The 72089-nt window shown below is 39.8% G+C and overlaps 2 protein-coding genes across 5 annotated transcripts; both read left to right on the top strand.

Annotated features, from left to right (window-relative positions):
- The first annotated feature begins 17200 nt into the window (after window positions 1-17200).
- CCDC93 (coiled-coil domain containing 93) lies at window positions 17201-69715 on the top strand. 4 transcript variants are annotated; one of them, XM_058194451.1, is made up of 24 exons: window positions 17201-17357; window positions 21440-21553; window positions 27396-27490; window positions 28486-28597; window positions 28754-28852; window positions 30215-30271; window positions 33943-34043; window positions 35252-35269; window positions 36225-36261; window positions 37443-37535; window positions 37631-37681; window positions 39192-39278; window positions 40176-40292; window positions 40410-40472; window positions 41630-41703; window positions 42768-42849; window positions 48141-48212; window positions 52134-52205; window positions 52497-52605; window positions 60964-61046; window positions 63450-63487; window positions 65980-66064; window positions 67728-67841; window positions 68521-69715. In XM_058194451.1, exons 1-24 carry the CDS (start codon window positions 17316-17318, stop codon window positions 68572-68574), a joined length of 1869 nt encoding a protein of 622 aa, XP_058050434.1. In that variant the 5' UTR covers window positions 17201-17315; the 3' UTR covers window positions 68575-69715. The 4 variants fall into 4 exon arrangements, with proteins under 4 accessions (XP_058050434.1, XP_058050426.1, XP_058050443.1 ...); XM_058194443.1 differs by lacking the exon at window positions 48141-48212 and adding an exon at window positions 44392-44463; XM_058194460.1 differs by lacking the exons at window positions 35252-35269; window positions 48141-48212 and adding an exon at window positions 44392-44463.
- Window positions 25380-26803, top strand: LOC131203825 (uncharacterized). Its single transcript, XM_058194484.1, has one exon. The coding sequence runs from the start codon at window positions 25928-25930 to the stop codon at window positions 26765-26767; it is 840 nt and encodes a 279-aa protein (XP_058050467.1). The 5' UTR covers window positions 25380-25927; the 3' UTR covers window positions 26768-26803.
- Window positions 69716-72089: the final 2374 nt, after the last annotated feature.

Here is a 72089-nt window from a genome sequence, read left to right as displayed (position 1 = left end):
AACTGAATAATAGCATCATGCTCCACTAGCAGCGAAGTGATCTCAGCCTTTACATTAGGAGAAAATCAGAATGGTATGACTGCAGTTCATTACTGAAATAGGTAACTGATGAACTGAAAAGACAAAGGGCATTGTTAAATGAAATGTCATTATTAGAGCCATTCATGTTTAACAAATGTACTGTAAGTTAATTCAGTGGTGTTTTCTATAAAGTTCTCTGCTGAATGTTCACTTTTTCACTTTTTCACTTCTTCACAGGCACAATATATCTTTTTTAAAAATATCTTTTGGGGAGGAGAGGAACCCGGCAATTGGTTCTAAAATCTAATGCTCCAATCCTTTGCTCTAGAACTATGATGTGGAGCACAGCCCAGGTTGTAAACTATAATCTGAAATAGGTGTACTCCAGAATCACCCCATGAGTTTGAGTAGCAAATAAGAGACCTAACAATTAGAGCAGAATTAAATCAACATAAGGGATAACTTGGATTAAGGGAATATAAAAAAAACTTCCTAAATATAGGAAGTTATCATCAGTGGAAGAGAAAAGGCTTCCTAAAGATTACAAGGGACATCTGAGGAGAATTTCCCCCTATTTGCAAGCATTGTCTGTTCTTTGTCATCCTCTAAGAAAGGATCCTGCACTACGGATCTGATTTGTATAGATTTCCTAATTCCCAAAATCTATATACTATTACCACTAGATAAATCAGAGTTCTTATATTGCTACCACAACAAGAGGATAGCCAGAGTGTGATAATTGTGTGAACAGAGGCAATGGAGAACTAAGATAAAATATTATCTCAGCCTCAGAGCTCAATTTTTAGGAGAGATTCAGACCTAGATACTGTAACATCATACGTCAGCTTCTGTGAAGACCTATGTGTACCTACAAGGAATTTGCGAATATACAGTAACACCTAAACTTAAGCAGCTATGCCATTCCAAAGAAGAAGCCTACAGAAAAGGTGATAAAATGCTGTACAATCAAGCCAGAAATGCACTAACAAGGGAGATCAGAGCAGCAAAAAGAAGCTACTCTGAAAAGCTAAAGAATCAGTTTTCAGCAAATGAACCAGCAAACATGTGGAAAACTCTTAAAAATATCACCGTCTATGGCAAACCTCCTTCCCAGTCTGAAGGTAATCAACAACTGGCAGATGACCTGAATGAGTTTTACTGCAGGTTTGAAAGGAAACTACAGCCACCTATCTCCACAACCCCCATCTCAGAGACACCAACAATATCCAAGCCTCCTACAACTGACCCCATCCCATTGGGTTCACAACCCCTAGTGATCACAGAAAAGGAAGCGCAGGATCTATTTCACAGACAAAAGCCAGGAAAAGCTCCAGGCCCAGACAAGATAACTCCTTCTTGCTTAAAAGTCTGTGCTGACCAATTGGCCCCCATCTTCACCCATATTCTCAATAAATTACTAGAAATGTGCTATGTTCCTTCTTGCTTCAAATGCTCTACCATCATCCCAGTGCCGAAGAAGCCCACCATCAAGGAACCAGTTGCTTTAACATCTATAGTCATGAAAACCTTTGAAAGGCTAGTGCTTTCCTACTTGAAAACCATCACGGATCTACTGTTAGACCCTTGCAATTTGCATACCGAGCAACTAGATCAACAGATGATGCTGTTAATATGGCTCTGCACTACATCCTACAACATCTTGAGTCTCCAAAGACCTATGCAAGGGTCCTTTTTGTAGACTTTAGTTCAGCATTCAATACCATCATTCCAGACATTCTTCTAACTAAGCTAAACCAGCTACAGGTACCGGAACAGACTTGTAAGTGGATCACAAGCTTCCTAACAAACAGGAAGCAACAGGTGAAGCTAAGCAGGATCACATCAGATACCTGTACAATTAGCACAGGGCCCCCCCAAGGCTGTGTGCTCTCCCCACTTCTCTTCTCTCTGTATACCAATGACTGCATCTCCAACGATCCATCCGTTAAACTACTGAAGTTCGCAGATGACACAACAGTGATTGGTTTCATTCGAGACAATGACGAATCCACATATACACGAGAGGTTGAACGACTAGCCTTGTGGTGCGACCGAAACAATCTGGAACTGAACACACTCAAAACTGTAGAAATGGTGGTAGACTTTAGGAGAAACCCTTCCATATTTCAACCTCTCACAATACTAGACGAAACAGTATCAACAGAAGAAACCTTCAAATTTCTAAGTTCTATCATATCGCAAGATCTAAAATGGACAGCTAACATCAAAAACATCATCAAAAAAGGACAACAAAGAATGTTCTTTCTGCGTCAACTCAGTAAGCTCAAACTGCCCAAGGAGCTGCTGATTCGGTTCTACAGAGGGAATTATTGAGTCTGTCATTTGCACCTCTATAACTGTCTGGTTCGGTTCTGCAACCCAACAAGAAAGACACAGACTTCAGAGGATAATTAGAACTGCAGAAAAAATAATTGCTACCAACCTGCCTTCCATTGAGGACCTGTATACTGCACGAATCAAGAAGAGGGCTGTGAAAATATTTACAGATCCCTCACATCCTGGACATAAACTGTTTCAACTCCTACCCTCAAAACGACGCTATAGAGCACTGCACACCAGAACAACTAGATACAAGAACAGTTTTTTCCCGAAGGCTATCACTCTGCTAAACAAATAATTCCCTCCACACTGTCAAACTATTTACTAAATCTGTCCTACTATTAATCTTCTCATTGTTCCACTTTCCACTTATGACTGTATGACTGTAACTTTGTTGCTGGTAACCCTTATGATTTATATTGATATATTGACCATCATTTGTGTTGTAAATGTTGTACCTTGATGAAGGTATCTTTTCTTTTATGTACACTGAGAGCATATGCATCAAGACAAATTCCTTGTGTGTCCAATCACACTTGGCCAATAAAAAATTCTATTCTATTCTATTCTATTTTGATCAACTCAACTCACTTGGCTGATTGCTTATATGCATTTTTTAAAATCTGTTTCAGCATCTAAAATACTGGAACCTTCCTGGGAGGCTGAATGGGGCACAAATGATGAAAGATTTATATATTCCAGGTGCCCCAATGTAAGGCCCACTTTTTGGATTCGCCCTTTGATTAAATGTTGTATTTATGTTTTTTTTTCATTTATTGTTCCATACATGATTGCACAGTGTTCTGCAACATCACTTAGGCTACATATCTAGAACATGTATCCCTTTTCACAAGGTGAATTCATCCCTTGATTTTCATACATAGTACATTCATAGAAAGGCATGTATATGGACCTCATACACCTTCTAGGGCCAAAGCTTGAAAATATGCTAGGAAACTTGAATAACAAAAGCTGCTGCTGGTGGCATGGAATGACAATGATATGTTTGAAGATAGAGCTGTCCTTTTGTCCACAGGAGTAGTGATGTTCTCCACTGACAAAACTGATGAAAGATTCAGCTGTTGGAATAATCAATTGCTGTGAGAAGTGAAAGACATATCATCCTGGTCTTTTCTGTAGACAAAATAATTCAAAAGAGGAAAAGCCACATCTCTAGGGAACAGCTTTATTTGCAATGGATTTTAGGTTCAATTTCCTAGCATTTCCGGGTGGACCTGGAGACTATGAAAATCTCCAATCTAAATCCCCAGATATGCCCATCATAGCTATAGTACCAATTTTGTACTATCTATCGATAATACAATATCTGTTGAGCATTTGTATTTTGATAGCATTTTATTTATATTGTCCATAGGTTTTATATAATTTTATCTTTTAATATTGAAAACTGGACAGTGTTACCCTATGGTAAGATGGATGGCCAATTAATTAGATAAATAAATAAATTCTAGATCAATGATCTGTCTTGCTATAAGATTGTTACCTAAATTCATTAGATGACAAGTTCTATCTTAGTGAGATAAAACCAGATAAAAAAGGATTTTAGGAAATTTATAAGTGGAGTTTTATTTTAAAAATCATTCATCATCACTATTATCAGGCCTGTTTTAATATAATTTTTCATGGAAAGCTGGCTAAAAATGGAAATGAATAAATAAGCAACAGCAGAGAAGTCACACGTTAAATTCTGTATTTTTTAAAAAATTCCTGTCAGGAGACATGGTTGGTGGACAGATTTTTTGGACTATGATATTCCACATGCAGAATATAAAAGTATTCTTAACAGTATCTTTCGCAAATCTGAGATAGTCAGTGAAGCTTTTCATTGACATTTATGAATTGACATAAGCTACATATTCTTTGATCTATCCTTCAAATTTATTGGCAGATTTATTGGCAAGACCCCATAACTAATCTAAGAAGCAGTTGATATCCATGCATTGTACAAAGCATAGACTGATTGGCAGATTAGGGCATAATGTTTTATTTTAAATTTGATAGATACAAGAGGGTATAAATATTTGTCAGCATGGTCTGTGTCTCTCTGGTTCCATGCTGAGAGGACGCTACCCTTCAGACATTCATCTGAACTAGAAGGGCTCAAATTCAAGATCAATAGATCTCTAGGCAAAATCTATCTTCAGCATTTGATGCTAATGCATTTTTGCAAACAGTTGTGATGCGATCAGGTATTTGCTGCTAGAGCTCAATTATTTGATCTCAATACTAGATCTGGGATTCCATAAGATCACTATCTTCCATAGATAAAGAAAATCGTGGTAGAGATAGTTCAATGATCCATATTTTTGCCTTGGAAAGAAAGAACATTTCAAAACAAAAAAATCATTATTTTAAAATGGATGTCATTTTGCTTATAAGCTGTGAGGTCAGCTTGGCAGTGGGCCCATTTAACATTTAAGGTTGAAACTGCTTTGGCTGCAATTCCATGTGCATTTACAAAAGAAAATGACCCACCTAACACAGAATCGTGCTTTTTAACACAAGCTCAGTGGACATTCAACCAGCGCCCAGCTGTAAAATCATTCATCTGACTCCATCAAACCCGCAATTTGCCCATTTCCAAACTCAGACTTATGTCCAAACCCAGGACATTATTATTTCATAATAATAGAAATAGAAATAATAAATATATAAATATATAACTTTTTTTTCAGATAAATATGTGTGATATTCCCCTTGACATTCAGTATGACAAGGCTAGGGAACTGAGCAGTCAGGCTGGTCCCTATTGTAGTTCTGCTGCATTCAGAAAACATGTGACAAGGGCTTTAGAGATGTCTCAGGGGTCCTTTTTTCTTTCTCTTTGCATGTTGCTGATCGGAAACGATTCTACTGAGTTTCACAACTGAATTCCTCCTCCTTGAGAACTTGGATTAGTGAGATCCTTGCTGTCTAATTCATGGCACTAAGGGGGACAGTATAATGCAAGGTATGCATTAGGGGAGGGTGTCTGTATCATTATTTACGGGACCGCCTACTGCTACCGAATACCTCTCACCGACCCGTGCGCTCTCACAGAGAGGGTCTCCTCAGGGTGCCGTCAGCGAGGCAATGTCGTCTGGCGACGCCCAGGGGAAGGACCTTCTCTGTGGGGGCTCCCACCCTCTGGAACGAACTACCCCCCGGACTTCGTCAGCTTCCGGACCTTCGGACCTTCCGCCGCGGGCTTAAAACATATTTATTTAATTGTGCAGGACTGAGCTAGATTTTAAATTTATGGTTTTAATTGGGTTTTATTCTTATATTTTAATTAACGGGCTTTTAGAATAAGTTTTTTAACTGTTTTTATATTGTATTTATGTGTTTTTTAAGTGCCTGTGAACCGCCCTGAGTCCTTCGGGAGATAGGGCGGTATATAAATATGATTAAATAAATAAATAAAAATAAATTATGAATTCATTGGTTGCATTTATGTATTAGTAGCACAAGTATGTTATATGTTAACATTAGCAATATTTGTAGGGACGCTGGAGACACTGGTGCTTCTGTAACATTCTTGTATTTTCTGGTTATGTTACTTTGTCAGTCCCTATTCTACTAACCATATACAAGGAGTCCTCAATTTACAACAGTTCACTTAGTGACCGTTCAAAGTTACAATGGCACCAAAAGAAGTGACCTATGACCATTTTTCACACTTTTGACCATTGCAGCATCCCCATGGTCATGTGGTTTACATTTGTATGCTTGGTAACTGGTTCATATTTATGAATGTCCTGGGATCATGTGATCACCTTTTGTGACTTTCTGACAAGCAAAGTCAATGGGAAAGGCAGATTCACTTAACAACCGTGTTACTAATCTAATTTGCAGTGATTCACTTAACAAATGTGGCAAGAAAAGTCGTAAAATGGGGCAAAACTCAACACATTTCTCACTTAGCAACCTAAATTTTGGGCTCAATTGTGGTCGTTAGGTGAGGACTACCTGTATTGAATTAGACTTCATTTGACTGAGCAATGGTAATTTTCTCTTCCTCTCTAATATAATATGCCCAAAATCAGCTCTGTTCCAAGTGTTTAAAATGCTTCCCCCGCGCTCCAGCCCCCCAAGTTAGGTTTCTGGATATGGATATTTTGTCCTGCCTCGTGAGAATGAATGTGTAATTTGGCATTTGGCACTTAAACTCCAACTCCAACTAAATCCTGCACCCACTTTCTTGGCCAAATGGTTTATCTTTGAGTCTTATGATATCGGAAGAGACAACTGGGATTTCAAAAGGAAGATTTTATATTTGGGATTCCAGAACCATTATCTCCATCCTGCACTTCCCTTTTAGGGAAATTCCATTTGCGTTGCAGAACATGGTTGTTTTGTTTGATGACCACAGCCATTTTGGGAACAAACAAGCTTTGCTGGCAGCCATTTTGTGATCATTTGTGACAGTACCCAGGAGACTCTCGCAATTTAAATTGCGTCCACTAGGCCCGAAACCGCATTTTAAAAATATCCAGATAGACTGATAAGAGCATCTGAAAAGAAAATATATAATTTGGCATATTTGTAAGAGAGATAATGAAATCATGAACTAATGCTGGAGCTTTAATTCTAGTTAGAGCAGTGCACTACCCTACTGAATAGCTTCCATTCATGTCAGAAATGATTAGAAGTGCATAATGAGGAACAATTACTATAAAATATGCCATTCTTCCTGTTACATTCCTGAGAGCCCGATCAAAGCATGTTAGGCTCGGTTAGAAACCCCTATTCCTATTCTTTGGAAAATACATTTCTAGAATATCTGGTAAATATCTCTGGTATAAACTGTGCATCATTGATTAAATGCATTGCAGATAGAAAAGAGAAAGGATGTAATTTCTTTTTAAGGCTCATGTACCAGCCATACTGTAATTAGTAACACTGAGATTAGGTTCATACATTGCACTAAGCGATAATGTGATTTTTCTTTTGGGTTTTTTGGCTTAGCATATTAGATTGTAAAGCAGTATTTATGGCTTAACATAGTGTGTAAATCCACCCAATATATGGATGACAATTAACTTCATCAGAAATAATACATATCATATTTCTAAGACATATTTTAAGATGCTCTATTTAACCTGGAGCAAAATCAAGCCAACTCCCAAATTAGCATTTAAAATTAAACTAAAATATGAGGGAGGGGACAATCTGCAACCCCATGGCTGATTTTGGTCCCTGAATTTTACCAGGATTGTTGTAAACTCATGTGAAAATCATACAATATCTTTATTTCAGCCTTTAACCAGCATATACTAATAGCACAGATTTTAGAAAATTAAGTATAGGTAGTCTTTGATTTACTACCAACATTGTTTCCAAAGTATCTGTTGCTAAGCAACACTGTTGTTAAGTGAATTTTGCCCCATTTTATTTTTCTTGCCACAGTTAAGTGAACCACTGTAATTGTTAAGTCAGCAACACAGTTGTAATGTGAACCTGGCCTCCCCATTGACTTTGCTTGTTAGAAATTCACAAAAGGTGATCACATAACCCTGGGATATTGCAGCCATTACAAATATGAGCCAGTTACCAAGTGTCCAAATTTTGATCACGTGCCCATGGGGATGCTGTAGCGATTGTAAGTGTGAAAAAAGGTCGTAAGTCACTTTTTTCAATGCCATTGTATCTTCAAACTGTCACTAAAGGAAAGGTTGTAAGTCAAGGACTATCTGTATAACACAAAAAACATCTAGGTCTAAAAACTCTAATCACTTAACTGATAAAATGATGAAGAGGTTAAAATCTATTAAATCTACTATAAAGCCAAACTCTCTCTGTGCTATTCATAGACATCCATGAAATCATATTTGGAAGAATATTCTTTGATTTGCAGAATTTCCTAAAACATTTGCTTTGTATGGTAGAAGCCAATTGGGAAAAACATTGCACAACTTTACGTTGGTAATATTTTCACTGATGGAATGAATCCAGCAGCTTTTGCTTCTGAATCCTTCAACAAATTGTAAGAGAATCAGGCAACATTTAACCAGCCATCCTTGTGCAAACTGTTTGCACCTCCCTAATTGTTACGTGTTTTAGCTAATTGCTGAGCCTAAGTGGGTTTTATTGACTTAACGGTAGTGCTCCTTTTATGATTGCTGTTCTAACATATTTTGTGAATCATTCGGGGGAATAGATTTTATGGCATAGAGATTTTCTAAAGAAACAAATACCCGGTTAAATATGCTTGTTGAAGGTTGAACATGTTCTGATATTTGGTATATTCCTCTTTTTTATGGCATTGGCTTATACTAATGTTAGTGCATTTATCACATAGGTATAGGAGTCCAAATGTGGACTGTGAAAATGCTACTGTCTCACAGGGTTTGAAAGTATATTTTGGGGCTGGTGGCTGTTGAAGTAGCATGATCCCCCACATTTTTTTAGTTGTTCATGCAACATGTAATCCTACATTTTCAGTTCAGCCACTTTTCTACTACTTATTACGAGTCACTCTTCTTTGCTATAGATATTTTAAGATGGATTTTTTAAAATGTCTGTGCTACAGAAGAGTGTTTTTCTCCCTCACGCAGGGTTTGGGAGAAAACCCTGTCTCTGCTTACATCTGTAATATCACTTCATGAACCATATATATTACACAGTTCTGAAGGAAACTCCAATCAGTAATATTAGGAGGAGGTAGCACATTGCTGTATATATAGAAGGCTGCTTCACTTCATGCTGGCATACCATACAATACTTTGCAGGCATCATATCTTTGTAGATCAAGGCTCTTTAAACAAATTAAAATAATGCCGTAAATACTTCAGGTTCTTAAATGCTTCTAAACCTTTTTGTTGTGAAAACAGCAGCAGTGCCAAAAGTAAGAAAAAGTTTCAGCAAATCCTGGGTAATCTGCAGGGTAACTAACAATGCACATTGATCACCAAAGAAGAGAAAGCACTAGCAGAAAAGATAAATAAAGGAAAAAGCAGGTGGCTCTTTGTGTTGTGCTCATCATTCCCAAACTGGAAAAATGCAGATGCTGACATGAGGCAGTTATCAAAATTTGATATAGCCTTCCTAAACCTGATGATGTTCTAAAACTAACTTACCAATAAAGGAGAATATTTTTAGTTCAGGGTTGAAATGAGGGATCCTTGGTGCACTTTGAGCTTTGTTGTTTTCTTGCAGACGTTTCATTAGCCAAACTAGGTAACATCAGCAGTGCTGATGATGTTATCCAGTTTGGATAATGAAACATCTGCAAGAAAATAACCAAGGACCCCTCAAAACTAAATTAGCTCAGATCTCAACCATATACACATCCCAGCTGCTTCAGTTCTGTTATCTTTGGTCAAGTGGGAGGAGATTTCTGGGCAACAAGTGCAGGAGTTCCATATATGCTGGGGGTAATAGCACGAAAAGGAATTTAAGTTCGATGTAAAAGAGAGAATTTATGTGCCTTTGTGTTTTGAGGCATGGCAGAAGATCATTGCAACCAGATGTGGCAATTGCCTCTTGCTTTGATGGCTTTCAAATAGAATTGGATAAATTCAGGAAGGACATGATAGCTAAAAAGAGAACTCAACACTTCAAAATGTGGCGAATGTTAAAAGAACAGCTTTTTCCATTATGCCATGTTTAGGAACACCTCAAAGAAATGAGATTGATGAAAGAGTAAACTAGGGTGCACAGGTAGTCTGATCCAGCAAATCAGCTCCCAACAGGATAGGAATATCCAAGCCTATGTAAGAGATGGAAAGAAAAGTCTCAAGGCATTCCTAATATTTAATATACTTTTTCTATGTGTGTAATTGGACATGGGAATGTACTTGCCTGCAAATAGCCCATTCTGTTTTTAGGATCAGTAAATAATAGTTACATCACAAGCAATAGGTGTTAAAATGAACAATATAGAATTAAGCAAGGAAAAAAAACTTTCTTAATTCGAGCTGTGTGATCAGTTTAGACACTGGAAAATTTGGCTTTCAAATACAAGAGCAAGTGTTATTAATATGAAATTTTCCTTCTACAAGTAGTCTGACGCTAAAGAGGATGGGATGTTAAAGGCTCACTCATCTGCTTAACTTCAGCGCCATCTGTTGTGACTTCAGAGAAAATGCCTGTAAATTGTTGAACAAAAAAAAAAAAAGAGGTAAAAGTAGAGGATGAAAAATTAATTTTAACTTTCCATCGTGAAAATAAATGACCAGAAAAGGAAAAAAAATGTATTCTTAAAAAAGATTAAAGCTGTTACCTTATTACATTGATCGTGCTGGGGTTTTTAACAGTATTCTGAACCATAATCATTTTACAGCAAAAGAACCTTTTTCACAACCATGGCAATGAAATAATGATTTTATCATTTGGACTATTATGACCTGCAAAAGTAAAGATTTATGAACAAGCCCGTTTTTTAAAAGTGCCAATTTTAGTGACATGACCTTTCCTGCTTATTCTTCTACTCTGCCCATAGGTCCCGGTAAAACTGTGGATCTGTGAAACCTATCTAACCAATATTTTCCTTCTCTCTCGGTAAAGACATGTATTTAAAGAAAGCCACTATAGTCAGTCTGTCATACAACGACTGCTTTTCTTTAACTTAGCCCAGCATATTTCTGCAATAGTAATTAGGTAACTGAAAAAAAATGGAGACTGGGTTTGTGTTAACCATTGACTCTGAACAAACATTGCGCAATCTATGTCATAAACCAGCTATAGAACACAATGGCACAAAGCCAGAACAAAACCAACCATGTTATGATTTTGTATGATGAGTGAATCCAGCTATTACTCTAGTAGGCCCAGTTCTTTATACTGGACTGCCAGGTTCAACATGTGTTCTATTTTCTTCCATCTAACTAGAACTTTGCTCTTTTTGACTCTGCTCACTCATTTAATCTATAGGTAGGATTCTCCATGTTATATTTAACTAGAAGCAAGATCTTCCTTGTCCAACATCAACAATTTATTACACTTTTTGGAAAGTCTTTTGGGAGTCTTGGAGGTTATAAATCAATTCCAAGCTCTCATTTAGACAATGTATCAGCTCTAACATTTCGATTTCCTGTACAGTGTTGGATTCCTCTACTTTTGGAAAGAGAATGTTTCATAGATGTACCATAACAATAAATGTTTAACCAGATTATGCTAAATACATGTTCGTAAATATAGGCCTCAGCATACACCCCTACATTTCTAGTCAGAACTCCTAAGTAGAAGAGATCCAACGTGATGTAGTGGTTAAGGCAACAAGGTAGAAAACAGGAAGCCATAAATTTAGTTCTGTTGTGGTCCCAAAGCCATCTTTATAATCTTGGGCCTGTCACACTCTCTCAACCCTAGGAAGAAGGCAACGGCAAACTACTCCCAAAATCTTGCTAAGAAATCTGCAAGGTCTTGTCCAGGCAGTTCTCAGAAGTCAACAGTGACTTGAAGGTACAAAAAAAGAAAATCACTAAAACCCAGAAGATAGATCTACCTTCAAATGATTTTGCCATTTTGCAGTTGGGAGTTCCCTCCAGCTGCAAAACTGTCCCAATGGTTTGCCACTGACATTTGAAGCTATGCTAAATGTGAAATAATCCAGAATACAGTAGGATTTGCTTGGTAAATATGTGAAATACAAAATGCATTGTACAATTATAGGCAAAGGAAAACATTAGGTCTTTCTATTTCACCATTATAATAAATGGTGCTTTCTATTAAGATCAAGATAAGCATTTATTTAATGTAAATTATAATATAAATAATTATGCCCTATATTTTGATTGTTAAACCAGCAATAGTGAAAACATACTCCTGTCTGCATCTACAAGATATTTCTACATACAATTAAATTAAAATTTTAAAATCTAATTTTCATAGAAAGTTAAACACATTTTTATCTTTTCTGTATAATCATTTATTTCAGATAAAATGTAATTGGAGAACAATTTTTGACATTTAATGTTAAGCTAAACAATATTAATTGTGGCAAATATCACATGCTAAAATGAACAATTATACAAATGCATAAAATGCATACTGTAAAGCTGGAAACAAGGAATATTGTTCTGAAAGATGCTTATAAAAAGTTCTTTCATATCTGATAGAAATTATATTTTGAAATATGATGAATTCTTCTCTTAAATAAGACCACCCTGTATGATTACGTACAAAACAAACAATGAACTTTTTAAACATTCCTTCAATGTCTATACAGACATCAAACTTCTTGTAGTATTTCATTATAATTTATTATAGTGTCATTTGCAAACCAAAACAAAAAAGACCTAATGAAGAAGATTAGCTAAAGAACATTGGTAAATTAATACTTTATTAATGAAATAGTGAATCAAAGATCCATAGCCAAATACAAAATAATTTATGCATCCTGTGAACATTCATAATCTTATTTCTATTTATTTCTATTGAACACAGCCAGTTGTACACGCCCATGTGTGGCATACCATGAGAAGAGAAAATAAGGAATAATATCACCAAAATAATTCTCTTACAGCTGACAGCAACCATATTTACAGCAAGACAGTTTGACAGTAATTTCAACTTATATTAGGTCTCTTTGAATTAGGGCTACTTGTAGTGTGATAAGTACTGTAGTGCCAGAAGTCAGCATCTGCATTAATGTTAACAAATACTCATTCTGAGATCAAAATAGCTGATGTTGCTGTTATCTCATAATTTTAATAGCTGAGGTTTCAACCCTCAGAGGTAAAACCATGTATGAGCAAGTCCTACATTTATTATCTGCTTTGTTTGGCGAGTCTGTTTTGCATTGAAATGTCGAGTATCACCTACTGGCAGATAAAAGATACTCAGTGGGGCTGGCACAGCAGCTGCTGCAACCTGTTTGGCTTTCTAACAAATAATTATTATTACAGAAAGGCACATAATTCAGCAGCATTGTAGACTGAGATATTTTATCACACTTTTCCCATGCAGCAATAAGGAAATTGCCATCCTCCAACAATTTTCAAATCAGAATTACAGGTGCTGCTGATAACCGGTGTTGAGCTGGGAAGCAGCAAAAACATGCCTTGATTTTCAGATACTGAGTTGAATTCTGTTACTGATGTAGTTAGAAATAATCTCGTAAAATGAGCATATGTGAATATAAAACTTAGCTGTGCCGAAATGGCATTCAGCTGCCACTCAAGTAGGTTTCTAAAAGAAGTTAGTTGGCAGAGTGGCACAGAATATCAAGGGGCATTCTGATTGGATTTTCTTTAGAATCGAGAAATACTATTTATTTATTTAACGTATTTCCATATGGCAGTCAAAAAAGACACCCAGCAGCTTACATGGAAAGAAAGGAATTTGAAACATCCGTGGTAAAAAAATAAACTGCTATTAAAACAATTTAGAGGCAGGAACTGTTCAATATATGATTATTATTTTTTTTAAAAAAGTTAAGATGGCAACATTTACATCAGAGGACAGCTGAAAATACTTCAGTTTCCAAGAGCTTCTCAAAGAGGCAGTCAGACTGATCTCCATGGGGAGGCTGATCCATAACATCCACTATGAGATATATGTGCTGACTAAATGTATATCTTGTATGTTTTTACAAAGCAACATGTTCCCAAATGATCAGTAGGATTTATTGCCAAATAAATATGCATAGAAGTATAACCCAATTTACCAGATCAACTGAAAAATTGGAGTTACATGACACAATAAGTTATAATGTGCTTTACTTAAGTTTCACTTAGTATATCATATATATCATGTGGCATTTATGATTCCAGTGCTATGAGTGATAAATTCTAGTGTGTGTCCCAGGGTAGTAGAGTTTTTAATGTGTCCAACAGGCCACGAGGATAGTGCCTCTGTTTTGGGTGGCCCACTCTCCTAGGGGGAAGCTAGGGCTTGAGCTCCACTTATTAGTGAGGAATACACTTAGCTTCTTATGAATAAAGCCCCTCAGATTTGGAATCAGGCCTTAGTGCATGACCTGTGGAGTTGACTGAAGTGCATTTTAGTTCCATTATCTGGACTGAATTAAATGCTATTAGTCTTGAGAAAATAGATAGGGTTCTTGGGCTATATGTTCAGTTGCCTCAGTGTTAGATCCATGTCCTTTCTGGCTACAGAGATTGCCCAGGAGCCAATCTGTGATTGGGTCTGGACAATGGTGAATGCATTATTGAAACATGTCTTAAGGAGGCAGTGGTCTGCTCATTCTTAAGAGGCCATCCCAAAACCCAACTGTTTTGGACATCTTCTGCCCTGCCTTTAGCTTTTTGTAGAGAAGGTTGTTGAGAATAATTGTTCTGTAGCTTTAGAAGGTGCTGGATGAAACAGATTATACAGACCCCTACAGTAGGGTTTAAGGCCAGGCTATGAGTCTGAAATGGCATCAGTTGAACCTGTGGATAATCTTTGGAGGGAGTAGGATGAGAGTAGTTTGTTCTTCCTTGATCTTTTTCAATATCCTTGCCTATGATTAGGAGTTGGGGGCACAATGCTATGCTAGTTCTTCTTCTTCTGGGGTTGGTTCCAGTAGGTATTAATTATGGGAGAGGCCTGCCCTATATTGGGACTCAGGGACTGACTTTCTCCCTACTTCTACATGAAATTGCCAGGTAAGATCATTCAGTTACTTGGATTGTGGTGTCATCAATGTAATGATGATAATCAGCTATATATCTCCATCTCTGGCCAGTCAAATGATTGGATGGAGATTCTGCCCCAGTGCCTAAAGGCTGTGGAGTTTCAATGGGAATGATCAGGGTTCAGCTCAATACTAGCTTTGAATGAAAGGACTCCCTGAATCTGGTGATTTTCCATCCATAGTTCTGGATGGTATTGCAGTATTCCAGACAGTAATAATAGCACTTATATACCACTTCACAGTGCTTTACAGCCCTCTCTAAGAAGTTTACACAGTCAGCATATTGCCCCCTGACAATCTGGGTCCTCATTTCACCAACCTCGGAAGGATGGAAGGCTGAGTCAACCCTGAGCTGGTGAGAACTGAACTGCCAAATTTCAGGCAGCCTGCAGTCAGCAGAAGTAGCCTGCAGTACTGCATTTTAACCATTGCGCCACCATTGCCAGTACCAGTGGACAACGAGGTCCTCTTTGACCAAAGAGTAAGTAGCAGTTGGGACTTGTGTGTGTGTGTTTGAAAAAGTTTGCATAGGGCACAGATTCTTCCCCTTCCTAGATCAGGAGGAACTGCACAATCATTTATGCTTTGGTTACCTCCTGACCTCCTGAGTGGATACTGCAATATGTTCTACAAGAAACAGCCCTTGAAGAACATCTAGAAACTTCAGTTGATCAAGAATGAAGCAATGTGGGCTATTGTGGGTATGCCTTGCTATACTCGTATTACACTTTTGTTATGCTAGCTGCACTGATTTTCAATTGCTTATGGGTTTTGCCATTTGGTAATTCACTCTGCTATATATAATGGAAACGCAGATCTCTCCATTAATCAAATTCAGTCGGATGACAGCACCCTAGCTGGCTCACCTCAAAAAGCTAATTTGGGATAGATTTGGTCAATACAGGTAGTCCTCAATTTACGAGCACAATTGAACCCAAAATTTCTATTGTTAAATGAGACATTTGTTAAGTGAGTTTTGCACCATTTTACGACTTTACTCACCACAGTTGTTAAGTGAATCACTGTAAGTGTTGTTAGTAACACAGTTAAGTGAATCTGGCTTCCTTATTGTCTTTGCTTGTCAAGAGTTCGCAAAAGGAAATCACATGACCCTGGGACCCTGCAGCGGTCATAAATATGAATCAGTGGCCAAATGTCTGAATTTTGAATTTTGATCACGTGACCCTGGGGATGCTACAATGGTAGCATGCTACAATGGTCTTAAATAGAATAGAATAGAATTTTTTATTGGCCAAGTGTGATTGGACACAAAAGGAATTTGTCTTGGTGCATATGCTCTCAGTGTACATAAAAGAAAAGATACGTTCATCAAGGTACAACATTTACAACACAATTGATGATCAATATATCAATATAAATCATAAGGATTGCCAGCAACAAGTTATAGTCATACAGTCATAAGTGGAAAGAGATTGGTGATGGGAACTATGAAACGATTAATAGTAGTGCAGATTCAGTAAATAGTCTGACAGTGTTGAGGGAATTATTTGTTTAGCAGAGTGATGGCCTTCGGGAAAAAACTGTTCTTGTGTCTAGTTGTTCTGGTGTGCAGTGCTCTATAGCGTCGTTTTGAGGGTAGGAGTTGAAACAGTTTATGTCCAGGATGCGAGGGATCTGCAAATATTTTCACGGCCCTCTTCTTGATTCGTGCAGTATACAGGTCCTCAATGGAAGGCAGGTTGGTAGCAGTTATTTTTTCTGCAGTTCTAATTATCCTCTGAAGTCTGTGTTTTTCTTGTTGGGTTGCAGAACCGAACCAGACAGTTATAGAGGTGCAAATGACAGACTCAATAATTCCTCTATAGAACTGAATCAGCAGCTCCTTGGGCAGTTTGAGCTTACTGAGTTGGCGCAGAAAGAACATTCTTTGTTGTCCTTTTTTAATGATGTTTTTGATGTTAGCTGTCCATTTTAGATCTTGCGATATGATAGAATCAGAAACAGCGATATGATAGAATAAGAAACAGAAGGAATCAGACGGGTATAAGGGCCAGACATTCCTTTACCAAAATCTGATTTCGGCCTTGGCGCATTCCTGCAATCATCAACATCATCCCCACCTCGCCAGCCAACCTCCTGCGCTCCAAAGAGCAACTTGAGCGCCTCCCGTTTTCGCCTCCCCCTTTCTTTTTAAACAGAGTGGTACGGTCCGCGCTAAATCTGCGCGCTTGGGTGCGGAGTGCGGTCCAAACCAAGGGGAGAAGAGGGGAGAGTAGGATTATGCGGAAGAAGAAGAAGGAGCGCCACCCAAGCTTTCCCCACTTAAGTGGGCGAGTCTTTAGTCCGGCGTGAGCGGATGTGACAGAAGGGAAGGAAGCGGTGCAGCAGCAGCTGGAGAGAAGGCGCGGATATGGGTACTCTTAAGGGGCAGGAACATCAGCCTGCCCAGGAGGTAAAGGAAAGTCGTGTGGTTGTTGGGTTCCTTTTTTTTTAATGCGAGCAAATCTTGCATGCATTGGTTTCTTTCCTGAATGTCACTCGGGAGTGGAGAATCCACGTCTGGTGGAAGAGAAGGAGGAGGAAAAACGATTCGAGAATTTCTTTCAAAAGGAAGGAAAAAAACAGTTTCTTTCGAAGCTTCTTTTTTTAAATGACCGTTTCTTCACGGCCTTGTGGACAGTTCTGTACAGCTGAGGACACTGGTGTCCGTGAAGTGTTACCTCTTAAGCATTATGTACATAGACGTGTGAAGTGTTACGTCTTTAGTTTGCCCCGATTTTCTCTCCCCCCCCTTTGAAATTAGATTTGGATAATGAGAGCGAGTCTAATCGGGGAGCCGAAATCACTCCGGCGTATGATCAGGATATTTTTTTCTTTTTTTAAAATAAATAAAAATAATAAAAAAATACGTATTCGCTATGCCATTCCATTCCAGCCGATTCTATGATTGCAAACGCGCCAGATTATATTACCGCACCGAAAATGCTTCCTAGATGCCAACGAGGTTCAGTATTGACCGTGAGAGTGTGGATTGAGATTGCAACGTTTTCAAAAGGCGGTTGTGCATGGTGGCTTATTTGTGGGGATAAAATCAGGGGTGAAATCCAGCAGGTTCTGACAGGTTCTGGAGAACCGGTAGCGGAAATTTTGAGTAGTTCGGAGAACCGGCAAATACCACCTCTGGCTGGCCTCAGAGTGGGGTGGGAATGGAGATTTTGTAGTATCCTTCCCCTGCCATGCCCACTACGCCACACCACATCCACCAAGCCACGCCCACAGAACCATAGTAAAAAAAAATTGGATTTCACTACTGGATAAAATGGCTTGTGCTTGGAATACCCTAGGGCCCATCTTTCAAAATAAAGAAAGGATTCCACAATTAGAGGATGTGTACAGTTTTTTTTCACTCTCCCTCTCTTCCGTAATGTTTTTTCCTCCCCATTCCTTTGTTTTATTACTACATATAAATAAAGCAAAAACAGTTTAAAAATTAAAGCGATCTGAGTTTCTTTTCTATTTTCCCCCCCCAGACTTATATGGATGTTTCATAGAAAATTCTCATACAGAAATGCAGCTATCCAGAATTCTTGGAGGTATCGCCCAGGTCTGATGCATGACCACGAAATTCTCTAATGCAGTGTTTCTCAACCATAGCAACTTGAAAATCTGTGGACTTCAACTCCCAGAATTCCACAGCCAGTATGCTCCCAGAATTCCTTTCCCATGCTGGCTTACGAATTCTGGGAGTTGAAGTTCACGCCTCTTCAAGTCGCTGAGGTTGAGCAACTGCTCTAGTGGAAGAACAAAAATAGATTTTCATAACTTTATGTTTCCTCTGGTAACCTTGTAGTTTAACTGATATCACACAGCCTGAGGTACTTTCCACAGTGCTATTCTTTTGTACATGTAGTCCTTGATTTACAACAATTTGTTTAGTGACTGAAGTTACAATGGCACTGAAAGAGAGACTTATTACTGTTTTTCACACAATCGTTGCAGCATCCCCATGGACACTTGGCAACTGGCATATATTTGTGTCCTGGGATCATTTGATCATCTTCCACGACTTTCTGATAAGCAAGGTCATTGGGGAAGTCAGATTCACTTAACAACTGTGTTACTAACTTAGCAACTGGAGTGATTCACTTAACTACCGTGGCAAGGAAGCTTGTAAAATGGGGCAAAACTCATTTAACAACTGTCTTGCTTAGCAATAGAAATTTGGGGCTCAGTTGAGATCGTAAGTCAAGGACTACCTGTATTTCTGCCTCATTTTCCTGCAGATCCCTAACATGCTTCATTAAATGGAGCCGTGGATAGCTCAGGCTGTAAGGAGCCTGTTATTAGAACACAGTAGCCTGCAATTACTGCAGGTTCAAGCCCGGCCCAAGGTTGACTCAGCCTTCCATCCTTTATAAGGTAGGTAAAATGAGGACCCAGATTGTTGGGGGGGCAATAAGTTGACTTTGTAAATATACAAATAGAATGAGACTATTGCCTTATACACTGTAAGCCGCCCTGAGTCTTCGGAAAAGGGCGGGATATAAATGTAAATTTAAAAAAAAAAATGCTGGTTTACAGTTTTCACTGGGTGTTTCTGTTTCTGTAGTCTCCATTACATGAAATAATTAGTTCATCCTTCTACAATAGCTTGATAATGCCGATTAAAGGAAGTCTACCCTAAAGAACATAATAGCCAAAAATGTTGTGTTGTGTTGTGTGGAAGAGCATAATTCAGTTCACATAACAGCTTCCTATAAATTTAAAGGTAATCCCATTTTGCAGCAGAGAAAAAAATCCTTCTCCCGTTAGTTGCTGCTCTCAATCTCAATCTCAATCTCAATCTCTCTCTCACTCTCATCATTTTCCCAACAGAACATCCCAAATTCCTGCAGGGCTATCATTTTGAGGTATGACAATAGGACACACAGTTGGGGCAGTGGTTCTCAAAACAACACATTTTCCATCCTTCCTGGGAACAAGGAGAAAACACATTGAGCTGTGCAGATGAGCAATTTCTGGATTATTAAATAAGCATTTAGGTGTTTGCAGGAATCACTCACTCCCCTACATCTTCATTTCTAAGTTCGTGGAAGTTCACTTTTTATTATAAACTAGAGAGTTGTTATGGTTGCAGCTATATGTTCCTGTCTATTTCTTCCCATTTTTAAAGGCATCTTTAAGAATTGCATCCCAAAATTTCCAAAACTAAATATTTTTTTGAATGTTGTATAATGGCACTCATGACATAACCGTAACAGGTTTTAATAGGAACTTGCAGGTCAAGAACGTTGTTTATTAAAAATCTGATTTTTATGTGACTAGGATTAGGTTGATCTCAAGCGCAATCTTAGATATTCATTACTGCATTTCCTAGCTGCACATTTCTTTTGGGGCTGTTTATAAAAAAATCATCGTTATGTAGACCCACACTTGGTAAGAGTTTTGAAATGTAGCTAGCTGCATGTTAGTTCTCCTACTGCTATTTGTACTGGCTTTTGTGAGTTTTGGTGAAGTAGTTCTCAGCCACTGATCCATTCTCACAAACAAGCTGGCTGTTGGTTTCAGGAGAACGGCCTGAGGCTGCCGTTGGGCATTGGCCTGTGAATGTAGAGAGGCTGCAGTGCAATAGTCCAGGTGCTGGATCTCCACCAGTGATCCCTTTTTACAATGACTGATGAGATTTAGAGGTTTACTTTAATTGTGCGTTTGCAGATACCTATGGTTTTAAACTTGGAGTTTGTTGTCTTCACTTACATTCCTATGTTGTGAAATGTAATTGGGATTGGTACAAATGCAAAACCATGGCAGTCATTTTTATTGAATTGATAGTATATAGCACAATAAAAATGCTCTTTTTTTTACATGTTTTGATATTCCATGTGTACTGTTAACCATAACTGACTAGATACTTGAATTGTATTCCTGTCTTTGAGATTGTAGTATACTTTAGGTTTTAGCAGCATTTTTGAAGAGATCTAGATCCACAGAATTATATACAGGGTTGTTTGAAGTCAGGTAGCATCAAATTGAATAAATAAGCTATGCTTAAGTACCTTTTCTCCACAAAGTATTTTGCAATTGGATAAAACCTCCTCTCCTAAGCATTATTTCTGGTGAAAAGACAATATATTAATTTGATAAAAACATAATTATTTTCATCCAAAAAGCTCTTGACAATAGTACGGTAGTATTAAAATGAATAGTCACATAAAAGTAATAATTTGGCAATATGATAGCAATTTTTTAATCTGTGATCTTATACACCCAAGGCTGTCTCATGTTTTATAATCATTGCTGAGGGAGGTACAGGACCATCCTTTGAAATGAAGACCAAACTTTGGACACTTTTTTGTGTGTGCAGAACTGGTTATGGTAATATTGATTTGTATCTTGAGGTAATTTGTAGAACATATATTATGACATAACATAATGTGCATCGGAAAGAAATATTTACTAATTATTTTGATATTCATCATCCCACTCCATCTTGATAACTTTTATTAATATGGACCTCTCTAATTTTCTTTTTAGGTTGAAACTCGAGAGGATGAAGAACAAAATATCAAGTTAAGTGAAATTTTAGAACTCTTGGTTGCTGCTGGATACTTCAGGGCAAGAATTAAAGGCCTGTCTCCTTTTGATAAGGTAAGACTATATTCATATATCATTACTATAATACTGTGTTCAGGCTGCATGCTTTAATGGCTCTTTCCTCCTTCTTCCTCCTTTTCCTGGATTCTTCCTGGACCGGATGAGACTGTGTTAGAGTGGGTCGTCTGCTGTGATGGTGTGATTGGACATATACTCAGTCATGGAGATCTCCTTTTCCTCCCCTAGTCTCTGGAGTTTGAATGGGGAGAATGGGGAGTTTAGACTCTGGAGCTTGGTCTCCCCCCCCCCCTCGGACTCTCCCCTGGATTCTGGAGCGTGGATGGTGGTTAATGGGGGAGGATGCTTGCATCGGCAATTTTTAACATCTTTAACATCTTTGAATATCTTGTACCATCCTGAAAGGGGACTCCATGTGAGAACATCCATCGTCTTTTACCATCTATGGGACTTTTGTCATCAGTTCCAAATATGACTGCTTTATTATCATCTGCGTTTAGGGATAAACTCTTTTCTACGCCAATTATGCCCGATACGAGACATGATTTATTCTTCGTCAGAACTCTATCGTCTGCGAGGGTCCTCCGCCTCGCAGAAATGGCCTTCTACGTTATCGGGGGCCTATCTCAATGATGGGTTTTGGGACCCTGAGAGATGGCATGCGTCAAGAAAGAAACTTTGGGGTTTTTTAGATAAACAATTTTTAAGGGGAGGGAGAGTAAAGACGGGTATCGGGGGAAACCCGTTGGGGAGGGAGCCAGTCCTTGTGGTTGCTCGCGGCGATATTTCATCAGGTTCAGAGGCGAAGGGGAAGCCTTATTTTCCAATTCCAGAGGGTCGTTCCATCAGCACGGTAAGTGGGAGGGGCAGATATGGCGGAAGTGGGGGGCCGTATCAGGTTCAGGGGGTGCACACGCGCTGTTTGAGAGCGATTGCACGCCCCGGCCCCTCAGACTTCTCCCGTTCCCCGAGTGGCCAGTATCCCCAGGGCTTGGACCTTCGGCTGATGTTATGCAATGCTAGGTCCGTAGTGAATAAAGCCCCCCTGATTTATGATCTTATACAGGGGGGGGGCTGCGGACCTTATGGGCATTTCGGAGACTTGGTTGGGCACAGAAGGGGGGGTTTCCCCTGGTGGAGATGTGCCCACCGGGTTTCCGGGCATTTCATCAGCCGAGGGCCCAAGGTAGGGGTGGAGGGGTAGCGGTCGTTATTAGAGAGAGTCTGGAGCCGATGGAGATCACTGTTTCTCAGATAGCCGGTTGTGAATCCCTTTACGTGAAGTGGGGGCGTAGGATGCAGGTGGGCTTGTTGATCACATACCTGGCTCCTTGCTGCGTGGCAACAGCCCTGCCCGAGTTGCTGGAGTTGATAGCCGGGATGGCAGTTGATACCCCTAGGCTTATGGTCATGGGGGATTTCAACTTGCCATCAGCCGGTGTGTCGTCGACAGCGGCTCGGGAGTTCATGGCCTCCATGACGGCCATGGACCTGACCCAATTAATTGACGGCCCCACCCACGTGGGGGGAAGCACACTGGATCTGATTTTTGTCTCTGGACAGTGGTTGAGTGATCTGCAAGTACGAGAATTAGTCATTGAACCTTTGTCATGGTCAGACCACTCTCTCCTTCGTCTGGACTTTCGGACCGCTGCTCAACACCGCAGGGAGACGGGACCAATACGTTGGTTCCGTCCCAGGCGACTGATGGACCCGGAGAGGTTCCTGATGGAGCTTGGGCCATTCCCTGGCGACCTGGCCCACGACTTGGCCAAGGAGCTTGTTGCAGCCTGGGAACAGGCCGTGGTGGGCGCTTTGGATCAAGTCGTGCCTTTGCGGCTTCTGACCCGGTGTAGGTCTCAACCAGCTCCTTGGTTTTCCGAGGAGCTGAGAGAGATGAAGCGCCGGAGAAGACGCCTTGAGAGCGCGTGGAGGTCCAGCCGTTCCGAGGCTGACCGAACACTAGTTAGGTCTTTTACTCAGACCTATCTGGTGGCATTGAGGGAGGCCAAGCGGGCCTATGTCTCTACCCTCATTGCATCAGCAGAGAACCGCCCAGCCTCCCTGTTTAGGGTGACTCGCTCCCTCCTTCATCAGGAGGGTGGCGATGATCCCTTACAGGGTTGTGCTGAGGATTTCAGCAGGTATCTGTTTGACAAAATCGCTCAGCTTCGGGACGGTTTGGACCAAAATTGGGTAGTTCCGGGCGAGGAGACGGAGGCTAGTCTTGTTGAGACCATCTGGGAGGAGTTTGATCCTGTGGCTCCCGAGGACATGGACAGGTTGCTGGGGTGGCTGAATGCCACCACATGTTTATTGGACCCGTGTCCCTCCTGGCTGGTGCTGGCCACCCGGGAGGTTACACGAGGCTGGCTCCAAGGGATTGTCAACGCTTCTTTGAGGGAGGGTGTTGTTCCCACCGCCTTGAAAGAGGCGGTGGTGAGGCCTCTCCTCAAGAAGCCCTCCCTGGATCCAGCTGTTTTGGGCAACTACCGTCCAGTCTCCAACCTTCGCTTTGTGGCGAAGGTTGTTGAGAGTGTGGTGGCACATCAGTTACCCCAGTACCTGGATGAATCTGTCTATCTAGACCCGTTCCAGTCCGGCTTTTGACCCGGGTACAGCACGGAGACAGCTTTGGTCACGTTGGTGGATGACCTCTGGAGGGCCCGGGACAGGGGTTATTCCTCTGCCCTGGTTCTCCTAGATCTCTCGGCGGCTTTTGATACCATCGACCATGGTATCCTGCTGCGACGGTTGGAGGGACTGGGAGTGGGAGGCACCGTGTTTCGGTGGTTCTCCTATCTCTCCGACCGATCGCAGACGGTGTTGGCAGGGGGGCAGAGATCAACCTCGAGGCGCCTCCTTTGTGGGGTGCCACAGGGGTCGGTTCTCTCGCCTCTCCTGTTCAACATCTACATGAAGCCGCTGGGTGAGGTCATCAGTGGTTTTGGGGTGAGTTACCAACTGTACGCGGATGACACCCATGGACCTGACCCACCACTGACGGCCCCACCCACGTGGGGGGAAGCACACTGGATCTGATTTTTGTCTCTGGACAGTGGTTGAGTGATCTGCAAGTACGAGAATTAGTCATTGAACCTTTGTCATGGTCAGACCACTCTCTCCTTCGTCTGGACTTTCGGACCGCTGCTCAACACCGCAGGGAGACGGGACCAATACGTTGGTTCCGTCCCAGGTGACTGATGGACCCGGAGAGGTTCCTGATGGAGCTTGGGCCATTCCCTGGCGACCTGGCCCACGACTTGGCCAAGGAGCTTGTTGCAGCCTGGGAACAGGCTGTGGTGGGCGCTTTGGATCAAGTCGTGCCTTTGCGGCTTCTGACCCGGTGTAGGTCTCAACCAGCTCCTTGGTTTTCTGAGGAGCTGAGAGAGATGAAGCGCCGGAGAAGACGCCTTGAGAGCGCGTGGAGGTCCAGCCGTTCCGAGGCTGACCGAACACTAGTTAGGTCTTTTACTCAGACCTATCTGGTGGCATTGAGGGAGGCCAAGCGGGCCTATGTCTCTACCCTCATTGCATCAGCAGAGAACCGCCCAGCCTCCCTGTTTAGGGTGACTCGCTCCCTCCTTCATCAGGAGGGTGGCGATGATCCCTTACAGGGTTGTGCTGAGGATTTCAGCAGGTATCTGTTTGACAAAATCGCTCAGCTTGGGACGGTTTGGACCAAAATTGGGTAGTTCGGGCGAGGAGACGGAGGCTAGTCTTGTTGAGACCATCTGGGAGGAGTTTGATCCTGTGGCTCCCGAGGACATGGACAGGTTGCTGGGGTGGCTGAATGCCACCACATGTTTATTGGACCCGTGTCCCTCCTGGCTGGTGCTGGCCACCCGGGAGGTTACACGAGGCTGGCTCCAGGGGATTGTCAACGCTTCTTTGAGGGAGGGTGTTGTTCCCACCGCCTTGAAAGAGGCGGTGGTGAGGCCTCTCCTCAAGAAGCCCTCCCTGGATCCAGCTGTTTTGGGCAACTACCGTCCAGTCTCCAACCTTCGCTTTGTGGCGAAGGTTGTTGAGAGTGTGGTGGCACATCAGTTACCCCAGTACCTGGATGAATCTGTCTATCTAGACCCGTTCCAGTCCGGCTTTTGACCCGGGTACAGCACGGAGACAGCTTTGGTCACGTTGGTGGATGACCTCTGGAGGGCCCGGGACAGGGGTTATTCCTCTGCCCTGGTTCTCCTAGATCTCTCGGCGGCTTTTGATACCATCGACCATGGTATCCTGCTGCGACGGTTGGAGGGACTGGGAGTGGGAGGCACCGTGTTTCGGTGGTTCTCCTATCTCTCCGACCGATCGCAGACGGTGTTGGCAGGGGGGCAGAGATCAACCTCGAGGCGCCTCCTTTGTGGGGTGCCACAGGGGTCGGTTCTCTCGCCTCTCCTGTTCAACATCTACATGAAGCCGCTGGGTGAGGTCATCAGTGGTTTTGGGGTGAGTTACCAACTGTACGCGGATGACACCCAGCTGTACATTTCCACCCCTGACCACCCCAATGAAGCTGTCGAAGTGCTGTCTCGGTGTTTGGAGGCCGTACGGGTCTGGATGGGGAGAAACAGGCTCAAGCTCAACCCCTCCAAGACTGAGTGGCTGTGGATGCCGGCATCCCGGTACAGTCAGCTGCAACCGCGGCTGACTGTTGGGGGCGAGTCATTGGCCCCGATGGAGAGGGTGCGCAATCTGGGTGTTCTCCTGGATGGACGGTTGTCTTTTGAAGAACACTTGGCGACCGTCTCCAGGAGAGCTTTTTACCAGGTTCGCCTGGTCCGCCAGTTGCGCCCCTTTCTAGACCGGGATGCCTTATGCACGGTCACTCACGCCCTCGTCACTTCTCGCCTGGACTACTGCAATGCTCTCTACTTGGGGTTCCCCTTGAGGTGCACCCGGAGACTACAGTTGGTTCAGAATGCGGCCGCGCGGGTGATAGAGGGAGCCACTCGTGGCTCCCATATAACACCGATCCTGCGCAGGCTGCATTGGCTACCTGTGGTTTTCCGAGTGCACTTCAAGGTGTTGGTTACCACCTTTAAAGCGCTCCATGGCATAGGACCGGGATATCTTCGGGACCGCCTTCTGTTACCACATGCCTCCCACTGGCCGGTACGCTCCCATAGAGAGGGTCTTCTCAGGGTGCCGTCAGCCAAACAGTGTAGGCTGGCGACCCCCAGGGGGAGAGCCTTCTCTGGGCGCACCTACCCTCTGGAACGAGCTTCCCCCAGGACTTCGACAACTTCCTGACCTCCGGACCTTTCGCCGTGAGCTGAAGACATATCTATTCTTTCGAGCAGGACTGGCTTAAATAGGATTTTTAAATATGGATTTTATTGGGGTTTATTTTTTTATATTTTGTATGGTATTTTAAATTTAGGCTATTTTGAATAAGTTTTTTAAAATGTGTTTTATTGTAATATATTGTATTATTTTATTTGCCTGTTCACCGCCCTGAGTCCTTCGGGAGAAGGGCGGTATAAAAATTAAAAGTATTATTATTATTATTATTATTATTATTATTATTATTATTATTATTATTATTATTATTATTATTATTAAACAGATTTAATAGTTTTTCATCATTTTGTTGATTTTAACCAATCACTACCCATTTTAAACGATGTATAGATTATACAAACAACTGTTTTGTTTTCTTAATTCTCTTACATTTCTTAGTAAAAAGAAATAAATATGGCTATTCTAGTATAAGTTGAAAAGAAACATCTTGCATTCAACAATAAATTCTGGGACTGCTTCTAAGTTAAAAAATTACATTAAATAAGTTAAAGTGAATTACATTTTGTATGTGATAATATGGCATTAATTGGATTTTCCACTTCAGACAATTTAACGAATATGTTTATCCTGCTTTTAGGTGGTTGGTGGCATGACTTGGTGTATCACAACATGCAACTTTGACATTGATGTTGACTTGTTATTTCAAGAAAACTCAACAATTGGTCAAAAAATGTAAGTTGGTAGGGAAACTCTTGGAAACTTTTCTTGGCATGCATGATGCTTTCAGCACAATTTCAGCACAATAGGAAAGTTGTGCAAGATTTTCCAATTATCTTAAATTGTTTCATAGTAGCTCTGAAAGTAAGATAGACACTTTGTTCTATGCATTATTCTCAAATCAGTTTTTAGGTAATGCCAAAATAATCACATACTGCTTTCATTGATGTAAGCAAGTGGGAATGGGGTACTATTACTGCAATAGCAAAAGCACTTATATTTATACGCCACTTCACAGTGCTTTACAGCCCTCTCTAAGCAGTTTACATAGTCAACATATTGTCCCCTACAATCTGGGTCCTCATTTTACCGATTTCAGAATGATGGAAGGCTGAGTCAATCTTGAGCTGGTAATACTCCAACTGCCAAATTGCTGGCAATCAGCAGTCAGTAGAATTAGACTGCAATACCACATTCTAACCACTGTACCTCCATGGCTCTTATACTCTGTTATGAGGATCACTTTATGAAAAAACAAAAAAAAATCTATTTACTGTATCTATCTGTATGTTTTCTTAGCAGGAGGCAACTTAAAGGTGACATATTATAATAGTTTTAAACATTTAAAAGTTTGTCTCAAAGTTTTTTCTTGCAAAAGATAAGAGGCAATGAGTCAAATGATTTGTCATAGAAATTGGCAGACCTGTCTTAATATTGTTGCGTTCTTGTGTGAAATGTTTTTTATCACTCCAGCTGTTTAGATTGCAATCCTATACTGCTTACATGAAAATTAAGGCGCTTACTTACCTACTTACTTAATTAATTAAAAAATTTATTAATTTAATTAATTACAAAGTAATTAAACATTAATTAATTAAAAAATTAAAGGAGATTTCTAAACAAATTAATGGGATGTGTTGTTTATCAGCAGTTCAGTTGTATCCACATTGGGGATGTTGTGTATATATATTTGCATATTTCTAAATTGTCTCCTATTTGCTTTTTTCCAGTGCCTTAACAGAGAAGATTGTGTCAGTTTTACCAAGAATGAAATGCCCTCACCGCTTGGAGCCACATCAAATACAGGGATTGGATTTCATTCACATCTTTCCTGTTGTACAGGTACATGCCTATTGATATATAAAGATGGCGGTGTTGGAAAAATAGCTCTGCTGATTAAAAGAAGAAGTTCATTTTCTCAATTATCTTTTTGATAGATGTAACATATCCAGATCTTATTTTTTTTCCTCCCCTCCCCTTTTTCTCTGTTGCTCTTAGTGGCTTGTAAAACGTGCAATAGAAACCCGGGAAGAAATGGGAGATTACATCCGGTCATATTCCATATCTCAGTTTCAAAAGATACACAGTTTACCAGAGGTAAACATTTGATTGCTATCTTCTGTGATTTGAGAACTGGCATCAAGAGTGATTCTCTTCAGCATCTTTAAATTGTACAGGATTGAAGCAAAGCTTGCACAGCTGTTTCAGCTCATAGAGTTTAAGGACAGAAACTGATGTATCAAATGTCAGGAGCTGATACTGGAGAAAAACAAATGTCAGTACTCCTTCTTTAATGTTAAATATCCACTTGTATTGCTAGCCATTTGGGAGTATTTCTAAAATCATCTGGAAAATTGTTATCAATAGCATTTTAAAGCAATGTGCTTGTCCAGCACTGATAGATATATAACTATTTTTTATTACAAGTTTTATTTCTGTAGTGACATTGGGATTTGATGTTTAATGTTCCATTAAACATACTACTATGACATACTGCTGTATTGTTCTATATGTTAGGTTTATCTGTTCTTAAGAACATCATGTTTAGTTTTTCTTTAGTAGAAAATCCAGAATATGTTCAAGTTATTTGTCTCCAATTCATTTCTGGAAGGAAAATATAATAGTAAGCTTTTTATGATTAAAAAATAGGCGTGTGCAAAATATTTTGAATTTGAATTGTTTTGTATTTGAAACATCCAGCTTTTGATTTGAAACAATTGTGTAAAAGATTTTGAAACCTTTGTTTTCTATTCAAAGCATACCATCTTAATAATTTTGGAAGTATTTATCGCAAAATACTGTTTCATAGCTCAAACACTTTTTTTTAAAGATAATCAAAGCAGACAATTTTAATTCTGTAACGGCTAAATCAAAAACAATAACTTTTTAAAACCTGAAATGAGACATATTCAGAACAGTTTGAATTCAAAAGTTCTTGCACGTTGTCATTAATAACAGATTCATTTTCAATATTCACATTGTATTTTCTGCTAGAACAAGGTGCTTTAGATTTAAAAGCTTTGTTTTTAAGAACTAGCATTAAGAGATTGAGATATTGTTAAAACATTCAATACCAGAACAAGTATGTCTTCCTGTGTTAACTGGCTCTATTATTTATCAGCTGGTAAGCATCTTTTTTTGGCTCCTATGTGATAACTAATGTCAAAGCCTTTGCTTTTGATTAGACAAATATATTTTCTAAAACTATAGTACAGTATATTACAGTATTAGGATGTTATATCTGTGGTTATTTAGAAGTAAGTCCTGATGAGTTTAATGACCCAGATAAGTACTTGTGCAATTGTATTCTCAGTATGAAGGTGTCAGAATGACATAGCTTCCATTTTTGTATATTTGAGCATCACAATTATTTATACAATAAGGTTTGCTATCTTTGCTATCCTCGTAGAAACCAAAAGTTTGTTGCTATTGTTTAAACTTATCTCACTTACCTTGCAGGATGATGAATTCATACAACGAAAAGAAAAAGCTATAAAAACTGTTAATGAGATCAGCGTAAGTGTAAAAGGCAATCCACTTTAATTCAAAGTTTTTTCAAAATGAACGTTTGATTTAAATGTGCCATATTTTTTATTTTATTTTACCTTATTTTCTTCAAATAGACCCCATATGTAAAATATTTGCTTTTTTAAAGTTAGGAAACATTTTCAGATGAATTATAACTACAATAATAATATCCATTGTATTTCTTATTAATTTTATGTTCTGCTACGAATTGATTCATCTGCCTTGCAAAGAATATTATGATAAAAAGTTTCCATGTCATTAGCCTGAACTTGCCTGGATTTGTGTATTGTGAATCATATCACGGTTCATTGTGGTTTAGCATGACACAGGATGGGATGCAAGATTCCTAGAGAAAATTGGCCAACTTCGCTGCCAGTGTATTTTACAGCATATAGCTGTTAAATTTATATTGCAAATTTATTCCTCCTCTTTATAGTGAGAGTTCTTGGAGACAGTAAAAATAAAAGAGAGTTCTCTTTTATTTTTCAAATAGTAATACTAGGTTAATGCTGGATTTATTTTGTGTGGCACATAGAATCGTGGTATATTGAAATCCCAGTGTATGTTTTGAATATTAGCAATACATTTGGGTTTTTCTTTTGTCCTTGTAGGAAATGATGTGTCAGTTTCAAATATCACATAAAAAGAAATTTAAAGATACATAATTTGCATGGCTTACATCTGATGTACTGTGGTTTAAAACAGATTTACCCACTTGTGTATCTGCCAACATTGATCAAAACATCAGAGAGAGAAAGAGAGAATAAAAAACTCTTAACATGACTTTCTCTGGCAGAGTTAATGAAGGAGAGAAGCCAAGTTATAGAAACAATGATCATATTTGTCACTGTAGCTAAGAGAAAATAAACTGCCTTTGTCAGGGTATAATATAAATAAAGGGTATAATATCATCAAATAGAACTCAGACATTACAAATCTAAAGTAGTTTTCCTCAGAAAGGTACTTCTTTTGTTTTCTTCATTTGTAAGAAATGTAGCACTAAACAAGAATGGGATGCAATGAGGGACATGTTTTGAGAATCCACTTTAATTTGCTTATTAACCTTTTTTGCATGTTTCTATTCCTTCCTTCTTGCCTCATTCCCTGTGTTTCTTATAATTGCCAATTATATAGATCAATTATTTCAAGCTAATGATGATCTCTAATCACATTTTTATGGCAGACTTTTATCCAGTGAAATAAATGATAGCTAAAAGATACTGGAATCCTGAATACATGTTTAATAAAAATGGTCTATATGGCCCAACCACCAGGCTTTAGTCAGACTTTATGTAGAAATATGAAATATAATTAATGTAGTTAAAATGCTTCCCTTCTTAAAATGATTTGAAGAATCAAATCAATGCACAAAAAAAATACAGTATGTTTGCCAAGAAAATAACGTAACATCCATTTAGTCTCTAGAAATTTACCTCAATTCAAGGAAGACTTTAATTAATTTTCTTGACACTTTTACTTGATTTAGCAAGGCTGCATTGATAGAGGAGGTAAAGTGAAATTTGCTTATTTGTGTATAAAAATGTCATATATAAAACCTGTTCTATATATTATTGTCAAAAAATAATAATCAGAAGTACTTTGTCTATTTCCTAGGAACAGAAATAAATTAGTTAATATGGTCACTGCTATCTGAATCTAAGTGGATTGTACATAGGGTCATACATTAGTCATTTTTTGTTCAATTCACTTGTTTTATCTACCTTGTTTTGTAATAATAATAATAATAATATATTTCTAATAATAATAATAATATTTTAATTTTTATACCACCCTTCTCTTGAAGGACTCAGGGCGGTGAACAGCCAAATAAAACAATACAATATATTACAATAAAAACTATTTAAAAAAACTTATTTCATATGGCCTATTCTTCCGAGCAGGACTGGCTTAATAGGGGTTTTTAATTCGTTTTTAAATGGGGTTTATTTTTATATTATGTAATATAAAAATAAACCCCATTTAAAAACGAATTAAAAACCCCTATTAAGCCAGTCCTGCTCGGAAGAATAGGTACATCTTCAGCTCGTGGCGAAAAGTCCAGAGGTCAGGAAGTTGTCGAAGTCCTGGGGGAAGCTTGTTCCAGAGGGTAGGTGCCCCCACCGAGAAGGCTCTCCCCTGGGGGTCGCCAGCCGACATTGTTTGGCTGACGGCACCCTGAGGAGACCCTCTCTATGGGAGCGTACCAGTCGGTGGGAGGCATGTGGTAGCAGAAGGCGGTCCCGAAGATATCCCGGTCCTATGCCATGGAGCGCTTTAAAGGTGATAACCAACAGCTTTTAATAGCTTATTATAGATGAAATGCATGTTTTTCATTTTTCCCATCTTAATTATACTAAAATGATCCTTATATAGCAAGCTGAAGCAGCTATAATTAAGTCTCTGATAATTAAGCATACAATAATTATTTAAGACTAGAGGTAGAATTAATGATCAATTATCTTCAGTGATTCAAAATTAAATCCTATTTAATTATACAAGGTAATCCTTTTTTAAAGGACCGGCATTTCTTTTATTGTTTTCAAGGATATTACAGATTTTAAAGTTTGCGCCTATGTGTGTCTTTATTGTTTTTTAAGTTTGCAACTGTCTGTGTCATTATTGTTGTTGTTTTTTTTAAACTGGACAGTCTGTTCAAAAGATGGCATAACCAAACAAATTTGAATGATCAGAAATTCACTGAGGCTAGACAATTGTATAATACTGAAAAAATATTCGAAACAATTTTAAAACCTGTTTCTATGTATATAATGATTAAGGAATCTCATCGAAGTCTGTTCATTAATTTTGGGAATTAGCTATAATGGACCATAAAAAAGAAACAGTGTTTTCAGTGATGAAGAGTTGTTTCATGGAGCTAAGTTTTTCCCCTCCAGCCCAGGCTGACATTTCCAGGCTGAGGAAGGATTTCCTTTCTCATCTGTCTGCTTGAGAAGAAATGCTTCATTGGGCTGGAGAAACAGAGTTAAGCTCTTCAGGATCATAGCTCTATTTTTGCCACATAGTGAAATATTTTCTTTCTCCTCCATCCACTGAAGTAGGAGAGGGATCCAGCAAAGAATTTCCTCATGGAAAGCATACCACGAGGGGAGGGGAAATCCATCACTGGGCTGGAGGAACGGAGTTAAAAACTTTAGGATTTTAACTCTGTTCCAGCAACCCAAGGAAGGATTTTCTCTCAGTGGATCTTGAAGACACCAGCTCTGTTCCTGCAGTCCAATAAAGGATTCCCCTCCCCCTCCCCGGCTGTCCTAGTCGCTCCACATACACATACACATGTGAAAACAAGGATGCTTATGAAAGAAGACTAGTATGGAGAAGTACAGCAAATGATATTAGTGTTGTAAATTATTTAAATTTAGTTATATTTACTTTTCTTATTTCATGCCTTAATTTCTTTGTTAAGGGAGATTGTGAGTCATCCAGGTCATGGTTTGTCCCAAAGGTGCTTTTCTTTTCCAAGAAGCAACTGGACTTCCTGGTTTTTCTTTGAAGATGTTTCACTTCTCATCCAAGTACAGTTGCCTCTTGGGGAAAAAAAGCCATCCTTGAGACTTAATTTCTTTGGCTTGCTATGTCTTATTCCATTTCAGTACTTTGCATAATTCTGAATAGTGTGATGGACATTTACTGCATTCCAGGAGGTTTACAAGCCACGGAGGAAATATCAAAGACGAGTGGGAGCAGAGAAATTACTAGATGAGGATTCAAAAGTTCATGCTACCCTTCTGGAATATGGCAGGTAAGTTAAGAGTGAGGTCTCTTAAGCTACTTTCCAGAAAAAATGATGACTCCATGGAAACTTACTAAGGATTTCTTTATGACAAAATCATTAAGATAGCTTGCTATACAATACTAATATCTTCACAGTGGTTGGATGTTTTGAGGATTAGTTTACATGAGAGGATAGTGAGCCTACAATGCTTAGCTTGTACTTTGCATGAAATGTGTCCTCTAGAATAGATCCTGAGATTTTATAAGCTGTTAGAACTGTTGCAGTGCAGTGACAACTGTATTGAATTAGATTTCTGTGAAATTCAGGTAATCCTCAGCTTATGACCATTCTGTTATAAGACAATATTAACAGCCCAATTCCCAACAACACTATTAGCGCAAGCCACTAATAAATAAAATGAGGGAACAACACCCCCATTTTCTATTAGCACAGATGATATCTACTTTGGTAATTAAACCAAACTAGATAATATCTAGTAGTATACAACTACTATGAAATATAAAGAAAGTTAAGGGGATGTGGTGGCTCAGTGGCTAAGATGCTGAGCTTGTCTATCAAAAGATCAGCAGTTCAGTGGTTCGAATCCCTAGTGCCGCGTAACAGGGTGAGCTCCCGTTACTTGTCCCAGCTTCTGCCAACCTAGCAGTTCGAAAGCACATAAAAATGCAAGTAGAAAAATAGGGACCACCTTTGGTGGGAAGGTAGCAGTGTTCCGTGTGCCTTTGCCGTTGAGTCATTCTGGCCACATGACCACGGAGATGTCTTTGGACAGTGCTGGCTCTTTGGCTTTGAAACGGAGATGAGCACCGCCCCCTAGAGTTGGGAACAACTAGCACATATGTGCGAAGGGAACCTTTACCTTTATATAAAAGTTTAAAAATTTAGAAAGTGGCAAGAATGTTAAAACATAATTAAAAATTAGTTAAAATGCAAAGAAGATTCTCGGGGCACTAGTCATCCCCATGGTCGCACACTTCTCTGTGCTCCCCGTGTAGGCTATGGAACTATGGTTTAACTCCTTTTCAGAAGCCCAGGAGAATGGGGGCCTGTCTCACCTCCAGAAGGGGGAGAATATTCCACAGTGCAGGGGCTAATTTTAGTGTCGGATTTAGGGTGTTTTTTACACTCATTGATAAACATTTGCTAATTTTATCAAATACTGCAGTCTTTGCTGTATTTTCAAATCTCCATCTCTTTGTTATCCCTCCTCTTAGTTTCACTGAGTATTTCTTGTGAGTATTTTCCTTTGTGTGTTTTGTTCTAATTAAGTTTGCATTGTTCTCATTAATATGGCTGCACTTCTATTATTCAATAGTGGTATTTGATGAACATTCTTATTTAAATGTTCAGGGTAAAACATTTTTCCTTTTTTGGAGGGTGGGGTACATGAAAATTAATTTTTCCTTAACTCCTGCTATATCTCATATTAAATGGTGCGTTATCACAAAGCAAAAGTAATCTGATGTCATTATTTAGCTGTCACAGTAATTTATGATTTCACTCTCATTATTTCCTCCATGCCAAAATATATATTCCAAACAAATCAGAATATACAGATATTCACCTGTGTTCCAGATCCACATTTGGTGTGACAGGCTTGTGTTTTACCCAACATTAATCATTAATAAAATATGACAGATTGGATTGCTAAACCAAAATACCAAATACTAGCCCAGCCCCCCCCCCATAGTCACATGATTACACTCTGGAGACTCAGCCATATTTATGGCCATTTGCAGCTTCCCAAGCTTTTCAGCGGTTTTGCTGAACTTGCGATTTTTAGCAAAACTGCACCCATAGCAAACAATAGGTTCTGACTTACAACCACTGCATTCACTTAACAATCATCACAAAATAACTCCTAGAATCAGATCGACCACATGACCAACCTGTTTTATGACCATTATGACTAACGACCATAATAGGCAGACTCCATTATGGTCGTCACTCAAGGATTGTAATCTTACAACAATGGCTTGTTGCTGCATTGTTACAGAATTCTTCAGTGTTGGTGAAAGTTCAATTATTATATAAGATGCTTGTTCACCTCTTTATTGTGAACTCACAACTAACCGCCAGTTCTGATTTTTGTGTGGAGAGTGCCTTATGCATGGGCAAAGTGACATCTTTTATTAAGCTTAAAGGAAGCTGCAAAATCTTTTGGTTTTCTCTGTTTATGTATTACAGGAGATACGGGTTCAGCAAGCAAGGAAAAATTGAAAAGGTAAGATTGTTTCTTTCTCGATAAACACACCGTACACAGCCCTCAACTAGACTTTTGGAATATGTCCTATCTGGGATTATCCACAAAGAGCATTTAAAAGTGGCAGCCTGACTTCACTATTTGCTCATGTAGCACCACTACAAGGGCAGCACTAATTGTTAGTTAACCTCCGGTTGCAACTTAGGTGGTATTTGTCATCATTGAAGTCTTGCATGACTCAGTATCTGGATATCAGCAGGACTGCATGTCCCAAAAGTTATCTCTTAATAAGATCTAAGAAGGTGCAGTAGCTTTCATTCCAAATCTATCCAGAAATCCCCAAAGATTAGGGTATATTGAAGAGGAGAGGAAATTAGTGTGCTTGCAAGTCTGCCATCAGTATTCCATCTTCCTCAGATTGGCAGAGGAATTCCAATTATATCTCTTTTACAGGTGAGCAGAAGCCTCTGCACCCATGGAAATCCTGCTTGTTCTGAATTTCTGTAAAAGCAGATGTCAAATGATTGGAAGCAGAACCTGTTGCACATTTTTCCGTTTAGTTCAGGAATGGAAGGGGGTTTGGGGAAGGCAGAGGCGTAGCTCTATTTTCTTAATTATTCTAGACTACATTTTAGGAATAACACGTAACAGAAGAAATAATTGGCTGGTTTAAACATCCTACAAAGCCAAATACTGCGTGCTGGGTTTTTTTTCTTGGTGTGCTTACCATGTGAAGTACATATTGTATTATTATGGTTTGCTAATGATGAATGTGTAGTTGAAGAGCAGGAAGAGGTGGGGGTGGAGTTAATTGTGTTATCAGTTTAAGAGTCATTACCTTTACACAAGAAATTCAACCCCTCCTGAATTATGTTGACCCTTATCTAGCACCAGTTTATTGTTGAACTTTAGTTCACTAGATTCTTGTATATAGGTTTGAATAAATCTTCTTTGCTGCAGTCAAGTGGATGGCTGTGATTCTTTGTGCCTGACAGAATTATGTCTTTGAGTGTTCACACCCATCCAGCTGTGTTTGACTCAGTGAACTGTGAATTTAGCATCATGTGTGAACCAAATTGTGCTTGCTTGGATTCAGCATTATTGCTTTAATAAATTTAGGCTGTATGTTGATGGTTTCTTTTGTCTTGTGATTCCATCCATTTTTAATTTTAATCATACAAACATCCTTTCCTTTGTAATAGCCTGAAGACAAAAAAGTTGTACTGCCAGCTGGACTTGCCTCGTCAGGAAAAGATGATACTTATACTGAGGATGACCTTCAAGCTGCTGAAGAGGTACCCATAATTGATATTTCTTGACTAAAAACCTTGAGGTCTTGTTCAGAAATTAACTTTCTGATGTTGCCACCTCTTCTTTTTTTCCAAATCAGCTTCGTATCAAAACTTTGATGACTGAGATGGCTGCAATGGGAACAGAAGAGGTAAAATAGTTCGATATTTAGTGTCTAAGAAAGAAGTTCATTGTTTGCTTTTAATGCTTGTTATTTAATTGCATAGCAGTTTAAGAGGGTGACACAAGTGAAAATATTTCTGAAAATGGATGTTTTACCAAATATCTTATTTAAATGTTCTAACTCCATGAGTTGAAAATAAGCAAAGAACAGTAACTTTTTAGAAAAAGACAGTATGCATGTACCATTTTTTCAGTTGCATTTTGCATCTAATAAGCCAGTTCAATAGTATTAGTTCATAAACAGCATACTTGGAATACTGTGGCTTTCCACTACAATTTGATTGGAAAAGTATTGCAACCTTTCAAGTAGAGTTAACTGTGTAGGACAAGCTGAGTCATTAAACTACAGTATAAATTGAAACAAGGTAAAAAAGTATCAGGCACAAGGAAAAATATTCCCTATTAGAGGTTTTTTTCTTTGTCAACTGTTTGTGCAGCTTGTAAAGACATGGCGGTGTTCATTTTAAAGGAATAGAAATGAAGATAGTATCTGTACCCAGAAATCCTCTCAGTCATTGAAGGGTTTCATATTATTGCTATTTTTTATTTGCTCTCTTGCCAAAAAGGCCATTTATTTAAAACATTTATATAGCTATCCATCTTTCAATCAATTCTGGGCAGCTCCCAATCAAAAAGTAAAAGACATACAGTATAAAATCATATTTAAAATGATAAAACTGAACCAATTAAAACATTAGAAACAACAAAAACCAAATCTGTTGTAATGTGCTTCTAGCATTTGAGGGAAAAGCCGGATCTTCGAAGCCTTATGGAAGGCTTAAAAGGGTGGATACCTGCCACTCTTAAGAAAGCTTGTCCTTAAGTAAATACCAAATACAGGTAGACTTCGACTTACCATACAACAGTTCACTTAATGACTGTTCGAAGTTTCAACAGCACTGAAAAAGGTGACATGACTATTTTTTCATATTTATAACTGTTGCAGCATCTCCATGGTCATGGAATCAAAATTTGGACACTTAGCAAATGATTCATATTTATGACAGTTGCAGTGTCCCAAGGTCATGTGATCACCTTTTGCAAGCTGGCAAGCAAAGTCAATGGGGAAACCAGATTCACTTAACAACCGTATTAAGTGTTAAGTGAATCTAATTTAACAACTGCAGTGATTCCCTTAATAAATGTGGCCAAAAAAAGTTACAAAATGGGGCAAAATTCGTTTAATAAATTTCTTGCTTAGCAATATGCCTTTTGGGCTAAGTTGTGGTTGTAAGTTGAGGACTAAATTCACAGTTATGAATTTGGAGAGAGAGTCCCTGCCCATGTGATAAGCTTGCAACCAAACAGACATGATTCAGAAAGGAAAAAGGGGGATGGGAAAGGAAAAGGAAAAAAACACAAAGAAACTGGAGCATCTGTGGAAGCAATTAAATTCTTGAAACAATTTTCATTGTATCCCTGATCTTCATGGACGTATGCATTTGTATGCCTTAAACCAACTTGAGCTATGCTTTCAGGGCAGATTGACCGCAAGCACCGTAGGCCAAATAGTTGGACTTCAGTCTGATGAAATCAAGCAGATTGTATCAGAATATGCTGAAAAGGTAGGATATTCTCATTTTTAAACAAACTTTGTTCTAAGGCTGTTTTGTTTTCAGTTTCCTATATATCAACTTTTTAAAAACAAACTTCTGCCCATTAGAATAATAATGACGGGGTGAGCCAATGCTAATTTTGAATTTTGTTTGCAGAAAATTACACCACCAACACAAAGGGAAAGTCTCAAAATTAATTATATAATTTCTTGCCAACATTTAATTGGGTTGGAAATAATACAGAATGAAACAATAATACCAAAAATAATGTATTAAAATTTCTAAAGAAATTGGACCACGTGCCTTGGTCCCAATTCCTATCTATGCTCATTTTCTTGTTTTGTATAGGAATTAAGCCCTAAGGAAGAGCGCATATGATCATAGTTTAGTCTTTCTGTAGATATCCTGAGAAAGTAGACTTGGTCAACATAAGGATTGTAGTTACTATTATTAATTTGATTAGGAAGGTGACTGTGTCAATAGCAATAAGCATTAACACTTAGACTTATATACCGCTTTACAGTGCTTTACAGACACCTCTAAGCAGTTTACAGAGTCAGCATATTGCCCTCAACAATTTGGGCCCTCATTTTATCCACCTTGGAAGGATGGAGGGCTGAGTCAACCTTGAGCCTGGTCGGATTTGAACAGCCAAATTGCAGGCAGCCGGCAGTCAGCAGAAGTAGCCTGCAGTACTGCACTCTAACCACTGTGCCACCGAGGCTCTTGCTATCTCTCTGAGGTATCAAAGTATGCATCTGCCATTTTGTGGAGACCCATGTGTAAACAGCAGCCAAAAAAACTGTACTTGAGAAGCTAGCAAAACCTCAATTAACAACTTGTTTCTCTGTTGTTGTTTTTTACACCTTCCCCTCCTCTCCTCATCCCCTCCCACCTCATACCCAGCAATCAGAACTTTCTTCAGAAGAACGCCCAGAGAGACTTGGAGCTGCCCAGCAGCATAAAAGAAAAGTGGCTTCCTTAAACAAACAGATTTTGCAGAAAACCAAACACTTAGATGAGGTATGTTTTGACAAGGCTCTTCCCTATCTTTCACGAATCATTCTAATACACACTAAAAACTTACCAAGTTTGTGATCAATTAATTTCCTTTTGCTGTTCTTCCGTCTCTGATAATAGTTGAAGGCTAAATGTGCTGATCTACAGACAGGATGTGACGAGGCTAAAAAGACACTACATGAGGTAAACTTTTTTCCCCCTCAATCCCTTCTCCCTGCTGTATTTTATCTGGCCTGTACTAGAAATTGTAGAAAATGAATGGAACTATTTAAAATTGTGTGCGTACACATCAGCAAATCAAAGGAGTAAGATGCACTTGCAGTAGGATGGGTTTTATTGTTGCTTTTTAGTGAAATGCTGAAACCTTTCCATTGGGGTAGCTCTGTCAGTTATCCAGATGGATTGTTACTTGCAATGAAAGAATTGTTGTCAATTTTTGACAATTATTCCCCACCAAGATTGTTGGTTTTTGGTGAGCACATTTTTAATAATAATAATAAAAACAGAATGAAACAATGAAATGATGAAACATCTTCCTGTCCCAGATACTTGGGAAAGTGGATAAAAATGCCAATTCAAATCTAACATCTGGCTGGCTGTGTGACAAATCGTCATCATCATCATAATAGTTTAAATTTATACGCCACCCCCAATTCCCAGCAACTCTGTTGAAGTTCACAGAAATCATCTGCCCTTCTTCAGTTCTAAGAACATGTCACGCCAAGCTATGTTTATTCTGAAGACCAAGTAATTATTTTGGGCTTACTCTGAGGAACTGTAGCCTACTCTTTTACCTGCATATAATTGGGTACATATATGCTTAATTATGGACAAAACAAATTGAGATGAATTCAAGTTATATTTTATTTGATGTAGGATATCTTAGTGCATCTGATCAGTGCTGTAAGTTAGTGGAGGAACTGCGTCAGATGTTCAAAGGATTCAGTCACCATTGGAAATGTTGAATGGATTAGTGAAATCAGCATACTTCACTTCATTCTTAGATTTCTGCAGAAATAAGTGTTATATCTGCTTCTTGTTTCCTGTTTTCTAAATTTCAAAGAATCAAAGAACGTAGCAATTGTGGTCAAACAAGAAAAATTATGCTGAATGTGTAATGTGTCATGTGATCTGCTACCACTGTTAGTTTAGGGAAAACAATTATGCTTTTAGAAATCAGGCTTGTTATACAATGAAAACATTGCCAGATGTTGCCAAGAGTTCATAACAGAGACAGTAAAATCTTAGAGGGTGTTTCTTGCTGATTAGATTGATCTCTTTTAACCATCTTTTGATCCACAAAATGTTTACACCATCTGTTATAAATTCTGATTTCATAGGTTAAATCGTATAGTGAAAAATTAGATAAGGAATTGGCAGCTTTGGAAGTGGTGGAATCCCAAGCAGATGCAAAGTACGTGCTACATCTATTCCCATTCTGGTTTACTTTCGTAGTGGTGTACTTTATTGTTCATTTTTCTCCCATGAAGTATTTAATAGCACAGCATTTGTGTCAGAAGCACCAAAATACTTCTGAGTTGAAAGGATTAGCTGGGGGATGCTCAGTTTCATGTCTCCAGCAGGCGTGGAGCGAGGGATGGGAGTTCAACTCTGCTCCATGGCAGCATTTGGGTCTCGAATGTGGGCTTGCTAATCTACCCAACGTCCTAACCATGTGACCACCGTGCTATTTTATTTTATAGCAAATAGAACCTTACATTAAGTAAGATGTACTCATTTATCTGTTTTGGTTTTTAATTTTATGCAGAGCTAGATAGAGTATACACACAGTAAAAATGCATATATCCTTACACATTTATTTGACTCAAAGTTTTGTTTTCACTACGTACACTAAGTACATGGCTTGGAATTGCAGTGAATAAGAAATCCAGATGTTACATCCCAAAATTATAGGCCTTGGTTCATAGCCTTTGTTCTTCATTATTTATTACACTGAGTAGCAGATTTGGAAGGATTAACAGCTTTAAATATCCTCTCAGTAGCATGGTGATCCCAGGAAAGATGTGGCATCTTTAAACTATTATCATCAGATTCACCATGTTCACCCATGTATGCGCTTAATCACCCTTTTCCTCTTTAAATTTGGAACATTGCCCTCTCATAATTAGCATAACTCACTAGTGTTTCTATTATTGCCAGGAAACTTACAGCACAATTTTAGGGTGCAGTAGTAAAAATTCTGACTGCCCCCCCCATCTATTCTCTGCCTCCCAAGTCTCAGCTGATCGGGAAAAAATGGGGATTTTGCAGTATCCTTCCCCTGGATTGGGAAGGGAATAGAGATTTTACAGTATCTTTCCCCTGGAGTGCGGTGGGAATGGAGATTTTATAGTATTTTCCCTGCTGTGCCCACTAAGCCACGCCCACCATTTTCTCTTTATCTAATGCTTACATTTGCTTGGAACAGATGTTCTAAATCTTCAGGTTTAATTCATTACACATTATTTATTATCCTAGCGTATTGCAGAAGCTTCGAGCGCTGGTGGCAATGAATGAGAATCTTAAAGGCCAAGAACAAGAATTTAAAGCACATTGTAGAGTAAGTTTGAGAAAGTTATTTAGATATGTCTCTGTTGCTGTTTGTGTAATGCTGTATAAGAAGCTCTTTTAAGATTGTGTTACATATGTTCCTTCTGCAGTATGATATAGAAAAATAATTGCCCACCTGTGATCAAACCATGCTATATAGGTAGGATATGCATGAATGAGAGACTATAAATTTGCAAAGGCTTTGGAATCCTGATTGTTTCACAATAATAAAAGCAACATGATTTTTTAAAAATCTAAATAAAGCCACTGGAATTAAAAAAGTTAAAATAATGAGTGGATTTTTTATTTGGAAAGATGACTGGGACTGGAACATTTTTTGGTACTGTGTTCTTTAGATCAGATTTATTTCCATCTAACAATAAATTGTGGAGCTTGGGGAATAGCAAAGTTGAACTAAATAGTCTGGCCTCATCATTTGCTAATTTAGGTTAGCCAAGTTAAATATCAGTACGAGTGTCATATAGCTAGTGTTCTAATGGTCTCTGTCCAATTGCTTGTCCAGGCATCTTCAGGTAAATCTGGTCAATGTAGACTTAGTTGGATTGGCATGTGCTAAATCATACCTAAGCAGATACATGCTTTCTAATTCCCAGAATTCTCAATGAAGAGAATTTCTAATTATATTACTAGGCTAACTGGTTCATTCATTTAACTTGGTGTAAGGTTGCTTCCTATATTACCATGTCTGTAATCTTAGGCTGTAATTAATGTTTGCATGGGTTATTAATGTTACATGGAGGCTAAAACAGCACCTTATTAAGAGAAATTGGGGGCATAATTTTTTGCTGTGCAGATGGCATTAATTTTATTCTGAAAAGGCATTAGGATAAAAGTAGGAATTGAGATAAGAGACCTATGAATTTTCAGCTCCAGTATCTAACGCCTTTTAGGATAACAGTTATAGATTGCTAGAGAATTGTTTTTACCGAATTCATTTAAATGCCCTAAAATGTTGTGGCTTCAAAATCTCCTTTGATTTTTTTTTAAATGAAAGTTGTTTTGCAGGTACATCTTTCAACTATTTTTTTCTTGTAATCTTGATTGTGGATGCATTTTTAATCAGTGTAGGTATACTAAACAATTTCAAGCCAGTGTACATCTTTTATTTTTTGGTGCAAGAAATATTTCAGAAAAAAATTATCTATGTTTCTTCCCCACTCCATCCCCCCAAAAAGTATGTAACTGTCCACAGTAGAGCATCCTATTTATCAGTAAAAGAAGTTATATCTTCAATAACAATATTTTAATTTTATTTTGTCTCTAATCCAGGGCTGTCAAACTCGCGGCCTGCAGGCCAGATGCATCACATGCTGGCCACACCCACGCCTGATTTAGCGAAGGGGGAAAAGCCCCGATACATCCCATGATGACACCGTGATGATGCGAGTTTGACACCCCTGCTCTAGTCCATGTGTATCTTAACCTAATTTGAACACAATCTGTGTTTTTACTTATTCAGTTCTTGGTTTTTCCCCCCATAAAGAATACAGTGTTTGGAGATGAACTATTTCTATTTTTATTATTCTTTAAGGAAGAGATGGCACGTCTCCAACAAAACATTGAAAATTTGAAAGCAGAAGCAGCTGAAGGTGGAGATGAAAGGGTAAACAGCAAGTATTGGAACTTTCTATCCTTTGCTTCCTTGATAATTATCTTTGATTGAGAAAATCCTTGCAATTATCTGCTAGCTCTGGTTAGAAACTGACATGGGTTTATTTGTTTGTTTTTGCCAATCTCTAGCTGGCAGGTCCTAGATCTATCTGATGCCGTTTACCTATAATCACTTTCAGATTAATACACGTCTTGATTTAATGTTTGTCCTGTCTCATCCATATTGAAAACTGTTTCTTATTCAAAACTTGGTAGTTGAATAATGCTTAGATGGCAAATAGCTGTTTTCTTTTTTATTTCTCTTTATTGAAGGCATTTTTAAAAAAAAAATTGGATAGTGGTTGTGTGATTTAATGTGAACCAAAACATGTCTCTGTGAAAGTAAAAAGGTAATAAAAGAGCCTCTGCGGCCTCTGACCCGGCGCAGATCTCGTCCGGCCCCTTGGTTCTCCGAGGGGCTGAGGGAGATGAAACGCTGGAGAAGACACCTAGAGAGTACTTGGAGGTCCAGTCGTTCCGAAGCTGATCGGACACTAGTTAGGTCCTATTCTAGGACCTACCTAGTGGCAATGAGGGAGGCGAGGCATTCCTACGCTTCCACCCTCATTGCGTCGGCAGATAACCGCCCGGCTGCCCTGTTTCGGGTGACCCGCTCTCTCCATCAGGAGGTGCGGGATGACCCTTTGCAGGGACGTGCCGAGGAGTTTAGTGGTTATCTATACGATAAAATCGCTCAGCTCCGGGATGGTCTGGACCGAAATTGGGATGATCCAAGCGAGAGGGAGGAAGCACGTCTTGTTGAGTCTGTTTGGGATGAGTTTGATCTTGTGACTCCCGAGGACGTGGACAGGTTGTTGGGGAGGCTCCACGCCACCACATGTTTACTGGACCCGTGTCCTTCCTGGCTGGTGCTGGCCACTCAGAAAGTGACACGAGGCTGGCTCCAGGGCATCATCAACGCTTCTTTGTTGGAAGGGTTTTCCTGCCGCCTTGAAAGAGGCGGTGGTGAGACCCTCCTCAAGAAGCCCTCCTGGACCCAGCTATTTTGGGTAATTATTCGTCCAGTCTCCAACCTTGGCTTTGTTGCGAAGGTTGTAGAAATGCTGTGGTAGACAGCTACCCCAATACCTGGATGAAGATGTCTATCTAGACCCGTTCCAGTCCGGCTTCCGACCGGATACAGCACGGAGACAGCTTTGGTCGCGTTGGTGGATGATCTCTGGAGGGCCAGGGACAGGGGTTATTCCTCTGCCCTGGTCCTATTAGACCTCTCAGCGGCTTTTGATACCATCGACCATGGTATCTTGCTGCGCCCGCTGGGGGGATTGGGAGTGGGAGGCACCGGTTATCGGTGGGTCTCCTCCTATCTCTCGACCGGTCGCAGGCGGTGTTGACAGGGGGCAGAGGTCGGCGCGGTGCCTCACTTGTGGGGTGCCACAGGGTCGATTCTCTCGCCTTCTGTTCAACATCTATATGAAGCCGCTGGGTGAGATCATCAGTGGCTTTGGGGTGAGATACCAGCTGTCGCTGATGACACTCAGCTGTACTTTTCCACCCAGGCCACCCCAATGAAGCTGTTGAAGTGCTGTCCCGGTGTTTGGAAGCCGTGCGGGTCTGGATGGGGAGAAACAGGCTCAAGCTTAATCCCTCCAAGGCGGAGTGGCTGTGGATGCGGCACCCGATTCAGTCAGCTGCAGCCGCGGCTGACTGTTGGAGGCGAGTTATTGGCCCCAAAGGATAGGGTGCGCAACTTGGGTGTCCTCCTGGATGAGCGGCTGTCGTTTGAAGATCATTTGTGGCCGTCTCCAGGAGGGCCTTCACCAGGTTCGCCTGGTTGTCAGTTCGCCCTTCCTTGATCGGGATGCCTTGTGCACAGTCACTCATGCGCTCGTTACCTCCGCTTGGATTATTGTAATGCTCTCTACATGGGGCTCCCCTTGAGGTGCACCGGAGGCTTCAGTTAGTCAGAATGCAGCTGCGCGGGTGATAGAGGAGCTCACGTAGCTCCCATAACACCTCCTCCTGCGCAGACTGCACTGGCTACCTGTGGTCTCGGGTGCACTTTAAGGTTTTGGTTACTACCTTTAAAGCGCTCCATGGCTTAGGGCCTGGGTACTTGGGACTGCCTGCTGTTACCTCATGCCTCCCACCGACCCGTATGCTCACACAGAGAGGGACTTCTCAGGGTGCCGTCCGCCAAGCAATGTCGGCTGGCGGCCCCCAGGGGTAGATCCTTCTCTGTGGGGGCTCCTACCCTCTGGAATGAGCTTCCCCCGGGCTTCCGCCAAATACCTGACCTTGGACCTTCCATGAATTAAAAACACACTTATTTATTCGCGGGGCTGGCTTAAATTTTATTGGTTTTAAATTTTATTGGTTTTAAATTTTATTGGTTTTAAATTTTATTGGTTTTAAATTTTAAATTTTAAATTAGTTTAAAATGTAATTAAAATTTTAAATTTTAAAATTTTTAAATTTTAAATTTGAAAATCTTAAAACTCTACTGCCCACCAAAACTGGTTCTCTGTACCCCAAGATTAGGAAGTTGAAAACAATAACCCACCATGTCTCTATAACACTGCCAAGAAAACTGCATTAATGCAGGATTGCCTCCTTTTTTGTTTTGTTTTGTTTTGTTTTGTTTTGTTTTGTTTTGTTTACATTTATACCCGCCCTTCTCCAAGACTCAGGGCGGCTTACAGTGTATAAGGCAATAGTCTCATTCTATTTGTATATTTTACAAAGTCAACTTATTGCCCCCAACAATCTGGGTCCTCATTTTACCTACCTTATAAAGGATGGAAGGCTGAGTCAACCTTGGGCGGGCTCGAACCTGCAGTAATTGCAGGCTACTGTGTTATTAATGTTACATGGAGGCTAAAACAGCACCTTATTAAGAGAAATTGGGGGCATAATTTTTTGCTGTGCAGATGGCATTAATTTTATTCTGAAAAGGCATTAGGATAAAAGTAGGAATTGAGATAAGAGACCTATGAATTTTCAGCTCCAGTATCTAACGCCTTTTAGGATAACAGTTATAGATTGCTAGAGAATTGTTTTTACCGAATTCATTTAAATGCCCTAAAATGTTGTGGCTTCAAAATCTCCTTTGATTTTTTTTTTAAATGAAAGTTGTTTTGCAAGTACATCTTTCAACTATTTTTTTCTTGTAATCTTGATTGTGGATGCATTTTTAATCAGTGTAGGTATACTAAACAATTTCAAGCCAGTGTACATCTTTTATTTTTTGGTGCAAGAAATATTTCAGAAAAAAATTATCTGTGTTTCTTCTCCACTCCATCCCCCAAAAAAGTATGTAACTGTCCACAGTAGAGCATCCTATTTATCAGTAAAAGAAGTTATATCTTAAATAACAATATTTTAATTTTATTTTGTCTCTAATCCAGGGCTGTCAAACTCGCGGCCTGCAGGCCAGATGCATCACACGCTGGCCACACCCACCCCTGATTTAGTGAAGGGGGAAAAGTCCCGATACATCCCATGATGACACCGTGAAGATGCGAGTTTGACACCCCTGCTCTAGTCCATGTGTATCTTAACCTAATTTGAACACAATCTGTGTTTTTACTTATTCAGTTCTTGGTTTTTTCCCCCATAAAGTATACAGTGTTTGGAGATGAACTATTTCTATTTTTATTATTCTTTAAGGAAGAGATGGCACGTCTCCAACAAAACATTGAAAATTTGAAAGCAGAAGCAGCTGAAGGTGGAGATGAAAGGGTAAACAGCAAGTATTGGAACTTTCTATCCTTTGCTTCCTTGATAATTATCTTTGATTGAGAAAATCCTTGCAATTATCTGCTAGCTCTGGTTAGAAACTGACATGGGTTTATTTGTTTGTTTTTTGCCAATCTCTAGCTGGCAGGTCCTACATCTATCTGATGCCGTTTACCTATAATCACTTTCAGATTAATACACGTCTTGATTTAATGTTTGTCCTGTCTCATCCATATTGAAAACTGTTTCTTATTCAAAACTTGGTAGTTGAATAATGCTTAGATGGCAAATAGCTGTTTTCTTTTTTATTTCTCTTTATTTTTTTAAAAAAATAATTTTTTTAAAAAAAAATGGATAGTGGTTGTGTGATTTAATGTGAACCAAAACATATCTCTGTGAAAGTAAAAAGGTAATAAAGAGCCTCTGCGGCCTCTGACCCTGGAGGTCCAGTCGTTCGAAGCTGATCGGACACTAGTTGGGTCCTATTCTAGGACCTACCTGAGTGGCAATGAGGAAGCAGGTGTTCCTACGCTTCCACCCTCATTGTGTCGGCAGATAACCGCCCGGCCGCCCTGTCTCCTTTATCAGGAGGTGCAGGATGACCCTTTGCAGGGGCGTGCCGAGGAGTTTAGTGGTTATCTATACGATAAAATCGCTCAGCTCCGGGATGGTCTGGACCGAAATTGGGATGATCCAAGCGAGAGGGAGGAAGCCGTCTTGTTGAGTCTGTTTGGGATGAGTTTGATCTTGTGGCTCCGAGGGGCGTGGACAGGTTGTTGGGAGGCTCCACGCCACCACATGTTTACTGGACCCGTGTCCTTCCTGGCTGGTGCTGGCCACTCAGGAGGTGACACGAGGCTGGCTCAGGGATTATCACGCTTCTTTGTTGGAAGGGTTTTCCTGCCGCCTTGAAAGAGGCGGTGGTGAGACCCTCCTCAAGAAGCCCTCCTGGACCCAGCTATTTTGGGTAATTATCGTCCAGTCTCCAACCTTCGCTTTTGCGAAGGTTGTAGAGAGTGCTGTGGCGACAGCTACCCCAATACCTGGATGAAGATGTCTATCTAGACCCGTTCCAGTCCGGCTTCGACCGGATACAGCACGGAGACAGCTTTGGTCGCATTGGTGGATGATCTCTGGAGGGCCAGGGACGGGGTTATTCCTCTGCCCTGGTCCTATTAGACCTCTCAGCGGCTTTTGATACCATCGACCATGGTATCTTGCTGCGCTGGGGGATTGGGAGTGGGAGGCACCGTTATCGGTGGTTCTCCTCCTATCTCTCCGACGATCGCAGAGCGGTGTTGACAGGGGCAGAGGTGGGCGCGAGGTGCCTCACTTGTGGGTGCCACAGGGGTCGATCTCTCGCCTTCTGTTCAACATCTATATGAAGCCGCTGGGTGAGATCATCAGTGGCTTGGGGTGAGATACCAGCTGTACGCTGATGACACAGCTGTACTTTTCCACCCCAGGCCACCCCAATGAAGCTGTTGAAGTGCTGTCCCGGTGTTTGGAAGCCGTGCGGGTCTGGATGGGGAGAAACAGGCTCAAGCTCAATCCCTCCAAGGCGGAGTGGCTGTGGATGCGGCACCCGATTCAGTCAGCTGCAGCGCGGCTGACTGTTGGAGGCGAGTTATTGGCCCCAAAGGATAGGGTGCGCAACTTGGGTGTCCTCCTGGATGGACGGCTGTCGTTTGAAGATCATTTGACGGCCGTCTCCAGGAGGGCCTTTCACCAGGTTTGCTTGGTTCGTCAGTTGCGCCCCTTCCTTGATCGGGATGCCTTGTGCACAGTCACTCATGCGCTCGTTACCTCCTGCTTGGATTATTGTAATGCTCTCTACATGGGGCTCCCCTTGAGGTGCACCCGGAGGCTTCAGTTAGTTCAGAATGCAGCTGCGCGGGTGATAGAGGGAGCTTCACGTAGCTCCCACATAACACCTCTCCTGCGCAGACTGCACTGGCTACCTGTGGTCTCCCGGGTGCACTTTAAGGTTTTGGTTACTACCTTTAAAGCGCTCCATGGCTTAGGGCCTGGTACTTACGGGACTGCCTGCTGTTACCTCATGCCTCCCACCGACCCGTACGCTCACACAGAGAGGGACTTCTCAGGGTGCCGTCCGCCAAGCAATGTCGGCTGGCGGCCCCCAGGGGTAGATCCTTCTCTGTGGGGGCTCCTACCCTCTGGAATGAGCTTCCCCCAGGCCTACGCCAAATACCTGACCTTCGGACCTTCTGCCGCGAATTAAAAACATACTTATTTATTCGCGCGTGGCTGGCTTAAATTTTATTGGTTTTAAATTTTATTGGTTTTAAATTTTTTACTAGTAATTTTTTAGTGGGTTTTAGTTTTCATGTTCTAAAGTTTTAGGCCAATTATGTAATAAGTTTTTTAATTCGTATTTTAATTGTATATTGTATTGTTTGTTTTACCTGGCTGTACACCGCCCTGAGTCCTTTGGGAGAAGGGCGGTATAAAAATTGAAATAATAATAATAATAATAATAATAATAATAATAATAATAATAATAATAATAATAATAATAATAATAATAATAATAATAATAATAATAATAAAAAAATTAAATCAAAAATTAATTGTGTGTGAATGCTACGTAGTGATGTAATGGTCACAACATTTAATAAATATTGTCATTCCACATTATTTATCGAAGCTATAAAATGACATTATTATTAAACAAAGTATTTAAAAAATCAGAAGTATTAAAAATCAAGAAACGTATATAAATCTACAAGAAAAATAACAGATCATTAGCAAATTAAAAATAATATGGTAGTTTAGAAAATGAATGAATGAATGATGTCATTCTGAAAGAGAGTCTCTTTTAAAGTAAGCAGAGTCCGAAATACTTCAGTCCATTCATGGATAATCCATGTTGTTATGAATGGGGAGCAAACATACCAAGAAGTTGAATACTAAGAGCTAATCAAACGATACTAGATGGTCTAAATTGGTCAGGAGAAAGCAACAAAGCCTGCAAAAATCAAACTCTGAGCAATGAATCAGGGGCAGGAAAGTTTCCCTCTCTTTCAGGTGAATTTCTAAAAGGAGGAGGAGCTTCATTGACCAAGTTTCATTGTTCCTTTGTTCTTAGACCTTTAATATCTATCTGGTTTTCTACTTTGTCTTCTGTCAAATAGGGAACATGCCCCAACCTCAACAAGGGTTTCTGAATCAAAATATATTAACTTTTTTGGCAAAGGGAGGGGTAGGTGTGAATTAGGACTGTATCGTCTGTGGATGCTTGTGAGAAGAAACTCCAGAATCCATTCGTTCTTTTTTTCTTTCTCTCATTACCTTTAACTCTCAGTTACTCCTTAATTTACATCATTAACCATGTGTATCCTCTTCTGAAATCAGTAACCTCATTCTGACAAGCAGCAGGAATGAGGTGTTTCATTTAGTATGGAACTAAACAGTGAATACAGGTAGTTCTCAAGTTATGATTAGAATTGAGCCCAAGATAGATGTTGTGAAGTAAAACATTTAAGTGAGATTTGCACCATTTTATGACCTTTCTTGCCACTGTTGTTAAGTGAATCACCGCAGTTGTTAATAACACAGTTGATAAGTGAACCTGGCTTTCCCATTGACCTTGCTTCTCAGGAGGTTGCAAAAGCTGATCTCCAAATTATTGCAACTGTCATAAATATGAACCAAGCATCTGAATTTTGATCGTGCGACCATGGGGATGCTGCAACGGTCGTAAATGTGAAAAACCGTCATAAATCACTTTTTCACCCTTGTAAATCACTTTTTCACCCATGTAACTTTGACCAGTCACTCAATGGACTGTTGTAAGTCGAGGACTACCTGTATTGCTGTACACTGTTCTGCTCCTCAGATTGGTTTCAACAGAGCTTAATTCAGCTCACATGAATGTGGATATTTTTATGTCTTGAATATTAGGAACCTACTAAAATTATAGACCAACAATACAAAATGGAGAAAGAGAAACTGCAGAAGATCAGACTTCTTCTGGTAAGTAAGATGGAGACATATGAATTTAATAAACGTCTTCCCATCTTCTCATCATGTTCAACATAATTTCTGGTTAATGTATGAATGTTAATTTCTTAAAATGAATGTTTCAAAATGTAAACATCATTTCATGCAATTATTAATTTTTTTAAAAAGCTGCTTCAACAAAGAGCTATCCCAGGGAAGTAGCTGCACTGTAGCACAATTGATTCTGTTATCAAGTTCTTTTGGAATGTCGTTCCATTTTTAAAAACTTACCTAGTTTTTATTTTTTATTTTAATTCCCTTCAGGCCCGCCGAAATAGGGAAATAGCTATTTTGCAACGTAAGATTGATGAGGTGCCCAGCAGAGCTGAGTTGACACAGTACCAGAAGAGATTTATTGAACTGTATGGTCAAGGTATGTGTATTTCTCACTGCTAAATAGCATGACCTTATAGAGCATGACGACACACCTCACTAATAGTAGCTCTGTTAGTTGCCTTTGGATAGTCACCTCCTATGCCTCTCCTCTCAGGTACTTTAAAAATTGCCTGCAGGTTGAAGATTTGATACTTCTGTGATTTTGGGGGTGGGTGGGTAAATGTTAATAAGCTTGTATATAAGCAGATGGCAGCATCTAAATCTCAGAAGCTATGTAGTTTTAGCCTTTCCTAGGAATTGGATGGGAGACTTCCTGGGAATTCTAGAGCTGGAGACTAGATAGTAGTGATGGTGATGATGAATACCTTTGAGTCAGTTACCCTCTGAGAGACGTCTCTGCAATTTTCTTGGCAATATATTTGGAATTTTCCCTTACCTGCTTTTTGTGCTGGGAGAGTGACAGGTTCAAGATCACCCAGCTGGTTTTGTGCCTAAGGTGGAACTGGAACTCATAGTCTCCTGTTTTCTACCCTGGGGCGTTAAGTCTTTAGATAAAGGTAAAGGTTTCCCTCACACATATGTGATAGTTGTTCTTGACTCCAGGAGGTGGTGCTCATCTCAGTTTCAAAGCCGAAGAGCCAGCACTGTCCGAAGATGTCTCCGTGGTCATGTGGCCGGCGTGTCTAAACGCCAGAGGCGCACAGAACACTGTTACCTTCCCACCAAAGGTGGTCCCTATTTTTCTACTTGCATTTTTTATGTGCTTTTGAACTCCTAGATTGGCAGAAGCTGGGACAAGTAATGGGAATTCATCCCGTTGCATGGGACTAGGGATTCAAACCGCTGAATTGCCGACCTTTCGATTGACAAGCTCAGTGTCTCAGCCACTGATCCACCGCGTCCCTCTAAAATCTCTACTTTTAAAATCTTAATTTTAAATTAGTTTAAAATGTAATTAAAATTTTTAAATTTTAAATTTGAAAATCTTAAAACTCTACTGCCCACCAAAACTGGTTCTCTGTACCCCAAGATTAGGAAGTTGAAAACAATAACCCACCATGTCTCTATAACACTGCCAAGAAAACTGCATTAATGCAGGATTGCCTCCTTTTTTTGTTTTGTTTTTTTGTTTTTGTTTACATTTATACCCCGCCCTTCTCCGAAGACTCAGGGCGGCTTACAGTGTATAAGGCAATAGTCTCATTCTATTTGTATATTTTTACAAAGTCAACTTATTGCCCCCCCAACAATCTGGGTCCTCATTTTACCTACCTTATAAAGGATGGAAGGCTGAGTCAACCTTGGGCCGGGCTCGAACCTGCAGTAATTGCAGGCTACTGTGTTCTTAATAACAGGCTTTTACCAGCGTGAGCTAAACCGGCCCCTTGGATAGAGTCATGAAATATGACAGGTTCATACCTTCCATGAGCATCACTTTCCTCTACATGAGGGTATAGGAAGTGTATTAGCAGAGAACTAGGCCGGGTTCATACAGATGGGTGGATAGACACCAGTGGAAGACAGCCATATCAAGATCACTTAGCACTTCCATACAGAATGCTGCTATCCATTTGCTATTTAACTACAGGTAGTCTTCAATTTACTCCCACCATTGAGCCCCAAATTTCTGTTGCTAAGTGAGACAGTTGTTAAGCGAGATCTGCCCCATTTTACAACTGACCTTGCCACAGCTGTTAGGCAAATCACACTGTAGTTGTGAAGTGAATCTGGCTTCCCCATTGACTTTGATTGTCAGAAAGTCACAAAAGGGGATCGATCACATGACCCTGAGACATTGCAGCTGTCATAAATATGAGCCAGTTGCCAAAGGTCTGAATTTCAGTCATGTGACCGTGTGGGGATGCTACAGTGGTCATAAGTGTGAAAACGATCATAAGTCACTTTCTTCACTGCTTTTGTAATTTCAAACGGTCACTAAACAAATGGTTGTAAGTCAAGGACTACCTGTAGAGTGACGAAAATTAAGTCCTAGCAGCTGTCAGGATGCAGGGTTAAATAAGGGTCCTTTTGGCTCTAATAACTCATCTGTTCTTAGCCTCATTTGCCTGTAGCGCATCCAGAAGTTTGTTTTATTGGGAGATTCACTTATTTTTATTAACTCCGAAAGTTAATAAAATTAATTTATAACCCTGTTTATGAAGATTGGTTAATAAATGCCAGATGGGTTACGTTTTTTAGAGTTCTGAAGTTTTTTAAAGCAGGGGTGCTATTCAGCAGGTTCTGACAGGTTTTGGAGAACCAATAGTGGAAATTTTGAGTAGTTCAGAGAACTGGCAAATATTTTGCAATATCCTTCCCCCAGGAGTGGGGAGGGAATGGAGATTTTGCAATATCTTTCCCCTGGAGTGGGGTGGGAATGGAGATTTTGCAGTATCCTTCCCCTGCCATGCCCACCAAGGCACACCCATAGAACCGATAGTAAAAAATTTGAATTCCACCACTGGTTTAAAATCTATTCACATTTGAAAAGTCCTTTGGATGAATACTAATGTTAGGAGCATTAAAACATAGTATCTCAACATATGCATTTGCATGAGAAAATTCCTAACACAACTATTTCTCACTGCAGGTAGTAGATGAATTGTAAAACTGGAGAATTAAGTGGGGAGCACAACTGTTTATCCTTTTCTGGGTTCTTTTCCTCCAGAAACATAGGTATTTACAGATCTTTGCCCCCAACCATAAGATCTAGGAACTTGTTTAGACATTAGCTTATGTTTCCCCTGTAGGCCACTGCATTCCGAAATTGAATGTAGTTTGTGTCTCTCAGATTTTTTTAAACGGAAGTTGCATATTTGGTTTGGAGATGAGATTGACAGTATATGTGTACATTACGCTTTGTGAAAGCAGAATTTACTCTGTATATGTGACCAATACTAAGGTTATCCTGGAAGAAAATGCCATTATCACTGCACTGAATGGGTTCTTCCCATTATTGGTGCTGTACTCCCAGACTGATGTTTTCCTAGTCTGCAATCGTAGTTCAGCATTTGTCATTACTTATCCTTAAAAACTACTTTTAAATTAAAAAAAAAATACATCAGCTTTCCTCAAAAGCTGTTGGGGCAATGAGTTAAACATAGTGTGTGTGTGTGTGTGTGTGTGTGTGTGTGTGTGTGTGTGTGTTTGTATACATATAGACACGGAAGTAAAGAATGCGGTAAAATAGAACCACACATCAAGCGGTAAGAGACAGTAAAAATATAATAGAGCAGATTGATCTGTTTGGTCCATTTGTGTGTGCATAGCCATGCATGCATATGATGGATCAGCAGGCACACCAAAATAATATATGAGTTTTACCATTATGCCTTTTCGGGCTCTCCAGTACCATTAATAGCCTGAAAAGTGTTTTGTGTCAGAATCTGCCTTATTTCTCTCTAGAACAGATGCTTTCCCCCCCCCCCCCCCTTGGTTGTGCTTAATGTAGTGAATGGATGATTTAAGAGAATTCTACCTTTTGCCTGCCTGATAGATGCTTAAACGAGCATTACAAATCATTTAGAATAACCCTTTTTCCTTTACAAGCTGAAGTTCTGTCACTTCCAATAAATTTATGTGAGCTACAATTCACAGAATGTTGATTTTATGTTAAGATCTATTGCCTGGTGTTTTTAGACTGGCTGATTACTTGCCAGCTTAGTCTTTTTTCCCCCCCAATATTTTATTTTATTTTATTCACAACGTTAAAATACAAACTCCAAGAAAGGGGAAAAAATACAACAGAGCCAAACAAGCCTTTCTCCCTCCCTCTCCCTCCCTCCCTCTCTATCTATCCTATCTATCTATCTATCTATCTATCTATCTATCTATCTATCTATCTATCTATCTATCTATCTATCTATCTATCTGCGCGCGCGCACACACACACACACACACAGAGTAAACAGATACAGCCAACTTCTTGGTCATTTCTTACCTTTCGATAACCTCTTGAGAATTTAAAAGACACGACCCAAAATAAATTAGGCCTAGATATTTGAGGTTCTAATACAAATCCATTATATCCATCATGGATGGTTTTCATAACAGAAAAAAGTTCCAGTCATAGTCTGATGCTTAGTTCCAAATTGGGGTATTATAATTGTAATTTTTAAAACATTTTTAGATTGTTGAAAACACTTTTATTTATTTATTTATTTATTTTTTCAAACCTCTATACCGCCCTTCTCCCGAAGGACTCAGGGCGGTGTACAGCCTTCATTTAAAACAATTAATATACATATTAAAATAACCATTAAAAAGCTTATTCAATAAAAGGCCAAATTAAAACCGTCGATTGACCATAAAAATACCCAATAAAATTACCATTAAAAGTTTAAAATTTAAATTTAGAATTTAAAAAGTCAGGCCAGTCCTGCTTGTATAAATAAATAAGTTTTCAGTTCCCGGCGGAAGGTCCGAAGGTCAGGCAATTGGCGTAAACCGGGGGGAAGTTCGTTCAGAGGTAGGTGCTCCCACAGAAGGACCTTCCCTGGGGCCGCCAGCCGACACTGCTTGGCGGACGGCACCTGAGAAGACCCTCTCTGTGAGGCGTGCGGGTCGGTGGGAGGCATGTGGAACAGCAGGCGGTCCCGTAAGTACCGGGCCCTAAGCCATGGGCGCTTTGAAGGTGGTAACCAAAACCTTGAAGCGCACCCGAAGACCACAGGTAGCCAGTGCAGACTGCGCGGGAGTGGTGTTACCGGGAGCAGCGGTGCTCCCTCAATCACCAGCGCAGCTGCATTCTGGACTAACTGCAGTCTCGGTACACTTCAAAGGTAGCCCCATGTAGAGCATTGCAATAATCCAGTCAGTGGCGAGCATGAGTGACCGTGCATAAGGCATCCCGGTCAAGAAAGGCGCAACTGGCGGACCAGGCGAACCTGGTAAAAAGCTCTCCTGGAGCGGCCGTCAAGTGATCTTCAAGCGACAGCCGTTCATCCAGGAGAACAGCAAGTGCGCACCCTTTCCGTTGGGGCCAGTGACTCGCCCCAACAGTCAGCGCGGTTGCAGCTGACTGTACCGGGATGCCAGCATCCACAGCCACTCCGTCTTGGATGGATTGAGTCTGAGTCTGTTTCTCCCCATCCAGACCCGTCGGCCTCCAAACAGCGGGACAGCACTTGACAGCTTCGCTGGGGTGGCCTGGGGTGGAAAAGTACAGCTGAGTATCATCAGCGTACAGATGATAACTCACCCCAAAGCCACTGATGACCTCGCCTAACGGTTTCATGTAGATGTTGAACAGGAGGCGAGAGAATCGACCCCGCGGCACCCCACAAGTGAGGCGCCCGCGCCGATCTCTGCCCCCTGTCAACACCGTCTGCGACGGTCGGAGAGGTAGGAGGAGAACCACCGATAAGCGGTGCCTCCACTCCCAACCCCTCCAACCGGCGCAGCAGGATACCATGGTCGATGGTATCAAAAGCCGATGAGAGATCCAACAGGACCAGGGCAGAGGAACAACCCTATCCCTGGCCCTCAGAGGTCATCCACCAACGCGACCAAAGCTGTCTCCGTGCTATACCGGGCGGAAGCGGACTGGAGCAGGTCTAGATAGACAGCTTCCTCCAGGTACTGAGGAACTGCCGTGCCACCACATTTCTACAACCTTCGCCACAAAGCGAAGGTTGGAGACTGACGATAATTACCCAAAATAGCTGGGTCCAGGAAGGCTTCTTGAGGAGGGTCTCACCACCGCCTCTTTCAAGGCAGCGGAAAGACCCCTCCATCAAAGAAGCATTTATAATACCCCGAGCCAGCCTCGTGTCACATCCTGAGTGGCCAGCACCAGCCAGGAGGGGCACGGGTCCAGTAAACATGTAGTGGCATGCAGCCTCCCAGCAACCTGTCCATGTCCTCGGAGCCACAGAATCAAACTCATCCCAAACCACATCAACAAGGAGCCTCAGTCATCTCATCTGGATCATCGCAATCTTGGTCCAAGCTATCCCAGCTGAGCGATTTTATCGTATAGATAACCACTAAACTCCTCGGCACGTCCCTGTGAGGTCATCCCGTCCCCTGGTGAAGAAGGGAACGGGTCACCCGAAACAGGGCGGCCGGGCGGTTATCTGCCGACGCAATGAGGGAGGAGGCGTAAGAACGCCTCGCCACCCTCAGTGCCACTAGGTAGGTCTTTGAAAAAGACCTAACTAGTGTCCGATCAGCTTCGGAGCGGCTGGACCTCCAGGTGCTCTCTAGGCGTCTTCTCCGGCGTTTCATCTCTCTCAGCTCCTCAGAGAACCAAGGAGCTAATCGAGATCTGCGCCGGGTCAGAGGCCGCAAAGGCACGACACGGTCCAAAGCCCCAGCCGCGGCCTGTTCCCAGTTCCTAGTTCTTGATTCTACTAGCGGGTTTGTTTAGTAATTTGATGAATATAATATGAATTGCCTATAAAGTTAAATGCAATAATTTCAAATGAGCTGTTTAAGATTGGGGAAATTGCAAAACCCATGGTATAGACTAGCATTCCCCAACCTTTCAGGTTTGGCGGCCCAGGGGGTGGGGGTGGGGGAAAGGGATGGTTTTGGGCGAGGGGCAGGCATGTGTGCATGCGCACACAACTTAATTTGTGTGAGTGGGGTTGTGAGCGGGCTGCGAATGCACTGCCCGCCATTCATGTGCAAACAGGCCACGGTCTGGTGGTGGGCCATGGCCCACAGATTAGGGACACCTGCTGTAGATTAAGAAAAAAATTAGTAATTCACTGTTTTGGAAACAGAATTATGTAGGAATAATTACACCAAGAATGGATGCACTCCTAAACACAGGCATCCAGGGGAATGTCTGATGAAATCAATAACTAATATAATTACTCTCTTAAATGAAATGGTTTTATTAGATCCCTTTCTGAACATTTAAGTATAGAAAGGGTGCTACTTTAATGGTATATAAAAATATGAAGAGAGCAGTGGTGATCTGTGAAAAGAAAACTTCCTGAACTCATGACTGAAACACTCTTTTAACATAATGGATCAAAACACTACAAAGGCGAATACAAACATTCAGTCCTGATAATCATCATTTGGCATAAGGAAAAGAACTGGACTACTGGAAAAAAATTCTGTGCACACACTTTGAGATAACATTGGATTCACTGATGGCAGCTTAGTGAGGATTTCCTTTGAACAAATGTGCTAGATACCTGGATTGTGACATATTCTGAGTCGGTTAGATTTAGTAATAGTTACCCATGCCTTGCCTTGCTACATCACATCTTGGCTACTATGATATAGGTCAGGGGTAGTCAACCTTTTTATACTACCGCCCACTCTTGTATCTCTGTTAGTAGTAAAATTTTCTAACCGCCCACCCGTTCCACAGTAATGCGCCGTGTATCGTTGTCTGTGCATGCCTCTCACGCATCGTGGATTGGGTTTGGGTGGGCGCCGGCTACCAGCTCTGCTTGTCTGTTACAGCTGGGTGGTGTGGGGGCAGATGCGTGAGCTATTCTGGGAGGAGGCTCTTTTCTTTGTGATCGCACTATAGCGCCATTTAGTTTCACTTGTATAACGTGAACTAAACTTATGCACAGGCAATACAAATAGTATATTTTCAGAAATTTAAACTGTCACAGGGAATTTTATAAAAACCTAATGAAAATGTTTTAAAATAATGCTATAAATTTTTTTAAAAAAGTTAATTAAATTAAAAAAAGGAAAGTGCTTTAGTATCGGACAAAACCCCTACCGCCCACCATGAAAGCTGGAACAGCCACTAGTGGGCGGTAGGGACCAGGTTGACTAACACTGATATAGGTAGTCCTCAACTTATGATCATTTGCTTAACAACAACTCAAAGTTACAGCAGACCCACCAAAAGGTTTTGTTTGCAGTGTCCTGTAATCACATGATAGCAATTTACAATAAGTCTGCCAGAAACTGGTATTTACTTCCACTTTCCAGCAGAAAAAAAGGTATAGTGAACAATGGGTTCACTTAACGTCCTTATTGTTCACTAAACAACCACTGCATTGGCTTAACAACAATGGGTCAAACATGATATTTTAAAAAGCTTTACGATTGCCATGACTTAGAACCATAATTGCTAGGTTCAATTACAGTCGTAAATCAGGGACTACTTGTAGGAGACTGTCCTTAAAAGGTATATGCTGGTTTGGGAATTCTGGGATTTGGAGACCACCTATTTTAAAATTGTCAAAGTAGGAATCCCTGATCTAAAAACCTAAGTCTTAAATGATTTGGGTGCTATTTTACTGTTATTTTTAATCTGTATTTTGAAATAATTTTCCTTGTGTTTTAATTTTTGTTTCAGCATCTTCAAATATTTGTTGGAGTAGGAAGGTGGCCATTAACTAAATAAATATACAATCAGTTGTGGTCTGCTACATTTTTAACTTGTTTTTTCTGAATTCTTGATTTTTCACAGTATCAGCAACACACAAAGAAACAAAGCAGTTTTTTACCCTCTACAACACACTGGATGATAAAAAGGTTTATTTGGAAAAAGAGGTAAATAAGATTTGCAGTAATTTGGGAAAACACAAAGTCTATTTTTGAGCTTGATAATATCATGAAATAATTCAGCTAAGGCTGCAAATCCTACATCTCCTTATTTAGAACTAAAATACACTTTATGCTTGCTTATTAACAAATTATATTGGGGTACACTTGGAATTTCTAAAACAAACAACCCTTTGCTTTAAAATATTGTTAATGTTGTGGATATAAAGATAGGTTCAGCAGTGTTATATCTCAGTGAATCAGTGTGCAACTGATGTCCACGGAATATGAGAATTTGCCACAGTCAACTTACTGTGGCTAACGCACAGTGGCCAGCTCACCTCAACCAACTCACCACAGTACAATTCGCTGCAGCCATTTTGTCAGGGAAAAATCCAACAATTGTATGTATGTATGTATGTATGTATGTATTTATTTATTTATTTATTTATTTATTTATTTATTTGATTTTTATACCGCCCTTCTCCCGAAGGACTCAGGGCGGTTTACAGCCAACATAAAACAAATTTATAAATAGAATTAAAAACATTTAAAAATCTTATTCAATTTGGCTAACCCCCTTTAAAACTATAATAAAGAAATGATAAAAAGCCCCAATTAAAAACTGTAGTGTATTAGGCCAGCCCTGCGCGGTAAAACAGAAAGGTCTTGAGTTCACGGTGGAAGGTCTGGAGGTCGGGGAGTAATCGTAACCCCAGAGGAAGCTCATTCCAGAGGGTAGGTGCTCGCACAGAGAAGGCTCTCCCCCTGGGGGTTGCCAGCCGACATTGTTTGGCTGACGGCACCCTGAGGAGACCCTCCCTGTGTGAGCGCACAGGTCGGTGGGAGGCTATCGGTGGCAGCAGGCGGTCCCGTAAATAGCCCGGTCCTATGCCATGGAGCACTTTAAAGGTGATGACCAACACCTTGAATTGCACCCGGAAGACCAACGGCAACCAGTGCAGCTTGCGCAGGAGAGGTGTTATATGGGAGCCACGAGTAGTTCCCTCTATTACCGCGCAGCCGCATTCTGGACCAGTGGAGCCTCCGGGTGCTCTTCAAGGGGAGCCCCATGTAGAGAGCGTTACAGTAGTCCAGGCGGGAAGTGACGAGGGCATGAGTGACCGTGCATAGGGAATCCCGGTCTATGAAGGGGCGCAACTAGCGTATCAGGCGCTCCTGATAAAAAGCTCCCCTGGCGACGAATTAATGAATTAATTCATCATTGTAGTCATTGTCTATCCATTGCAGGATGAACGCCTTTTCCGCATGTTTCCAACCAATATGGTCCTGAGGTTTCCAATTCGGCCCTCAATACTTGCTGATGTTGTTGATCCCTCTTGTGTTAGGTCTCTTTCATGGGTGCTTTTCATCAAGTGGGATCCATTTTATGACTGCCTTGGTCTACCTGCCATCAGTTCTTTTTGCTATGTGACCAGCCTATTTCCATTTCCATTTATTTAATTATTTAAAATAAATTAAAAATTATTTTTATTTTTGTCATTCACATCTCATTTTGTTCCTCCTTTTGCATCCTTTTTTTAAATTATTCTATTTCACCATTTCTTCAATATCATGTAACTTTTGTCCCACGGCAAATTGGCCATAGTGAATTGTCCTTTGGCGAATTGGCTGTGATGAGTCATCCTAGACCCAATGTTCACATGCTGGTACAAGCAGGGATAAGAGGATAAATCTAGATTATGTAATATAATTGTATAATTTATGGTGCTGGTTAGGAACTCTTCAATTTTTCCTCATAGATACTGTTTAATTTTGGTACCTCAGCCTTTGAAGAAAACAGATGGAATACTGCCAAACATAATTTGTTTTACTAAGAAATTAATCAGTTTGGTTTATTTTAGCCTGTTCTGTTAACTTATTAGGAACTTAATCTTTCAATGGAATGCTGTTCTGCAGATGACTCATTGAATCTAGTATTTTTTTTACTAATGATAACCTTTGCAGTCTTATTATCAGAATTCATGTTGTATTTATCGAAATATCTGTGCTAGCTTGAACAGTGATATATTTGTAAATACAATAAATATTTGGATATTTTAGACTGCAGTAATCTAAATTTCTTGCCAGCACACATTTTATATAGTGCTGAAAATGTGATAACATTTAGTATTTGCATTTAATATACGAAGGTAAAGACAAGCTGGTTCATAGATAAATATTCTTACCACAGTGGTTGCAAGTATGCGTAAATAAGCTATCAAGCCTTACATCTCACTTTTTTGCAGTCCAGGATATGAAGAGTTCACATGTTCATGTGCTAGTAATCATGTAATCAGTACTCTATTGTATAATATACAATCATATATAAATTGCTTTTTAACAAGTCTATTGCTTGAACGACTTTACAAAACTTTTTACATCGGAAACTTTATATTTTGGCTTTTTCAGGTTAATTTGCTTAATTCCGTTCATGATAACTTCCAGCAGTAAGTAGACTGATCACATTTTTTTCCTTTGGGCTAAGCATAGTTTCATAACTTCTTGTGTTCAAGTTCAATTTAAGAAACACTATTAAAGCCTTTACATATACACTACAGTATTTCATACCGTGAATTATAAAACTCTACCCAATAGTTATACTTGCTTGTGCAAAATATACTCCTGCTACTTTTCTCTGAATTTTTAAACAGTGTAGAGCAGGGGTGTCAAACTTGCAGCGTCATGTGTTGTCATGTGACGTATCGCAACTTTCCCCCCTTTGCTAAAACGGGGATGGGCGTGGCAGCGCATGGTGTGTCTGGCTCACGGCCTGCGAGTTTGACACTCCTGGTGTAGAGAATCAGTTTGGTATAGTGGCTTACTAGATTAGTGCTGGCTTAGAAACCAGGAGTTCGAGTCCTGCTTAGGCACATAAAGGCAGCTGGGTGACCTTGGGCCAGTCACTCTCTCAGCCCATCCTACTTCACAGGGTTGTTGTTAGGGGGAAAATAGGAGGGAGGAGTATTAGGTATGTTTGTCATCTTGAGTTATTTATAAAGTAGTCAAGGTAAAGAAAAAAAATCTAATAAACAATAAATATGCCATTTGTTGCGTTCCAGGGAGAAATAGAAAACGGTCCTCTAGGTATTTGGTTTTTTGTTCTTGACTCCTGGCAGCTTGCAATCTCCCAGTTTCTAGCCTGGTGCCTTAACCACTATCGCAAACTGTCTTTCATGTATTTGTTGTGCTTTATCAATATTCTTCTGAATCTTAAGTTATTCACTTAGGGCATATAAGTAAAATTGCTTGTCCTCAGACAGCATGGCTGGAACTAATAACAGTGTCAGTTTCATTATACAAGAAACCATAAAAGGTTGGTTTGCAGTTATACCACTTAAAGAAACGAGTCCCTAGGCATGTTTGCAGCTAAACCATAATTGGTCGTGGTTGTGTTTGCAAACACACAGAGACTTTTGTTGCGAACAGAAAGGTTTCATGGGGTTCCTGAGCGTATTTGCCTGCCAGATTGTCTTGTTTTAGCAAGAGCTCTTTATGCTCATTGAACATGATTTGGAGCACTTGTTAAACCGGGGTCTCAAACTTAAATCATCATGAGTGCCACATGAGAACTACTTCTATTAACAGGAAGGTTGCCACACTAAAGCCTCCTCCTATTCCTAACTTGATACAAAGGACTTTATCACAGCATGCTACTAATCATACATTTATTAGATTAACAACAACAACAAAAACCCTCCTTTTCTGTGAAATAGAAGCTTGCCATCTGGTTGACCCGTCTCTCAGCCCTAGGCAAAGGCAACCACTTTTGAAAATGTTGCCAAGAAAACTGCAGGGACCCTGCAGGCAGAAGTCGGACGGGTGGACGGAAGGAAGGAAATTATCTTGTAGGAAAAGTATCAGGCTGCCCAAATCCTGCCTTTTTCTTTTTCTGGTCTCTTCTTGACTGGAATGATAATTTTGTCCCTTGGTTTCCTTTCTGTTCCCCCTCTTTGCTGGGCAGAGAAATCTTGCTTGCGTTTTGCCTTTTCCAGTCCTTGCCCAAGAGGGAGTAGTATTGAAGGACAGCCAGACTCCTCCTCTTCAACTACCTCTCCTCATGGCAGCTCTGGTCTCCTGCCTTTCCCCCCTGACCAAATTTTACTTCCGCCTTGCCTCCACCTGAAGACATTACCTGCCATAGAGTCTGAGAACAGGAGTTATTGGCCATGAGCAGCTTTGAGGTTATCACTTGTGAGACCACTTAACCATACCCTCCTAGGCTGGGAGAGCCATTGGATGGGACTGAGGCAAGTTATGGGAACCAGACCACTCCTTACCCTGTTGTGCATCCTGGATATCTACATGGTGTTCAGTACCTTCCTTAAGTATCACTTAGGTAGTATCTCAGTGTCTACAAAACATTCTGGAGGGCTACAATGATTTGGAAGTTACATACGGCCATGGACTTTAGGTTTGAGAGCCCTAAATTTTCAGTACTACTTTTTATAGATGCAGGATACTATTTCCAAATAATGTTTTAATGAAACAAAGTCTACCTCTTACCTTCATTCTAGGATGGTTTATCATCATCCTAGCATTCATAAGATTATGATAACTCTACTGATTATATAAAGATCCAGTTTGGTATAGTGGTTAAGGCATCAAGCTAGCAACCAGGAGACCATGATTCTAGTCTCGCCTTAGGCACAGAGCTGAATGATCTTGGGCCAGTCACTCACTCTCAGCCTTGGGAAGCAAGCAAAAGCAAACCACTTTTGAAAACTTTGCCAAGAAAACTGCAGGGACTTGTCAAAGGCAGGAAAATAAGACTACACAAAAAGAGTAGGATGAACATATGCACATACACATATATGTATGTTATCCTTATTTAACTGTATATTGCTATAGAAAAATTAAGTTGGCAAAAATATCTCTTTTTTTCTTTTTTCCAGTCTCAATCTTCCTGTCCACCATCTAAAACATTTTTTTTTCCTTTCAGAGCCATGGCTTCCCCTAGTGCTCGAGACCAATTCCTGCGACAAATGGAACAGATTGTAGAAGGAATTAAACAGAATAGAATGAAGGTTAGATAGCATTTCAGATATTATATATGTGTGTGCATGTTTCCTTTTTCAAACGTCAGTAGAATTGTTTGATGATACCCTTTCACTTCCTCTAAATATGAGCATATGTCAATGTGCTGCAGAGAATTGAATTAGAACAAACATTTTCAGAGAAGCACGTTTCAACTGAAGGGTTAAGAGCTGTTCAGTTAAAGAAAATATTGCCTTGATTGGGGTAGCTGAGGCTGGATAGGGCCTGTCAAAACCTTTACACTGAGGTAGGGCAATTCATCTTGGCAAAGGAATCATAGATTCTTTTGGATTAGATAACAGCTGTTCAATATACTGCCTGCAGTGTATATTATTTGAACATCATTCCTTGCTGTAAATCACAGGTGTCAAACTCGCGGCGTCACGTTGCTGTCATGTGATGTATCATGACATTTTTTTTCCTTCGCAGAGCTGGGGTGGGCGTGGCCTGCTCATGACGCATCTGGCCTGCGGGCTGAGAGTTTGACACCCCTGCTGTAAATTAACAAATTGGATGATATTGCAAAGCATTTAGTTTTTACTTAATCTGTTTTGACTGTCATAGCTCAAAGCAACCATTGCTTGAATCAAGCACAATCTGCTCTGCTTTGCTCTGGCTAAACGTCATTTAATCCATTGTTGATTCAGGTAGGACAGAAACTGCCTGTGAGAGAAGACTAAAAGTCCCTTTGATCTAGATTTTCATAAGAATATGGACCGTGAAAGTGGAGCCTCGGAGTTTTTCTAACTTCTATATTTTTAAGTAGAAATAGCAAGGAAAGTTACAACACAGGTAACAGAGTGAGGGTATTGAGGAGTTTATAGAACTTTATATATGATCTTTCAGGGTCTGCCAGTTTTCACCATTTCCCTGTTTAAAGATTTATAGATTAAGGTGCTGTGGAACAGTAGTTTTTTGGAAAGAGGGGGGTATAGAGAAAAATCTCTGAAAGCTTCCTATCTTTCTTTTCTTTTTTTCTTTCTTTCTTTCTTTCTTTCATCTAGAATCTATCAATTATCATCTATTTATCTATCTTTCTCTCTCTCTCTCATCTAGAATCTATCAATTATCATCTATCTTTCTTTCTCTCTATCTATCATATAGAATCTATCAATTATCATCTATCATCTATCTATCTATCTATCTATCTATCTATCTATCTATCTTTCTCTCTCTCTCTCTCTCATCTAGAATCTATCAATTATCATCTATCTTTCTTTATCTATAGAATCTATCAATTATCATCTATCTTTCTTTCCCTCTATCTATCATATAGACTATCAATTATCATCTATCTATCTATCTATCTATCTATCTATCTATCTATCTATCTATCTATCTATCATTCTATCATTCTATCTTTCTATCATCTAGAATCTATCAATTATCATCTATCTTTCTTTCTCTCTATATCGTATAGAATCTATCAATTATCTATATCTATCTATCTATATCATATAGAATCTATCAATTATCTTTCTCTCTCTCTCTCATCTAGAATCTATCAATTATCATTATCTATCTATCTATCTATCTATCTATCTATCTATCTATATATCTATCTATCTGTATCTCGCTTGATTTGGTGTAGTTACTGTGTATTGAATAGTGTTGCATAGTGCCATCTGTCTTTTTTCTTTTTCATTACAACAGTTGGAGAGAAAAAAACAAGAAAACAAAATGAGAAGGGACCAATTAAATGATGAATATTTGGAATTACTAGAGAAGCAGAGACTTTACTTCAAAACAGTCAAAGAATTTAAAGAGGTAAAAGAGGGGTGGTGGTTATGGAACTGGTATAATTTATATTTTCTATACTAGAGTTCTAAGCAGCTTACCACTCCAGATACTATACCAGAGTTTAGAAAGGAAAGAACAATCAGCAACATGTGACAGCAATATAATAGACAAGGCACAACCAAAACTTCATTAAGAGATCTCAGGTCATTCCTTAAACCAGGTTTCAATGGTCTTCACAATGGGTTAAGTTAATATGGTATGGTTATGCTACGTGAAGGACCAGAAACTACTTTTGATGTTGGTTTACATATGATACATCATAGCTTGATAATATTTTAAAATAGAGTTGCTTTTCAGCAAAGTTTTTTGATATCACCATATATTCTTTATCATATAATGTCACATAAAACAGTCTATGAAATCAATGAATTTAATTTTGATAGTTAAAAGCTGAAAGCAATATGTCAGATTGTTATATTTCCTGCATTATGATAGACCAGAACTTAAAATATTAATTGTTTGTTTGTTTGATTGATTTACATAGCTTACCATCTCAATAAGTGACTTTTGGGTGGTTTTGTTACTAATCACAGGCGTCCCCAACCTGTGGGTCACAGCACAATACCAGGCACGACTAGCATTGTTGTTTATCCTAGATATCTCTTTTAAGCTTTGAAGCACCCACCTGTCTCTTTTGCATCAACAGGAATGCCGCAAAAATGAAATGCTTTTGTCGAAGCTGAAGGCCAGGGGTCCCTGAAGAACTTCAGGCAGGTTTTTTTTTTTTTCCCTGTAATCAAGAGGATATTCATTATTCTCACTCATTTTTCAGTATTATTCAAAAATGTAATCCTCTCTGATTTTATCTTTACACTAGTTAAGATTTCAGTTGCAATACACAGATCATGTTTGAAGCAGAGAATAAATCAGTAATATGTAAAACAAAACCTTCTAACTTGTTTGGCCAACTTACCATATTGAACTAGGATCTATAGTGCTCTGTTTTGCCCTCTTGTGTGCATAAGGAGCAAAACTGAACCTGGATATAATCCATATGTAAAGTAATGATCAAAAAGGAATGTGAACCTCCAGGAAAGTTTTTCCATATATGCATATATGTTTACTTGATAGAGTGGTAGTCAGGTTCCTTTTTGAGTCTGCTAATCTCAAGCAAGAACAATTTTATTTAGCCCAAATTATAGCATTCAACTTTCATTCAGTTGACATGTACAATAAATATCCTGAATCTGAAATGCCCTATAAGCTAATAGAGGGCAATTTTGGTGTTATACTGGAGAAATGGTGAGGTCTTACTGTGAGGAATCATTCTCACATCTTCACACACACACATACATACACATCCTCACTGTGCAATTAGGATTTAATATTCCTCTATTGTCATCTGCCTTTCAACATTGGAATTTTGTTTTAAACACTGTCCATCGATAGTAGTGGAAACTGGTTTTGGACAATGCAAGTTACTTGAAGGTGGGAAATTGTTTTGATCGACTTGTTTCAATAGGGAAGCGAAGTCAAAAGATAGGGAATAGGGAGGAAGGATTTTAGCACATATTCAACCCCCCCACCCCCTAGTCTGGTTTCCTTTTGTCTGTCTTCCATATTTCAACCCTTGTTTCAACCCATCTGATTTAAATTCTGTGCATTGCTTCTTGTAGTGTTGTGGAAAGTCATATAATCGTGAAGTTGCTTTTGAAAGCTAGTGAAGAACTGCAGATTTTTAAAATGTATTTATTTACTAAGCAAATGTATATTACTGCCCATCCACTGGAAGTTCAATCTGCATTTACAGTACTATAAGCAAAACATTCTACCAGAGTCTGTATTATCCATATTCTTCTTCAGTAAGAAAACTAATAAAAATGAAGTCTTGTTCAAACTGAGTTTGACTCTGAGTGACTCATTGAAACATGTCCATGAAGTTTTATGTCTTGACAGAGAAGTAGTTTTCCAGTCATCTTCTGAAATGTTTTTTCAGCTTTTCAGCCTTTTCTTAGTTTTGGGTTTCTATGAAATGTTAACCAGACGAGATCCTGTTTAAATGTTTAGAATATCCAAGGTCCACCAGGTGTTACGACTGTTGATGTGGCTGAGAAATTAAAACTCGGACCAATCTATTAGCTCATTTCTATAAGCCTAATTTCTGCATTAAACTAAAATAATTTGAGGCATCACTTGTCAGTACAACAGTTACTCAAAAGTGAGCTGTAAAGTCTGTAATCCAAGCTTTCGGCTAAGGTCTGAAATACCAGAAAAATAAATCAGTACAACTTTAAGTGCTTCATATTCTTCAAAAAGAACTCTGTAAATGTAAATTACAATTCTCTTATTAAATGAGGACCCAGATTGTTGGGGGCAATAAGTTGACTTTGTATATAAATAAACAAATAGGATGAAGACTATTGCTAACATAGTATAAATGCAAATAAATAAATAAGCCACCCTGAGTCTTCGGAGAAGGGCGGGATATAAATGCAAATAAAAAAAAAATGTGGACTCCTTTAGATATCATATTTATTGGTTATTCAAGTTATCTTCAAAAATCCAGACATCCACTAGCTAGATGCTAATAGCTGAAACATCAATACATGTTTATATACCGTAGTAATATGTATTTATTACTGAAAAGTCCTTCAAATGCAAAAAGCAAAGGTGTTAGCTTTGCTTTACATTTCCCATTGTAAAGTTGCCTCCAGTAATCATTCTTGGAGCCATGCTGAATGGTGGTGAAGCCAACCATTCATCATTTATTTCTTCAATCAGGCTTTTTATTTTTATAGGCTTTTTACTTCTTTTCAAAATGAATGTGAATGAAAATGAAATGTATTGTACTGTGCTAATAACTTGAGTTATGGTGCCGAACCAATAACTTTTCCAAACTGATAAAGCATTGACATACTATTGCTTTTTAAATATTTAATCCTTCTAACATGTATTGGTCTTAACTGCTTTTTGCCTAGGATTCATACAATAATTGTATCTTATGAGCTTAGTTTTAATTCCCCAGTAATATCGGAAGATGCTTGTACAGGTAGTCCTCAACTTACAACAGTTCATTTAGTGACCGTTCAAAGTTACAGCGGCACTGACAAAAGTGACTCACGACCGTTTTCCCCACTCATGACTGTTGCAGCATCCCCATGGTCATGTGATCAAAATTCAGATGCTTGGCAACTGGTTCATACTTATGACCGTTGCTGTGTCCCAAGGTCATGTGACCACCTTTTGCGACCTTCTGACGAGTCAAGTCAATGGGGAAGCCAGATTCACTTAACAACTTGGTTGCTAACTTATCAACTGCAGTGATTCACTTAACAACTACGGCAAGAAAGGTCGTAAAATGGGGCAAAACTAAATAAATGTCTCACTTAACAACAGAAATGATGGGCTCAATTGTTGTCATAAGTCGAGGACTACCTGTACTTGGAAGTGAAGTTGTATAAATACTGACAAAAATTCTCATTACTTTTTTCTTAGCCTCTACTATAAACATAATCCAGGTGGTGGATTATGGAAGTCATGTAAAACCCCATACATGGGGAAACGACATAATGTGTCATCTATATCTCTGTTCTGACAGTTTAAAGGAAGGTAGACTAATTACAGGTAGTCCTCGACTTACAATTTCATTTAGTGACTGCTCTAAATTATAACGTCACTGAAAAAAGTTGACTTATGACTGTTTTTCACACGATCATGGTCATATCAAGCACTGCACAACAGAACAACTAGACACAAGAACAGTTTTTTCCCCGAAGGCCATCACTCTGCTAAACAAATCATTCCCTCAACACTGTCAAACTATTTACTAAATCTGCACTATTATTAATCTTCTCATCGTTCCCATCACCAATCTCTTTCCCCTTATGACTGTATGACTGTAACTTTGTTGCTGGCAATCCTTATGATTTATATTGATATATTGACCATCAATTGTGTGGTAAATGTTGTACCTTGATGAAGGTATCTTTTCTTTTATGTACACTGAGAGCATATGCACCAAGACAAATTCCTTGTGTGTCCAATCACACTTGGCCAATAAAAAATTCTATTCTATTCTATTCTATTCTATTCTATTCTATTCTATTCTATTCTATATGATCAAAATTCAGTCATTTGTCCATTGACTCGTATGTATGATGGCTACAATGTCCCGGGGTCACGTGATCAGCTTTTGCAACCTTCTGGCAAGCAAAGTCAATGGGGAAGCCAGATTCATTTAAAAACTGTTACTAAATTAACAACTGCAGTGATTCA

The sequence above is a fragment of the Ahaetulla prasina genome, chromosome 1 (assembly GCF_028640845.1).
Source record: "Ahaetulla prasina isolate Xishuangbanna chromosome 1, ASM2864084v1, whole genome shotgun sequence".
Taxonomy (NCBI): domain Eukaryota; kingdom Metazoa; phylum Chordata; class Lepidosauria; order Squamata; family Colubridae; genus Ahaetulla; species Ahaetulla prasina.
This window is presented reverse-complemented; position numbering and strand designations above follow the sequence as displayed.

Excerpts from the sequence above, each read along its gene's own strand:
- CCDC93 (XM_058194451.1), top strand. The coding sequence starts at position 17,316 with ATGGGTACTCTTAAGGGGCAGGAACATCAGCCTGCCCAGGAG. Across the intron at positions 41,704-42,767 it reads GAATCCCAAGCAGATGCAAA|CGTATTGCAGAAGCTTCGAG; the intron begins GTACGTGCTACA and ends TTATTATCCTAG. Across the intron at positions 67,842-68,520 it reads CAGTCAAAGAATTTAAAGAG|GAATGCCGCAAAAATGAAAT; the intron begins GTAAAAGAGGGG and ends TTGCATCAACAG.
- LOC131203825 (XM_058194484.1), top strand. The coding sequence starts at position 25,928 with ATGAAGCCGCTGGGTGAGGTCATCAGTGGTTTTGGGGTGAGTTACCAA.